Genomic DNA, 72,089 nt, shown 5'->3' on the forward strand with positions numbered 1-72,089 from the left:
TCTATTTTAAATTTATGTCAGATGAAACTTAAATAACAAAATTTTGTATTTGTTACTCCATGTTAAAATTCTTATTTTTATTATTTTTTATAAAATAAAATATTTAATGATTAGAGATGAGACACAAATTTCATACTCATGTAATATGGTGACAGTGATGAGTATAGGATACAAACTAAAAAATGAGGATATTGAATCTTGCACATGTCCTATCGCATTGGCATCTCTAATACATAAGTAAAACAAATTAAAATAAAACAAAATCACATTATGTAAAATTAACGTAACATGATATGATACTCTTCCTCTTTTTTTTTTCTTTTTTTTTCTTTTTATTTTTCCTCAGTTGGTTTCTCTCGTGATATTATTGAATTTATGTAGCGTTTTATTTTTAGAAGATTCTATATCTCGAGACTCAGCCGCTGTTTTTGGATATAAATGAGTTTTCGTTGTGTAACATGATTAGCTCCTATTATGTTAAATTTAATGCAAGTCATAATTTTTACATTGAATGTATGTTACAATACGTGGAATTAATTCGATGGTTAACTAAACAGGCACTTAGTTAATTACTTGATTAATTTGCATCAGTTAAAAATATGTTTGCCAAAGGTAGGGCTAATGTGAAACCTACCACTTTTGTAAAGGCATGCTAACTAATAAAGGGTTTACATAAATTATCAATTATTAAACATCAAGATATGGAAATTAAGTAAAGTTTGAGAGCATGGCATGGGAAGTGGAGTAGGTGACTTTCCTTTGTATTCTTGTTCAAACTTCCAACTAGCTTCCTTCTTCAAACCAACCCTCCCTCATGCTTTGTTATGATTACCCATGAGGTCATCATCCCACACTTGGTGGTGGAAATAGTTGAAGACTACCAAAATGCCTTTGCTGTTTTCTTTTGGTAGATTTTGACTTTGTAATCTACTAATTGCAACTTTGTCGTATGGTGATAGACTGATAGTGACAAATACGCATTAATAATTTGCCTTAATTTTGGTCTGATTGGGATATAAATGGGAAAAATATTCATTCCTTTTCGTAGTTGATTTTATCTAAAAGCTTTTACAAATAGAATATATATCACTTTCTATTTTTATTTCTTTGTAGTTATTTTTGTTAGGTTTACTTTTTAAGTAACATATGTTCTATAAAAACATGATATGAATATCTTATATCTCTATTTTCAATTTTCAACAGAGATTTAATTACCTAAAAGTAAGATTACTTATACTTATTTATGTTTTACATTATGAATAGTTAAAATTTGATATAAAATATAAATTATTAAATAAAATAAATGTAAATAAACTTATACTTATTCTTGAAATAAATAGATTTTTTCTTTAACTTTTATCTCATTTATATACTAATATAATATTATAATGTAACATGACAATTATTATTTTTTTGTTAAATTTATTAGGTCATTTTTTAACTATTAACATACATTAATCTGGTTTTGAAAATTTCACAATCAAGATTTTAAGTACAGTAAGTAAAGAAATGTTAACAGTTTCACATCAATTTAAAATAAGACAATCAACATAAAATATATAACTAGAAAATAATTAATACTTACTTTGAACTATTTAATTAGGATCAAATCTACTAATATGATGATATGTGAGGGTCGAGTTTACCATACCTGAACACTAGTACTGAACAATATTGTTAATAAACTTTGTGTGCTTTTCTATCTGAATGATAAGTTAGAAAATCCTATAATATTCACGGGAAAAGAGATTGTTTTAGTTAAGAGATGGAATAGCAGCATCAACATTCCTCTAAATCTATTATTTTAATATCTTCACATAGAAAATATCCTTCTTTTATATATACCAGTTCATAGCATCATTTAATTTCCTACTACATGTCACGTGTGAGTGCCTTTTTGTTTAAAGTAACATGCCAACGATAGTTCTTTATTATCCTCATCGTCATAAAATTAAAAATCATGAAGTGAGATGATCAGATGGGTCCTCACACACCTATTTTTCCCCCCTAATTTATGAGACAGTTTGCAGCTTTTGCAGCAAAGCCTTTTTTTTAGGTTTATTTTAATTGGGTTTTCGAAATATAAAATTTATTTTAAACTCTTGTTAATTCAAACAAATTCACTAAGTAAAATCTTCCTAATCTCTATATACCACACAAACAAGCATGCATGATGCATCTAATAATGAAAAGAAAACTCAAACTCTCTTACTCCATTCCTAAGGGTACTAATCAGAAAGATCTTCCTCATTTCTTATTTTCTTTGGAAAATGTTTGTTAGGAGTTTTTTATTCTTAGTGTGCTTGAGAATTCCTCGATTAGCTATATTTATAAGAAGAAGAAAAAATTATGAAATAAATAAATTATTTGAAACAACAACTTAAATTTGTAAATATCTTTTTAAAATATAAGCTATTTTTTGTAAATCTAAAAATTTGAAATATATAATTATTTTTTAATAACATTTTTCTTAAAAATACTAATTTATAAAAAATGATTTTTTTTATCTAAATGAAATTAAATAGTTCAAAATCATTTTCAGTAAATTTGTCTAAACAAAAGTTCACACTAGTTATAATCGATAATTTTCATAAATTTTCCGAACACATCTCATACATGTTAAATATGGACTTCGATTCTTTGCATTCAAATAGCTTCTTTTAAGTTCAATTATTTTTTGTTTTTGAGGTTCCCTAAAAATCATTTCTTTGCAAAACATTGCAAAGTCTTGCCCTTGTCCTTCAATAAAAATTCAATTGACTACTTTTTGTTGGCGTACTTTACTCTAAATTTGTGAAAAATGTTAGATACGTAGTTAGTAGAATCAGAGATGAAAGTGACTGTTCTACGAAGACATAGCCACATAGGAATGGTGGTTGTACTTGTAGGGTACCCTTGTCTATGGAGGAGACAACAGTATATAATACATATCACGTGGCAAGACCCAATTTTCATTATTTGAAATTTTTTGAACTGAAACAAACACAAACACCAACACATTACATTCTATTATGCTCCGAACTTGGTAAATGGTACGTGTGTTTTGAGTTGGATGCACAGTTTTCCGCAATCTATGGAGGCAAATAGTCAACTTTTCCAAACCCAATTTTCTATATTTCAACCCCAATATTTATATGTAAGAATTTTGAAATCCATTACGGATGCCTATTTTATTTTTAAGAAACAATTATTTTTTAATCATGAGATGTGTTGAAAAACTATGATAATCATATAAATTAAAACATGTTTAAAAAATAGTTTTGTATTTTTCTTATAAGTTAAAATAATTTCGAGAAAACTTTAAAAATAAATGTATTACAAAATGGCTTTCCTTTAAAAAAAAATAGATAAACTTTTTTTTTAAGATCATAAAATAAGTTTATAACTATGATAAAGGCAACCATAAAAGTGGTCTGTTTGAAATTTATTATCCTTTGGCTTATAATTTATTTTTATCGCTATTCTTCATCTTTCACCTTTTTTTTTTTTTTTTTTTTAAAGAATAATGATGGAAATCGAAGTGGATTTTTATTTTTGAGTAAAATATATACTTGGTTTCTCTAAAATTTTCAAAATTCAATTTTAGTCTTTAAAATAATTTATATTATTTTAGTTCTTCTAATTTGATAATATATTACTTTTACTGTTTAAAATAGTTTAGATAATGCTTAAAATAAACTATACATCACTATCTAAACTATTTCATGAATCAAAAGTAATACATTTCTAAATTTTAAAAAAAAATTAAGAGACTAAAATTAAATTCAATTTGTTTTATAACAAATAAAAAAAACATATTTTACCCTTTTATTTTTTTCTTCCATCTTCACCTTGTTCTATTTTTTTTCCTATGAACGTGCTTAAGGTCACCAATGCGCTGAAGAATCATCAATGGTTAGACCAATAATCGAGTTTAGTGCAATTCAACAGAGTGTCACTACTTTTCAAAACCCTCTTTATAAATTGAATTAGGGGTGATCTTGAAAAGAAAAGAAAAAAAGACTATGACTTGATCAATGTTTATTATATAAATGACCCTTACATTAAGTTTGATTATCTTGAATACATTAGTTTATTCTTGAAACCTAAGGTTTGAACGTAATTTATTGAAAGAATTTATTTTTCTCCTCCAAAAAGTTATTGAAAAGGCTAAACTAATTTAAAAGTATATTTTATAATAGTTTTTTTTTATGAGGATAACAAACTTATGTTTAAATAGGAGAATTAATTTAAATTTAAATACAAACTAACGATTTGAAGTATTTAATAAGTTAAATATATAATTTTATATATCACAACATAAAATTAATATAATAAAAATATCATTATTCTATTATTTATATTTATTTAAATAAGTTAACTTTTTAGACTTAGGAAGCTTTTTACATGGCCTAAAATTAAAAAATAAAAAAATTGTCTCAATACACTTTTAAAAAGTTATTACTTAAGGTGATTAAATTAATATATTAACCTTTTAATTAATTCAAATTAGGTTTTCGGAAAAAAAAAAAGTATGTTCAAACACACCTGAATCATAACAATTAATTTGGCGATATTAAATTTAATTAAAAATTTATCAATTTATATTTTTAAATGTTTACAGATACTTCAAATTTTTCATTACACTTCGAGATACTTAGTTATAATAATAATAATAATAATAATAATAATAATAATAATAATAATAATAATAATAATAATAATATTTATAACTGTGAACTCAAACATTTATACATTCTTAATTTACTAGGTTAATGAAAAATTTTATCAATCATAGTAATTCTATTCTGTTCAAAATACAATTGTTTTTAGTAGACATGTTATTTATAAAATAAAAATTATATTGAAGACATGTTCCATCTCAATTAACCCCTTATATTTTTTAAAAAGAAGTAACGTATATAATGGTGAAATCAAGAACTTTACTTAAGTTTGAAAAATAATTAAATTTATTAAAGGTAAAACTTAACCAGACTTATCACATTTTCCTTGGTAAGTTTTAATGGTGTGAAGTAGTTTAAATTATCGTCTCAATCACATTATTAATCGGATAAACAACACAACAAAATCGTTTGGAATTAAGATGTTCTCTATTTTTGGTTTATTTCTATAGTTTAAACTATATAAATGACATTAAATGTTTATTATAAAAAAATATCAATGTTATTATTTATACACTCTAAACTTTAATAATGAATAAAAAAAATAAATTATTAGGGTTAGCCTAGTGGTTGGATGGGGAGGGATTGGAGTAATTAGAAGTATGAAGACCTAGGTTCAACCCTCATTGTGATCATCTTTGTAATTTTTCCTATCTTTATCCGTTCAAAAAATGAAAAAGAATTTGTTGTATCACTCTAAATAAATGTAAACATCTGTTTTTAGCTTCAAATTAACCATACAGCTTACTCCTTTTCTTTTTGCCTTTCAATTGTTTTTTTTTCCAGTCCAACTTCATTTACATGCAAGTTTAGATATTCATAGTTGATCATGTAGTCGAAGAGAATATTTGTTAAAAGTTGTGTTCATATGCCGCGAAAGGAATCTTGGTTGCAAAGTCAACAGAAAACAGAATTTCAAGAAACTACAACGGATTTGACTATTTGTTGAAAATATTTTTAGATCGGATTCCACAATCAATTGATTCGATTTAATTTATAAATTATTTATTTTTAATTTTTTTAATTAGATTTGTGATTATTCGTAACCAAATTATTAATGATTAATTGTGTTTAAATTTCTTGCACAATCCAAATTGAAAATCTCTACTGATACTAATGAAAAGACACTTGGTAAAAAAAATAAATACTTTTTAAAATAAGTTGGTAGTTACTATTATTTGAAAAGTAGTTGTTATTTTGAATATGCATTTTTTTCTTCTTATTTTACCCTTAGATATGTTGACAAAAAAAAATTAGAATACAAATATGAGAATATAATTATCTTTGAAAAAGTGGACATAAAAAAATATCTTTTATATATTGTTATAGATTATATTGATTAGAGTGAAATTAAGTTTTGATCTCTTAAGTAAAATTTTGATTATATATATATATATATATATATATATATATATATATATATAATCAGGCAAGAAAATTTTACTAGAGTTGACACTTAAGCTGTACCCAAAAAATAAATGACCACTTTTTTTTTTCCTTTTCCGAAAATTAGTCATTATTAAGATCGATGAATACTTCACATTTCACAATTTATAATATGATAAAGAAAAAGCGTAGAGTACTATAGTACCCATTTCTGCAACTATTCTCATCAAATATTGCTAAGTAAATCTCCGAATTTCAATCCATCTCAATTGAGCATATAGTTATCCTACTTAATGTAAATATTTTTTACAGATACCGATATTTTTCATCCCAAGGTGAACTATGTGATGTATATATTGTCCAATCAATTGCTGTAGGTGTGGCCGTGTGGGTGAGGGGAGGATGAGGGGTGATAACTGATAAACAACAGCCCAAATAGGGTCAGGGGTTGCAATTGCAAAATATGAAACTGTCAGACTATGAGGAAGTGACCTATCAATTGAGAACAACAATGCCTAACTGTAATGGGTTATTGATTATTGATAACTTGTAGTAGAATCATCATTACGTATGTAAGACAAAATTGAAACCCAGCATCAAACTTTGCAAAGACATTTAAACAAATTCCAAAAGAAACATTAGAATCAATATTTTAAATTAGAAAAAATGCTGCTGCTTTGTTCTCTCCCATTAATACTTTGTTTAAGCTTCACTAATTCTATATTGGTGCTTTTCTGAAGCAGTGCTCCACCACAGCCTACAGCCACTTCCATATGGTACTTAATTTTGCAATACAAGGAGAACAGATACAGCCTAGAATAGGCACACATGTGCACAAAAGCATTTTGTTGATAAGTGGTAATGACAACTTTCATTATAAGAACAAATCTAGGTCTTTTGCTCTGATATATTTGAGAAGTCATTCTCATGGTTACAGAATAATTATAGAGGGAAGTGGAGCATCATGCTTTTGCCAAACAAAATCAGTGATCATCAGCACTAGGCATTTGCAGAATTAGTACAAGCCAAAAGCTGAGTGCAAATTACATCATGTTTTGCATCAGACACCAGTGGATCAAAACTTAGTAAGACACTTTAGTAGAAGTGTAGAACTATTATATACACATAATATGCAGACAAATTCCTTGACCAATGACTTTTAATCTTTAGTTCTGTTCTCTTTATTTTTTCCTTGGTGGGTGGAATGGATCGGTGACTGATTAATGAAATAAAAAATTACCATAACCATTCATTTCTAGCGCTAACTGCTTTTACATTCGTTGACATAAGTGGAATTGTTCCATAAAGTGATATCAAGTCATTGAGACATTTGTTTCTCCTGTGGCTATGCCCTCTCAAACTGCTAATACCCGATGCACCAACCTCGTAGATTTTGCCTGAAATTTTCATGCAAAAGTTTTGATATTTCATTACTTTCAAGCTGAGTGATAGATATAAAGGACTAGCCAAGGCATAGAGATTAAGCTATCATTATCTAGCTTTCCAATACCACACAAGTCAGTCTCCACCCAAGAGAGAAAATGACTGCATTTTTTTCCCTTCGATTTTACAGCAAAGAAAGCACCACATACTTTTGGAAATGGATAAGGTTAGGAGGTAGGAGCATGAAGAAAGTGAGGATTATTCTGCCAAAGACTAAGTAATTCATGGTATTATGTGTAGCACCCCAAGTTTTTTTAAAAAATAATAAAAGATGTTTTTAATTAATAAAATGCGTTTTATAAAACAATTAAATGAGTTTTATTGATATGAGAAGAGCTTTTGAAAAATAATAGTATATGTTTTTAGAAATTGATTAAAAGTGCTTTTATTAAATTAAGAAAAGTTATGCAAAAAAAATATTATATAGTATGTGTATTTTGGGTTGTGTATTTAAATTAATTAAAAGGAAAAGAAAGTGTTTTGTTCCTGGGTTAGTTTCCTTAAACTAAAGGGTATGATTTGGTTGGGAATTTTTAAAAAGGAAGTAGGTCTACAGATTCTTTTTTACATTTTAAAACTTATGCTTCTCTCACCTCTGTTTTATATCAAACGTGGAAGCCCTTGGGAGGATGCAAAGGCTACAAGCGATCCTCCCGTAGATCTCTGCCCTTCATTTAGCAACTTTCAAGATAAGTGAGTGAGTTATCTCGCTCCGGAGTGTGAGATAATTGTGTGATAGTAAAATTGACTTTCAATCCCATTGTTTGAATGTTCTTCAGAGGACTTTGAAAGCCTCCTTTGTTTGATTGAGTAGATGAGATAGTTATTTATATATTATATACTTGCATCCTTGTTGCACTGTAGGAGACCTTGAGAACCCCTTCTTTGATTGGGTTCAATAATATACTAGATGATATGTCATTAACATATTTTCTTTGGTTGCGTATGATGTGAATTGTGCTCTGAATGTAGTGTTTGATGAGGAATTGGTATATTAATGAATTTGTGATCCTAACCAGTTTCTATCATGCCTTAAGGATACTAATTAAAAAGCATTAAATAAACCTTAATAAATGCTTTTAATTACTTTAAAATGTGAGTATTAAGTAACTTTTGTGTTTTTGGTACAATAAAGGTGTGTCTGGCTAGCCATTATAAAAAACTTATAGCTTAGTATTTTATTAACTTATAAGTTTCTTTAACAAAAAGAAAATACATTTGGCTAATGAGCTTATCTTAATAGATTATAATATTTATGCGTTACCAGAAGTAGCGACTGAGCATTTAATTTATCGTTATTTTCATTTTTACCCTTACTATTTTAATAAAATTCCTACGCCCTCTCATTTCAAGAAAAATCCTCACCCTCAACTTCACAGTACCCATGCTCTCCTAGTTGTCTCTCTCCACCTTCAGAATACCCATTTTCTGTTGGGATATTTTTTTTATCAATATTATAGTATTCATTTTAACTATTACTCTATTTACACTATTTATTTTAGTTTTAAACAAAAAAATTGTAAGAGTTTAAAATTAACAAGAAAGAAACCTAAAGTTATAATGGCCTAACTAAAAATATATTGTCTGTAAAACAAAAATAGAATTAATATGAAAAAATAAACATTATTTTTATGAAATTTTACATTTATGAACTAATTCAAAGATAATTTATCAAACATTTTTTATTCATTAATTTTTATATAAGAAATTCAATAAGCCATTGTCATAACTTATAGTTAAAAATTAGCTTTTGAGCTGATTACTTATTTTTGCCAAACATTACCTAAATGTTTGATAGTACCATATAGAAGAAATGTAATTAAAAAATTTATTTATGTAGTTTTTAAAATTTTATTGCTGCAAGCTATGAAATATGAAGCTCTGATACTACAATAGAAGAGCAATACATGCACTGAAACTTCAAATATTTTTTTCTAAATTTAAGTTATTACTGTATATCAAACACAGCAAACTAAATCCTATCTTTAAAAGAGAAAGAACAAAAAAAGTACCTTTCACCCATATAGGAGGACCACCTGTAGCATTAGCAACAAGAAGGGACATTGCAATGTCTTCACAGGTTCTGTCGAAGGCAACAAAGTTTAAATTCAAAAATATCAAGGACATGGAAAAGAATAAGTGATAAGAATAAATTTAAAATTATTGACAGGGTTAATCATACATATTACCTATCCCTGGAGACATAGTCCTGAATTGATGGAGACATCTTGTGAGTATATAAATCCAAGTATTTTCTGTGAAAGAATGCAGCCTTTGAGAGAACCATGCTATAAGTGCCCATCCACCAAACAGACCACCATCCCCCATACCTGTAATGTACAACATTATGTTGCTGTAGTATACAAAGAGAAATCAGTCAGACACAATATGAAAACAGACATGAAAAGTTGTACACAATAAGGGTAAATCAGAGTTCGGAGTTCCAATATGTTACCACTTATCATCAAGCAAGTTGCTATGAATATAGCGGCCAACTGCATATTTATCTTATTTTTCCTTTATTTTTTAATAAAAGTAGAGTAGTAATATGCCATGCGTTTTTTTTTTTAACCAATTAGTCATTCCAAGCATTCTGCGCAATATATTAGTTCTGAAAAAGAATCTTTGAATTGAGTTTGTCCCTAAAGTGAGCAAGGGTATATCTACTAGTAATATTTAGTGAATCAAAATCATGATACACTTAAAATTAAAATGAGGATGAAAGACCCCTTGCTCACTTTAGAGAGAATATCACTATCGAAGAGCCATGTTCATATCAGTTCCATTTTTTCTCTCTCCGGTCCCACCCTCAACCCGGGAAGTGGGAGTTGCAGTTGCACCATTCTTGTGTAACCAATTAATAAAGTGCTCATCTTCATCATATAAGCAATCAAAACTCAATGTCAAGCTTTGAATTTAGTTGGATTCTACCATGTGACCATATAATTAATCACTTAATCCTACAAACTACTTCAGTTTTCAGCATCTTAAAAGCAAGAATTATCGCAAACCTTAATGTAATACTGTGAGAAATTAAAGAGTAAAATCCAAACAGTTCAACTTTAAGTAATTGAATAGGAAAGATGGTCATTTACGAATAACTAACCTCCGTATCCAGCCAGTGCATTCGAGGAACAAATCCCACCATTGTGAATGGTGCACTTTGCCAGACAGAGAAAGCAAAATCTAGAGTAGAGCATGGAACAATTACATCATCATCAACTGAGAAAACAGCGTCTGTACTGAGGTCCTTTATTGGCTTAAACCTGCTGTTTGGTTCATCATCCGCATTGATGTCAAATCTAAAGTTGTGTTTGTGAGCTTTTTGAGACTTCAAAACCACAATCTTATTAAGATATCTTTTCAGCTTCTCAGATGGTTGTTCACGTTCACTCCACACCACATGTATTGCATCAGCACTACGACAGGATGCATAATGAGCAACAGTTTGTTTCAGAAGAGATTTTTTCCTCCAAGTGTTTATAAGCACAGTATATCCACCCCTGAATCATGGATTAAATCAGTTGTATCAATCCAGGTCAAATTATAAAACAAATAAAACTCTGCAATTCTAATCCTACCACGAGCAAGAAGAACCACATTGTATTCGCATGTCATTACATGCAAGAAAAAACCACTAGAAGAAATAAAAGGGTGTCTTTGAATTCTATTTTCAAAAATTGATTTTAGTTTTTTAAAAAAACAAAGAAAAAATACACCCACACCAGGACCAGGCCCATGCTCATGCCAAACCACTCCTGATGACTCACAAGTCACACCCTGGAGCTAGAACCACAAAACAGAGAAGGAATTTTTTGCTTTTTAAAAAGACTTGCATGAAAATGATTAATAGACTTCGGATGAAAATTTTATTGCTGAGTAGCATGGAATTATTTTAGAAAACAGTTTTTAAAACCAAAAAGTGATAAGGAAATCAAACAGCCCTAATTCATTGTTTCCCTAAAACAATTACAATTCACAATGAATTAAGGAATCTACCATCATGACTATCCATAGATAGGAATCTAAGTTGTTCGCATGCACATATCATATCACGCTGAACTAAACAACCTAACACATTGTAATGCATCTTTCGTTTTGAGAATTTCCCAAAACGATGCCACGTAGAGTTCTGATCTGATCTCCAACAGCGTAAATCTTCTCTACAAACTTCGTACTACAGAAACTTTCCAATTTCACATAGCACAGAATTCAACATTTACGCCAACAGTAGTTCAAATAAACATTTTACATCATCACTTTTCAACAGGTAAAAAATGGTTAATTTAATCAATAAAATGAAATTTCCTTGAAACAGAAAGGAAAAAATACACGCATAAAAAACCAATTGCAAGATTAAATAATTAAAAAAAAATCATCTACACAATTCCACACAACCGACTAAAAACAATAGATCCATAAAAAAAACTACAGAAAAAAAAAAGCAGATCTATTTTTTTTTTTTTTGTTATACCTTGAAGTAGAAGAAACATAAGAGGAGTGGTGAGGGTTCCAACCCATCCATGAGCTGAGTCTGGAGGCGACCAAAACGACGACGGAGAGTGCGAAGAGCGCGAACAAGAGCTTGCACTTGGCGGCGCCGAGAAACTGTTTGGCTCGGCGAAGGGAGAGAAGGGGGCGGTTGCTGTAGGCGCTTCGGCCGGCGGCTTTCTGCTTCGCCGGAGAGTAGACGCCGTCGCCTACGTCGGCGGCGATGCCGGCGTCGCGAATCTGAATGAGAGTGGACATGGCTCAGGGCAGAGCATTCGATGAGTGCTCGGTGATGTTCCTTCGCATCGCCATGTTTGCGTTGCGCGTGCGTGTTGAGCGCTTCAAACTACTACAATGCGGTACACAGTCGCTGCTTCAAAACGACGTGTCTTCGTTCGACGTGGAACATGAAACGACACACGGGACGGCCTTTATCCTTACAAAAAAAACAAAAATGATTCGCTATTAATCAATGAACGAGATTTTCCTCGGCTAACTGAAGCGAGGGAAGAGTGAGCAATTTTAGTTATTGATTAGAAGATATCATAGTAATTGTTGTTGAAAATTATCAAATTATTATAAAATTATTCTTATATTTTTAATTATCTAAATTTCACGTTCAAGATGTTAAACTTTTTGCATGATGAGTGTGTTAATAATTTCATATTAATGATAAGGTCTATCTATAGTATACAAGTAAAAAAGTAATTTACATTTTATAAGTCTATTTTATAATATTAAATTAAATTTAAATTTACATTTTTAAAGATAAAATGATAATCTATTCTATTGATTGTGGTTAGATAAACAACATCACTTTAGTGTAAAATCAAGTTTTTATGATGAAGATTTTATATTAGATATAATCTACACAATATAAAATATGATGTAGTGACAAAATTATAAATACAAGAAAATTTTCTATGACAAGTGTGACTTTACTTAACATAGAAACCATTTTCTATTTAAGACATTGTGAAGGCCCGTGTAATAGCCCTTTTAAGACTTTTTAGAAGTTATTTTAGAGCATATAATTATTTATAAATAAAATCAATAGTTATTGAGACTATTTAAATAAACACATTATTTTGGATTTAATTAACTAAATTATAAATTATAAATTAATGTAACTTAAAAAATTATATACGGACCCCATAATCAAGTTAAGTAAACCTAATATAACTTTTTTGGTTTATTTACTTACATTATAATTAACTTAGAAAGATTTGATAAATCTTGATACTTGGAGATATATATTTTAGGTAGTCATAAACTTATACATTCTTAGATACCCTTGCACAATCTTAGATATTAACATTAGTAGATTAAATAAGGTTATTGTCATCACTATATTATTTCAATTCCCCTTGCACAATTTTATTGGTGAGACACAATTTTAGATAGTCTAGAGTGTTTTTTTTTTATTATTACTATGGATTCATTGACCTAGTTGTCTTCTAGTATATTGGTTATAAAGACACTAATGTGTAAAGAGTATTTGATACTGGTAGACTAATTTAGGTTAGAAGGCAAAGAGACTAACTTAGCACCTTATTTGAATAAGTAAATACAAATTTATATTTTATCTGAAACTTAAAGTAACTTACAAGTTTTTAACACTATTACAAAATATAGAGCACATTGGTAGCTACTTGTTATAATTTTGAGATAGTTTTTAGTGGTTCTCTTGTGTTCATCACACAAGAAAACTATTGAGCTATCTGTCAGACACTTTATTGACTCGTAAGTATCTAATTTGAATACAAATTCTTATGTGTGTGTGTCTCTCTCTCTCTCTCTCTCTCTCTCTCTCTCTCTCTATATATATATATATATATATATATATAAAATTTCATTAAACTAATAATAATTTCATTCTTTAATTATTGTTAGTTTATCATTCATTGTCATAGGTCTTTAAATGCAAGTTTGATCTTGCAAGGGCTTCTTCTAGTAGCTCGGAAGAAACTTAAATATATTTGGCCCATAAGTAAGTCAAATGTCAACCTAATGCTTGATTACAAATTCAAATACATTCTAATGTATATATTTAAATTGTAGTGCCACATAAAATGGGTAATCATGAGTGTGATTATTACGTTATAAAACAAATGTTCACCATTATCTCTGACACAACACTAGTGACTCATGGATAGAGGTATTACATATATAAATCAATTTACGTACTTTAATTGATTATTTAATTATTTAATCATCAACTAATATTTAACTCATATCTATTTTGAAATTGTAGGTATTCAAAAATCTAATTTCGTTCACTGATGAAGAGTTTGAGGAAATTCAAAAATGGTGGGCATCTACATGTTTAGAGTTTATTTGATGGCTAGGTTTTGTGACTAGTTTATATATATATATATATATATATATATATATATATATATATATATCACTATAGATATTTAACCTCATTAAAGTAATTATTTACTTTAACTTGATGTATAATTATTTTTATTTATTATTTGACAATAATTGTTATAGTTATTGATATACATATTTGACAATAATTGTTTACAAAGTTTTTATAATATTTATGATTGGATATTATTTTATATATTATAGAAAGTTGTTTGATTTTTAATTTGAGAGATATTGTATATTATATAGAATTGTATTAAGCTAGACAACCCTATAATATATTGAACTATTTAAAAACTTTTTTTTTATGTCATTTTATAAAATAAATTTTTAAAAAAAACTCTACATTTTATGGCAGGTGTGACTTTACTCATTATAAAAAGTACACATTTTATGACGAACATGACTTTAACCATCATGAAATGGGGCACTTTCTATAACGGGTATAGTCAAACTTGTTATAAAATATTGCACATTTTATGTCGAGTGGTTACATCCATTATAGAATGTGCATTTTCTATGACAAGTTTGGTTACACTCGACATAGAAAGTGAGTGCCAACGTGATTAAAGCACCACATTTAGTACTCATACTATGACAACCGTTGATCACCCACCATAAAAAGTAGACTTTTTATGTTGGATGTTGTCCCATCATAGAATAATGAATATTCTATTTTGTTAGGATCTATGATAAGTCTAGGATTAACATAGAATATCCAAAACATCGGATATAAAAAGTCGCATGTCCAATAGTTACAAATTACTTTCAAACCATTTATGATGTATAATCTTATAAACATCACACTCGAGATGTGGTGCTGTGGTGATTCACTTATAAAAGTTGGGGAAAAAATACATGATTTTTGCTTCTTCTTCAATTTGCTATTTTAAAGGTGACAATAAACCAAACCAAGTTGAAAATACTTTGAAACTCAATTCAATAAATTTTTCATTAAGTTTGGTTCATGGAACCAAATGAGTCAATTTTGAGCTAAAAATTGAGTTTGAATAGTGAATGAGTTGAACTTAAATTCTTTATTGTTCGATTCATTTGAATCATTAATTTACAATTATATCTATCAACTTGACATGCACACAAATATATATAATTTATATAATTGAATTTATATTTAATTTCAAGTTATTAAAATTATAAAAACTTTCAAACCATAATTACAAATTAATAATAATATATGGAATGTGCACCTTTGGGTTTTATAGATAGCTAGGATCAAGTTTTCTATTATTTATGTAGGGTGTATTAGTTTTTATTTATATATATTTTGGTTGTAATTTTTTTTATTGCAAAAATAATAAAATAAATTTTTGTTTTGTCTTAAAAAAATAATTATTTTATCTAAAATTTACTAATAAATTAAAATTTTGAAATGTATAGAATTAAAAAAAAAATTGACTCTTAGGATTATTGCATTTGAACTAACAAGCTAAACTAAGTTGTGATGTTCACATGTTTGAACTAATTTGAGTTTGAATTAAAAAAAAAGGATTATGTTGAACTCAAATTAAACTTCAAATGAACTAAATACTATTTAGTCAAGTTAAGATAAATCAAACTCGACTTAATTCGAGTACTAAATATCTTCATCGTTTCTCTCATTAAATATTAATTTCTTAATAGTTTCTTTGATTAATTAAATTTGTACTTTTGGCTCATCCATTCTATAATAAAGAGATTTAGTCTTTCTATTTTTAAATTACAAAAATTTAAAATTATCTAATGATTTGTCATTATTAAATTGATGTGATATTTAATAACATAGTATATAGAGATAAAAAATAACATACAAAAGATCTTCGTTTGTATTTATTTTTATGAGTCATTGTTATTTATTTTATTAATAAATATCTTATTTTCATGTTTGTTTTTAATTTTTTAATTTTTTAATTTTATGTTACTAAATGTCATATCACTCAAATATAAATAAACTTGAAAATTGAAACAATTATTAAATGTCAATTTGATGTGAGAATCAAAATTTCATGTTTTAAAATTAGAAAGACTAAATCTCTTTATTTTAAAATAGAGAAACCAAAATTACGGATTGATAAAAATAGAGAGATCACAAGTATAATTTGATCTAATTTTTTAAATCTCTAAAATGTTTAGTAAGCTAAAAAATAAAATTTGGCTGACTTAATGATAAGTGACTAAGTTTAATCAGATAAATTTCTTTATAAACACTTAGAAGAGGAGGAAACAAAAAAAGATAATGAAAAGTTTTTCTTTAAAAGTTAAAATTAACTTATGGATAAATTAAATTTTATAAACTGTCTCATATTAATTTATCTATAATTTATTTTTTAACGTTAATTTTAGTTTATAAAAACAATTATTCCATTTCTTTTTGCCGAGTGTTATTTCATTTTTTTTATGCTAAAAGGTGTTAGATAGAGAATTTTATCCCAAAAAATATCTATATCCATGACACCCCCTTGTTAGTTGTTACTATATAAGAATCATTTGAACTTCAAATATGACAAGGGGAATTCAACTTTTGTTTAAAGAATAAGATGCCAGGATCAAACTTTCCGCCCTGACCACTTCTTTATGAAGAATATGATACCGTGTGAAAATCAAACTACTCTAATGAATTGGCCTATTAAGTAGTGCCTTATCCGGTTATCCATGAGAAACAGGAATATATGCTGTTCCATTCGATATTTTCATTCCAATTTCATGTTCAAATATGAAATGAAATTTATGTAATTCAACCTCTTTTACCATTTTCGTCTTTCTGGATGAAGAAACATTAAATTTTTTAGTTATGACCTTCTAGTCTTCTACTCATTTTGTTGGATTATGGATTGCAGTGAGTACTAATTGAATTACACTCGTAGTTGTCAGATACCATCCACAATTCATGCTCCTACTTTTGATCAGAAAACATTGAAAAATGGCTTTATAGGACCTGCGCATGCAGGTGAATTGTTTAATGCTTTATATAAAAAACAGAACTAATACGTTACGTACTAATGAATCGCGTGTCTGATTCTGTAGTACTTTGGACCACAGTTTCTTATGAGGCCAGCTATTTAGCCGTTGAGATGCACATGCAACGAGCCTGTTGTGTTCAACTCAAAATAAATTCACATGCACAGAGAGAGGCGAAGAATCAAATGAAATAGCTGGAAAAGAACAGTAGAGCTCGCAATTAGTAAATGCTTCTGATATGATTTAAATTGATTGTTCCAAAAGGTCAAAAGGGTCTGCCAAGTTTCAGCTACCATAAATGACCAGTGATGCTAACTTCACAAGGAAAATTAACTTCTAAATAGTGTCATGACTGGTGAGTATATGTAATAGTGAAATCCACACTCTTGGCATCTAAGTTTTGTTAGACTAAATGGTATTATATAATATATATGATCTGCTCAACATTGAATATTTTCAGCATAAACAAAAAATTGGACGTGCATACTATATATTGTCTTCCTATTTTTTAATTCCTTAGGCTAAAATATATTGATACAAAATAGTATCAGGAAAGCATGAGTATGTAATAGTATATGTGATGTAACATGAAGGAGCTAATGTAAGTTGAAACCACAGTAATTGAGAATGCAATAAGTTTCATTTGTTGGCAATTTTAAGCATTCTGCAACTTTGAATCTATGAATTATCCGTGAATGTTGTTTGAGTTCTAAGGTGGAGGAAGAGGGGCACACGATTGAATACTAAAATGATAGCTTGTAATACAAAAGGAAGGACTTCTAGTTCCTAGTACAAAAGATTTTTTTATTGCAACAAAGAAATACTACTGAACTTAAAAGTAGTTCCATTGAAGTTCACATTGGTGGTGACAACCACGTTATCACAATAGGGCTTCTCACAATGTGCACACCATCCTTCCATTCCAGACTTCCAAATTCGGGCGAGGCTTGCCGAATCGTTGGTGTGAAGGTAATCTTGTAAGACAGCCTCTGGTATTTCCTGGTGAAATTCAAGGTTTGCGGCTCAACTTTGACAGAAGCGCCTTTGAATGGTGAGACCACAACATTGTATTTTGAAACAGGTTGACCAACATTGGTGACAGTTCTGTGAACAATCACAGGACTGGAAAATGAAGTTGCTGCTTTCTTGGTAAACACTGAGGATATGGCAGGGTAGTTTAAGTCCCCCGGACTTGCAAGAGAGTGTCTGCAAGATCTGTTTGAATATTTGGCAAAAACTCCTAGTTGGTTTGGGGTGAGCTTCTGTGTGCATAGGAATTCAAAGTAATCCTGTGGCGCAATGTCATAGACCAAACCAGGGTCAAGAGCTCTAATAGGGTCAATGTGTCCAGCACCATGATCATAAGGACTTGAGGGTTTAGCAGTTGAGGCATCTCTGAGAGTTTTCTTGGTGTTGTCAAGAACATAAGCTGTTGTCATCAAAGCAGATTTTATAGCAGCAGGACTCCAATCAGGGTGCCTAGCCTTCAGCAATGCTGCTATGCCACTCACATGAGGGCATGACATCGAGGTTCCAGACAGTATATTGAATTTTACTCTCCTGTTGTCTATTTTCAAACCTGATGGACCAATGGCATCACTCCATGCAGCAAGAATGTTCACCCCTGGAGCCACTAAATCAGGCTTCAGAATTTCAAGGGTGAGAAAATTAGGCCCTCTTGATGAAAATGCTGCCACTACAGGAGATGGCCTAATCCCCAACCTTGTGCCCTTAAAAGCTAGAGTTGCAGTAGCACCTTTACTTGTTAAGACATAGTTTTTTAGCTCCTTTCCTTCTTTCTCTCCTATTGCAACTGCTGGCAGGAGGTGGCAATCTGCAACCAGTTCTTCCCCATTAGCTTCAGAATTTGTGAGAATCATTCCCACCCCTCCTGCACTTCTCACCACATGTCCCTTCTTCACTCTAGGACTAAGGCCTCTATCACAAATTACTATCTTCCCTGAAACCACTTTAGGATCCAAAGTCCCTTCCAAGCACATGGATCTTGGATCAACCCTACTAGAGTTGCTCCCCAAGTACACCAAAGGGTATTGTTTCTTAATTGATAGCACACTTTGCCCTTTATAGAGTGAAACTCCAGTCATTATTTTACCATTCCCAAGCTTAACATCTGCAGGGAAATCCCTATCCATTGTGCTGGCTCCAACTGTGGTGATCCAAGGTGACACATTGGTGAGGCTGGCAGGGTCAGGTCCAGCATTTCCAGCAGAACATGAAACAAAAACACCCTTCTCCATTGCTCCAAATGCAGCCACAGATAAACTATCTCTGTAATAAGAGGACACTCCACCACCCAAAGAGATGGAAAGAACATTCACTCCATCAGCTACAGCCTTATCAATAGCTGATACAATATCTGAGCTGAAGCACCCACCAATCCAACACACTTTGTAAGCTGCAATTCTTGCACCCGGTGCCATTCCTCTTGCTGTGCCATTAGCATAACCAAGAAGGTTAGCCCCTAGCACTGGAGAGCCACCAACTGTAGCTGCTGTGTGAGAACCATGACCATCTTGATCTCTTGCTGATTTATACTCTTTTTGCTCATTAATTTTACCAATTGCTGCTTCATATCCATGGTAGAACACTCTTGCACCCACAACCTTCCTATTGCAGTGACTTTTTGTGAAGTCTGTTCCAATCTCACAGGCGCCTTTCCAATGAGCAGGCACTGGTCTCATGCCTACATCATGGAAGCTTTCACTCTCTGGCCAAATGCCAGTGTCCAACACTCCCACTATAACATCATGGCCAGCTAGCTTTTCTGACCAGAATATATTGCCTTTTGCTGGTTCAAGCCCAAGGAATGTAGGACTTCTTGTGGTGTGTAGCTCATACTTTGTCTCAGGGAATACGGCCACAACACCTTCTTCTGCCTCTAGCCTCTCAGCTTCTTCTTCAGTCAACTTGGCTGCAACACCATGAAAAGCATTTTGGTAAGTGTAAATTATTCTCTCTTCATTGTCCATTTCAGCTTCTGGGGATGTGGACAATGCTGATTTCACCTTTGATGAATACCATTCAAGGTGGTTGGGGAAGGTTTTTGGCATTGCTGACTTATCCATTTGAATGAGATAAGTCTTCTTAGCAAATTGAGCATTTGCTGAGATCAACATTGTGCAGAATAGGAGATAGCTTGTTAGAAAGCAACCCATGTTTCCCATTAGGGTGTTGGCCATTTTTCATGCCAGGAAGGAGAAACCCAAAGTGTTTGAAGAAGGGTGCTGGGTCAAAAGGTGGAAGTGTTAAGACATTTTAAAGGAGTTTGTGCTTTATTAATTTGTCTGTCTGCTTGAGGTTGAAATATTAAATGCTAGAATTGCAATAAAGTTAGGTGGTTGTTTTGTGACTGACCAGTCTGAATGGAGAGTTATGAAAGAGCCACCTAGTGGCGGGTGCAAGAAGTTAATCCATGGTTAAGATCCTCTGACAATCTGAGCAACACTTTTTATTAGTCTCCCTTTCCAAATATTTTTTTTTCATAAGACTTCAACCCAAAACTTTAGTTAAGAAGACCGTGTCCAATAATACTTGAAGTAATAATTTGTTGATTGTGATGTAAAATCATATATGCTAAAGTGAATGTTACATTTATCTGATATGAAAATATTAAAGTACAAAATTATTCTGGCCAGCCTAAATTTATACTGGTTTATTGGCTAATTTTTTTTTTATATTTTATAATTAGTAAAATCATATATGTTAAAGTAAGTCACTCATGGACTTAGTCCACTTAGCATGCAGCTCACTAAGGACGAAGTTGGACTAGTAAAATTCGTCACCACCATTAAATTTACTAGCCTCATCCTAACCCAAATTTATGTTGTCCTCCTGCTAGGGGAAAGACTTAATGGGCTACCCGACTAAAAGTTGACAATTTTAAACTTGAGGGACAATATAATTTCATGTATTATTCTAACATTTTAATAATTTAAGAAACTAAAGTATCAACTATGAAAATTTTTATGGGCAAAACACCTTCGAATTCCTTAAAAACATGTCACTTGTCTATAACATTAAAAAAAATCCAAATAAGGTGGGAAAAAAAAATGAATGGGTATGGAAAAGTTTGGCATACCAATCGGAATATAGGATAGTAATAAAATCAGTGGATCACATTCAAATTAAGACAATATAAATTGTTGAATTAACCCAACCTCGTGAAAATGTATGGTATGGACGGGTATGGTGGATCTACATGTGGGTACAACTTCAGTTTTGACCCACCCCAAAGTGAAATTTGACTTGGAGTTATGTTTTCTTCATTTTTATTCACAAGCATTCATGCATTCCATAACATTTGCACATTTATCTCGAACATCACACTAACTTGCTTCGTAACCTTTATATAGCTATACATTTGCCCGGATCTTGAATACAACATATAAAATAAGCGTTATACGATATACTAATAGTACAATGATTATAATTTTTGCCTCATTCTTCTATATAATTTTCTTTATACATTAATTATTTGTTAGTTGTACTATAAATATTGAGGTAACTTACAAAGGATTTTTTTAATATTGACTTAATGAGGTATAAATTGTAACGACCCGCCTAGCCGTCACACAACAACACCACCATACAGAATATAGTATGCATATAAATAGAAAAAATATATATACACATAGGTCGAGCCTGGGGCTCAACATGTCAATATACAAAAACATCAGCCTAGCTACACTAAGTAGTCATAACAACAAAACATCAGCTCCATTTGACAGCTACAGACCTGCTACTATACTCCAGCCTATCTCTGCTCTGCTCTCATACACAGTATGATCATTGCAATCCAATCCACATGGAAACAGACAAGGGTAAGCTAGTGAAAAGAATCAGCATATAATTCAATTATAAACAACTTCAACTAACAGCACATCATCCAATTCAACAAAGTTAACATATAACATATAACAACATACATCTACATCTCAACTTCACAACACACTACACACATACAACTCATATCAGTCAGCAAAAGCAACATCAAACAGCTTATGCGTCTTGACGCATTTCAACTCGGAGATCTCCTACAGCATCACAGAATCAACAGTTCAGCCTTACGGCCTACACAACTCAACCTTACGGCATACACAGCTCAGCCTTACGGCCTACACAGCTCAGCCTTACGGCCTACACAGCTCAGCCTTACGGCCTACACAGCTCAGCCTTACGGCCTATACAACTCATGTTCAACAACACAGCTCAACTATTTTAAACAACATATTCAACACTCAGCACAACTCAGCTTAACAACATTAACAGCTTAGACAACATACAACACAGCTCGGCATAACAACATTCATCGGCATAAGCATCATACAACATAAACATCTTACAACACAACTCATCTTTAACATCTTTAATCAACATAAACAACATTCAGCATAAACATCATACAGCACAGCTCGTCTTTAACATCAATAATCAGCATAAACAGCATTAATCAGCATATCTAAAACAAAACACATTTGTGCCCGGCGCAACCGGACTTGTGCCCGGCCTGGACCAACCAGAGAGCTTCAAAGCTCTTACGTGCTCGGCGCAATTCTAATTGCGCCCGACGTGCTAGAAGGCAGAGACTCTCAGGAGTCTCACAAGCCCGACGTACCAAACCTGCGCTCGGTGCGAGTAAGGCAGAGACCTCCCCAAGGTCTCACGCCCGACGCAATACCAATTGCGCCTGGTGCCACCCCTGGCAAAGACTCCCATGGAGTCTCGACGCCTGGCGAACATTTTGAGTCCCTGTCTGATATCACGCCCAGCGCAATTCTCCCACGCCCGGCGTGAACCATCCAGGGAACTCCATTCCCAAGCTCGCCTGGCGCAACCAGCCTTGCACCCGGCGTGCTTGACCAATGGAACCCTCTGATGGTCATGCGCCTGGCGCCAAGAACTATGCCCGGCGCACTATCAAGCAGCAACCCTCAAACTTCGAAAATTTCATCCAAACCCTACAAAACCAAGTAGTTCAAACACATGCAAACCACTCAATATACCACATTTTCATCAAAAAAACTAAAAAAATCATCTGTTTTTCAACATGCAACCATCAACACTCAAAATCCCAAGTTTTCACAATTTTCCCTGAAACCCCGAAAACACCATTTTCTTCAAATCCGACCATTCAACTTCTGAAATAAATCAACACTTGAGTTTCTAAACTCATTTCAACCAACCTACGAAATATCTAGCTTCCCTTACCTCGGAGGAGAAGAATTCCGAGCTTTCGGGAAGAGGAGGAGAAGAAGAGAAAGCTTGGAGATATGGAACAAGGATGAAGGAACTCCATGCCCTCAGCTAACTTCTACTCAGCACCTGCAACTCCAGGGGATGAGAATGAACAAGCAACGTGAGTGGGAAGGAAAGTGAGAAGAGAATGGGAGTGAAAGGAAAAGAGAAGGGAGGGAGTGGGCTGTGGGTCTCACATAAATTACCCTTTTTAACAACTTATCTAAATCTATAACATCTCTAAATAAAGGAGTAAGCTTGTACTCATCCAAAAATATTCTTTTTGTTTTTTTAAGAGATCCAAAAATAGACTTAGTCACCTAAACTATCTATATTGTTGCCGAAAAAAAAAAAAAAACAAAGGAAAAGGGTGGAAATTAACAAGTCTTAGTCACACGGGTTAATTGGAAGGATAACAAGCCAAGAAATTAAGATGAGTAATTAACTATCATTCCATTTGTATCATATTTTTTTCAGTCTAGTACGGTAGTAACATATTATTAAGTATAAAGTAAATTTCAAAGATATTTTTAAAAAAAATAATAATAATATCATTTATAAAAAAATAAAAATATTTTGAGATAGGTCTTGAAAAATATAATTATATTTGTATATCTTAGATAATTTTTTTAAGTAAAATTTTAAAAATAATATGAAAAGCGACTTCCAAATTATAAATTTTTTAAAAATATTATATAAATATTAATATAAATTTGTTTTTTTTTTTGAATGAGGCCTAAAGTTAGAACTTTATTAAGAGCAGGCGTAAACCCTTTGGCCTGTCATGATCTATATATGTCAATCCCTTAAGTTTCTCTTTTATTTTAGAAAAAGGTTTTCTTTTTATTCTCATACAAATGCTTCTATTCATTAAAAAAAATGTGTTTCTATTTCTTAAAAGACTCTTTTTTATTAGTGTTTTGAAATAATATAACAAAATTTTATTATTATTGACAATTATTTAACGATAATAAATTAATTATTTCTATTTTATTATCTAATAAAAATATTAATAACTTATATATAATAACCACTAAAAATGTATTTACATCATACCAGAATTTATTATTAACAATAATTATTTATTGAAAAAAACTTAAGCCCCACATCAACTAGAGATAAAATAATTAAAGAGTATATAAGTGGATGATAACTCTCACTTTACAAATTTGTTTTGTAGAGTTGAGTTAGACATATAACTTACTATTTTAAGTTGGTATCAGATTACTCATCATAACCAAATTCAATAGCGCTAAACTTGAGGGGTGTATTAGGAAAATCTTAAATCTCACATCAACTATAGATAAAATAATTATATTAATTAGGAAATAAGACAATTCAAAAAATAAGAAAATTAAAGAATATATAAGTAGATGACAACTTTCATCTTACAAGTCCTACACCGACTAAAGATAAGGTAATGAAAGAGTGCATGTAGAATGACAAAAGATTTTGTAACAATTTTTATTACTATTAAAAGTTATATTAAATGTTACTAAAAGCCTATTTTGTTGTAGGAGCAGAAAATGCTTTTGAATGTTTTCTCACTAGTATTTTAGCATGTGTGTTACACATGCATATTTATTATATAATTCAAATTTATAATAAATTATATATATATATATATTATATTTAAATATATAAATTATATATAAAATTATTATACATAAATATTTTGAATATATAAATTATATTTTAAATTTATAATAAATAATTTATATTATAAAAAAGTTATTTATATATGTTCTTACTGGGAATTTGTCGTAGAGATGATCCTCCAAGTAAGATTGGTGAGCCTCCTTCACTGGTACGCTGGTGCTCCAAGACGGGGGTGGTACCTGCAAAAGAGACTCTGATGTCAAAGTTAGGGTTTGTATGAGTATATGTCTCGTATAAGTAATGCAGGTACCTTAGTGTGAATTAGGGTTGCGTTGGGCCTTGGGCCTGAGATCAGTTATGATCTAATTAGATAGCAGATCTCATCTGGACCGAGATCTCTTGAGACCAGGCATGATTTGGTTGGATTGCGAATCTCGTCTAGACCGAGATCTCTAAATGCGTGTTCCGAGGTCATTCCACGCTGTGATGCCGAGCTAGAGCTCGGCATGACGGTACGGATAGTACACTAGCCCCCCGAGCTCTGAAGACCGTGGGTCGAGGAGTTTAAGACCGAGCTCGTCAGGGAGTATAGTGACCTTTCGCGTACGCCTGCCTGTCAAGGTGCCATGTGTCATATATGTCGCTTCGTTTTTTAGAACGTGTGGGGGCACGTTAATGAGGAGTGGCGGTTATGTAATGATGGTCGTGCTTGCCATAGTGGGGCTCATTAAATGAGTTGCCAGTTATGCTTTCTCTCTCCGACACGTGGCATGACCGTTTGAATTTAGGGGGTCTTTTTTCTCTTTCTCTCGCGCCTCTTCATTCACTTTACTCTTTTCATTTCTTCTTCTTCCTTAGCTCCTTGCGCACGCTGCTTCCTGGGCCTTCGTTCTTGCTATTCCCGTTCTCGTTTCCGGTAACCCCGTTGTTGTTAGGGTTTTTTTCTGAGGGAGAGTACCAGGTACTTCCTTTCTGTAATCTTCTTTCTCCTTCTTGTCAAATCTTCTTTCTTTCTTGATGGCTAGAGAGATTGGTGTTGGATCCTCCGCGCCTGCCAAGGGCAAGGGTAAGGCGCGGGGCAAGGCGGTGGCTACTGGAACGGCCGCCACCGAGAAGAAGAAGGTGGTGAACCCGCCAAAGGACCTCGTTCCAGGCATTCCTGGGTACGACTGGGTTCGGCGCGAGATGGGGGAAACCCAAAGTGTGTTCCGATCTTTCCTTGAGGTCAATGCGGTTTGGAAATCGCACAGAATTTGTGACCCTTCCATCTCCCGAATGATCCGGCTTGAGCCTTGTCAGGCCAGAGAGGGCGTGTACATGGGGAAGTCTACTGACCCTCCCCATTTTTATGTCTTCCAATGTTTCTTTAGGGATTTAGGTGTCTGGCTTCCTTTCACTCAATTCGAGTGCGATTTTTTGAATTTTATCAACTCGGCTCCTTGCCAGTTGCACCCCAATAGTTAGGGTTTTTTGAGGGCTTTTCAGGTCCTTTGTTCAGCTCTAAGGATAGAGGTGTCTCTTCTCGTCTTTCTTCATTTTTACCAGCTGAAGATAGGTGTTCCGCCTCACAACATACTGTCTCTGAGTTGGAGTAGGGATGAGGGTTTCTTCACTCTTTTCACCCAGTCATACAAAAATTTTAAACAAGAGTTTTTCTGGGTTGCTCTTGTGGATGTCGACCCGTTGGAGGATGAGGCATTCTACTTCGGCGGGTTGCCAAAATTCCCTTTCTATTGGTGCCCCAAATCGTCTAGGTTTCATGGGGTGGGCTAATTGAAATTGACGGCTTCGGAGGCGGCCACCGTTGAGAACCTTGCAGCACTTCCTCGTCCGCTGGATTGCAAGCTCGTCCTGTCGCTTGCGAACTCAGCATACAAGGAGAGGGGCTTAGAGAGCGAGTACTTCGTTTTCCTTAGGTTGCTAGGGTTTGTGTAACCTTCTTTTGCTGATGTGTTTTGTTTTCTGTTTTTGTAGGCATAATGGACAAAAACAAGTGGCGTGAGCTGAAGCACCGCTACAACGTTGCCGAGATCGAGGTCCCTGAGCCTCGGGAGGACGAGGTCACTCCTCTGAAAACAAACCGAAAAAGAAAGAGGGCCGAGAAGGAGGTCGAGGGGACCTCTGCCCCTCTAGATGCCGAGGAGGTGACCTCCAAGGCTGTTGATGCTGAGGCGGTCGACCTCACCAGGAGCTCGCCGCCTGGAGGGGCTCCCTAAATGGCCGCCGCGCAGACTGCTGAGCAAGCTGCTCCCTCTACCGAGGTAAGTGTCTTGTTTTCTTTAACTTTTCGTCTATGTTGATTTTTCTTGGTTTGTTGAGGTGCTCTCGCTCTTTACAGGTAAGGAACATTGCTGAGGTGGGGGCCCAGGTTGCTGAGCAAGTCGCCCAGGCCGCCGTGGTGAGTACTTTGCCTTTCCTTTTTCCTTCTATCTTCTATGTTGTTCTTTTGTCCTCTGATACAACCATTTTTTGTAGGTGGGGGATACTGTTGAGACCTCGGCAGCTCCGAGCTCGGCGGTGCCCGAGGCAGGTGCTCCTGTTGCTGAGTAGGGGACGTCGGCTGCCACTTCTGCTACTGCCGTGGCTCGGGGCAAGGGGCCAAGTTCTGAGGTCCCTACAGCTACGCATGTAGCCTCTGTGCCATCGTCAGGTCTGCCACAGGGGGCCTCCCGGAGCCGATACATTGCCCACCGCTTCGGGAAGGACCGCTCTAATATGCGATTGGACCATGTGAGTGCCTCGGCCGACATGGATTCGTTGTGGAGCGCAGGGGTGACCGCCGAGAAGTTCTTTCCCAAGGGTTCGCTGAGCTCGGAAGATCAGGAGATGATCGAAGAGGTCGGGCCCATGGAAGGCTTCGACGCTGCTCAGGTCTTCCTGCAGAGGACTATGGCCATTGTGGACCACTGGAAGCATAAGTGGTCGAAGCAACAGGAGGACCTGGCCAGACTGAGGGGCCGAGTTCAGCCCTTGAAGGAAGAAGCCAAGGCCTTGAGGGAGGAGAGTAAAGTTTTGAAGGATGAGAATCGGGCCTCAACGGGCGCTCTCGGGGAGGCTAAGCTACGTAACGAGGCTGAGCTTCAAGCTTCCCAGAGGGAGGTGGAGAGGCTCCGGAAGTCTCTGGAGATTGCTTTACGATCTAACGAGACTTATGCTGCGCAGGTTCGCAACTTGTAGGAACTCTCCGGTTCCTCCCGGGCTCGTGTGCGTGCCTTGGAGGATGAGGTCACCGCGCAGAAGCAAAGACAGCATTGCGACGGTTTGGGAACCGTCGCAGAATTGTCCGTCACCAGGCAATTTTGCGACGGTTATCAGAACCGTTGCACAAACCGTCGCAAACTTGGAATTGCGACCCTTTCATCAACTGTCGCACCAACTGCCTCTAAATTAATATTACGATTCTTTTTTTACCCGTCAAAAATTATAATTTTTTTTTAATTTTAATAAATTTATTAATGTAACAATCCTCATATTTGGCCTCTCAAGGGTTCTATTTCACAATATTTCACTATTTAGCATGTTTTATCTTTACTTGTGCAATTTCTGGGAAACTTCCCAGAAGGCCACTCATCCCTGTACTACTCCAGGTCAAACACGCTTAACTGTGAAGTTCTGATGAGTAGGCTATCGAAATGTATATGTATGTTGTTAGTATAACTTGTACAAATTAATTCATTTAAGTTATCCTCAAATATACAATCTCATATTTGTACTATAATAATAATATATAATAATTTTATATTATGAATAATAATAATAATAATAATAATAATAATATATTTAGTTATTCTTTATTTATATGTACTTACTTTTATAATTAACATCTACTTATTTCTATTTAAAATTATAATTTAAATTATTTAATTTTATAATTTATAATAATAATATAATTTATAAAATTATAAATATTTATTTATTACATACTTATAAATTAAATTTTAATATTTTAAATAATTATTAATTAATTTAATATATTTATTTACCTTAAATCAAACATATAAAATTCAAAAAAATGTATTTATCCTTGTTTTATTTTCTAATTATCAACTATTAATAAAATACTAACTTAAAATCTTATCTAATTATATATAATATTCTCATATCAAATTTAAAAGCAGATATTAGTTATACAAATTAAGATCATATAGTAAATTGTCAATAAGATTTTAGTTAAATAATTTAAAATAATTAATGTTTCAATTATATTGTTAATTAGCAAATAATTTATTCCAAAACTAATTAATTTTTTATATTAATTATTAGTAAAATTTAATAACTTTTAAATTAACAATTAATTGGATCGATGAAATTCAACACACACCATGAGTTATTGAGTGGAATAACTTTACCAAGAGTTATTTTGTAAGTTATCTTAAATCAAATATATAATATTCAAAAAATGTATTTATCCTTGTTTTATTTTTTAATTATCAACCATTAATAAAATACTAACTTAAAATCTTATCTAATTATATCATAATATTTTCATATCAAATTTAAAACCAGTTCTTACATTTTCGACAAATATAAATTTTTCTGAAATATTCCATCAATAATATATAACTTTTCTTACAAAAATTTTCTCATCGAAAATATAAATTTTCTGACAGATTGAATTTAATTTTATAAGAAATCATCTTCGATTAATATAACATTTTGTATATATGATTTAAGAGTAAAAGATTTTCAATTTAACGGTTGAATTTACAAATTCACATTTAATATAAAGTTATTGAGCGGTGTAACACTTAGTAAAATTTACACCGATGTAATTATAACCCCCCTCATATATATATATATATATATATATATATATATATATATATTAAATGTGACTTTTACTAAGTATTACACCGCTCAATAACTTTATATTAAATGTAAATTTGGTAAATCCAGCTGTTAGATTGAAAGTTCATATCTCTCATAGATTATATATACAAAACTTTATATTCATCCAAGATGATTTGATACTTCATTTTTATAAAACAAAATTGATGTAATATATTCATTTCAAAATACATTAAAATATAAACACTTTGATTACCTTCCAGTTGTTCAATTTTAACAAAATTTGATATACACTTATAAAGTGATATGAACTTTCAATTTAACGGTTGGATTTACAAAATTCACATTTAATATAAAGTTATTGAGTGTCATAATACTTAGTGAAAGTTACACCAGTATAATTATAACCTCCTACATTATATATATATATATATATATATATATATATATGAGGAGGGTTCAAACGACACCGGTGTAACTTTTACTAAGTGTTACACCGCTCAATAACTTTATATTAAATGTAAATTTTGAAAATCCAACCGTTAGATTGAAAGTTCATATATCTTAGATCATATATGTTAAATTTTGTTAAAATTGAACAACAACTTGAAGGTAATCAAAGTGTTCATATTTTAGTATATTTTGAAATGTATATATTACGTCAATTTTTTTATATGAAAATGAAGTATCAAATCATCTTAGATTAATATAAAATTTGACATATATGATCTAAGAGATATGAACTTTCAATCTAACGGTTGGATTTTAAAAATTCACATTTAATATAAAGTTATTAAGCGGTGTAACACTTAGTAAAAGTTACACCGGTGTCGTTTGAACCCTCCTCTATATATATATATACAGGGACAGATGCACGTTTAGAATAGTGGGGCACTTGCCCCCACTACTATTTGACATATACATAATTTTTTATCTAAAAAATAATATATTTTAAAAAATAAAAATTATATTCTAATAAAATAAAATATAGATTCTAAAAAAATAATTATTTATTTGATATCTGTCAAATTTTTGAAAGAAATTAATTCTCATGTGATAAAAAAAATTTCTTAAATAATGAATTAATTTTTAAAAAAGTTTAATTATAATATATATATTGATATATATATATATATATATATATATATATGTCTTAATACTCACATATATAATGTAATATATTATAATAAATAATTTTTTGATAAAATAAAATTTGTCCATGCATGTTTATCTTTTGTGTTTTTTTATTTATTGTATACGTTGATTGAAAAAATCAAAATAGTAAAATTGTATATATTAATTAAAAAAATCAAAATAAGAAAAATCTGAAGATTTATGTTCCATTTAGAATTGTTATTATAAGATATATTTTAAAATAAATTATCATTTTAAAATATATATTAGATATTAAAAACATATTTATATCATAAATAAATTAAACTGGATTTTTATAAAATTTAACATATTTATTTTTATATTTTTAATAGTGTTATAAAGATGGAATTTAAAATAAAATTTATAAAATTTAACATTGTAAATTATTCAATAATATGTGATCTGATAACTCAAAAATTAAGTTATAAAATGATAATTATATTTATTTATATACTCTAACACATCTTACATACAAGATAAATTCATAAGTTTGTTGAAAGATAAATTTATATTCTAGTCACGATTTTGAAATTATATAAAGAAAAAAAAATCATGTACCTCATGTTAAAGGAAGTATATATAAAATTGTTAATAAAATATAAGTTTATTAAGATAATATACAAAATACTTAATTTTTTTTTTTAATTTTAATAAAAAAAAATTGTCTTGTAGATTCCGACGGTTTATAGTAAACCGTCGCAATGCTGAAAATTTTGCGACGGTTTATGACTAACTGTCGCAATGTTAAAAAAAATTGTGACGGTTTATGATAAACCGTTGCAAAATTTGTTGAATTGTTCCAAAATTCAGGTCATTGTGGACTATGGCCATTGTGGACCATTTTTTAAAATTTGTCGAGTTTGGCGAAGGCGAGATGTTTCGCCCTGGGGTTCAAATTTGACCTCAAATGGGTTATACCGAGGTTCGGCCTCGACCTTGAGTGGATGGTGTTAAGGTTTGAACTCGACCTTGAGTTGATCGTCCGAGGTTCGAACTCGACCTTGGATTCTCGTTAAGTAACTCTTGTGAAGGTTCGAACTCGACCTTGAGTTGATCGTACCGAGGTTCGAACTCGACCTTGGATTCTCGTTAAGTAACTCTTGTGAAGGTTCGAACTCGACCTTGAGTTGATCATGCCGAGGTTCGAACTCGACCTCAGATTTTCGTTGACTAACTCGTGTGAAGGTTCGAACTCGACCTTGAGTTGATCATACCGAGGTTCGAACTCGACCTCGGATTAAAGCGAAATAAGTTGGACCAAGGTTCGAACCTGGCCTCGGTGTAAAGTATAATAAGTTGTGTTAAGGTTCGGACTCGACCTCTATCTAGCATTAAACATTTTATGGTAAAATGATGTGAAACTACGAAGATATGAATGGAACAGAATGAGTTATTTTATTGATTGTTTGTATGTGCCTCGTTAAAAACCCTCTCAGCCAAAACCCATTTTTCTATTTTTTGGGATAAAATACTGAGGTGGGAAAAGAGTGCACAGCTCATCCGTACAAAATTAGCTGAAATAAAACTTGAGATGTGTAGCATTCCAAGTTCGCGGTATTGGTTTTCCGCTGAGCTCTTCTAGTCGGTACGCTCCATTTTCCAAGTCTTCTGTAACTCGGAATGGGCCACCCCAAGTAGGTGCAAGCTTCCCATCTGACGTGTCTTTCCGTGCTTCGCCTAGCAATCGCCATACCAAGTCGCCAACTCGGAAAGAGCGAGGTCGCACTCGCGTGTTGTATCGTCGGGAAGCTCGGAGTTTGTAGGCCTCTTCGTGGGTTTGAGCTTCGCCTCTGAGTTCGTCAACCAAGTCGAGGTCGGCTGCTAATTCTTGAGCGTTTTGCTCGCTGTTGAAAGCTCAGCGTCGGTGGGATGTCTCTCCGACTTACACTGGGATCATTGTGTCAGCTCCGTAGGTCAGCCTATAAGGTGTCTCTTGCGTGGTTGACTGGGGGGTGCAATGATACGCCCAGAGGATGCTGGGAAGCTCGTCGGCCCACTGTCCTTTGGCGTTCCCAAGCCGCTTCTTAAGTTCCCGGAGGATGACCTTGTTGGCTGCTTCGGCTTGGCCATTGGTCTGAGGGTGTTCCACCGAGGTTGAGAGATACTTGATACCGAGCTCGCGGAGGAAGTTCTCGAATCCTTGTGCGATGAATTGTCGGTCGTTGTCAGTAACGAGGGTGTGAGGGATTCCGAATCTGCAAACAATGCTCCTCCAGGTGAACCTTTGCACATTTTCGGTGGTGATTTTGGCGAGTGGGCATGCCTTGATCCACTTGGTGAAGTAGTCGATCGTCACTAGGAAGAACTTAAGCTGACCTTTCGCAGGGGGGAATGGCCCGTTGATGTCCATTCCCCACTAGGAGAAAGGCCATGCCGACATCATATGGTGAAGAGCTTTGGGTGGTTGCCGGTGTGTGTTGCCGAACTGCTGGCATTCTTTGCATCTTTGTACGTAGTCCTGGCAATCCGATTTCAGAGTGGGCCAGTAGTATTCAGCTCGAAGCACTCTGGTCGCCATTGAGCGTGCTCCGGAATGCATGCCACATATGCCCCGATGAATTTTCTCGATGACATAGGCTGCCTGTGGTGCGGTCAAGCACTTGAGCAGTGGGGTGGAAATTCCACGCTTGAATATCTCATCGCCGACAATTACGAACTTGGCCGATCTCATCCTCATCTTTCGAGCTTCGTCCTTATCTTCGGGCAAGATCCCTTCTTTCAAGTAACTCCAGATGCCTGTCATCCACCCCGGGTCTTCGCTGTCACTAGCGTTGATGACTCTTTTGTCCAGGCTAGGTGAGTGCAAGGTTTCCTGGATGATAGTCTGGTGCTGTCCAGGTCTTTTGGTGCTGGCGAGCTTTGATAGGAGGTCGGCTCGGGCATTTTGTTCTCGCGACACATGTTGTATGGTGAACTCGTTGAAGGATGAGATCTGGTGGGATGCGATGTGGAAGTACCTTTGTAGAAGAGTGTCTTTTGCTTGGTACGTCCCACTGAGCTGCTCCACCATGAGCTTCGAGTCGCTGTTGCAACTCACTCTTCGGGCCCCGAGGTCGCGAGCTAGCCTCAGTCCTGCGAGAAGTGCCTCATACTCCACCTGGTTGTTGGTCACCTTGAAGCTGAATTTGAGGGATTGCTCCAAAGTGACTTGGTTTGGTCCTTCCAATATGATACCTGCACCACCACCCTTAGAGTTGGAGGACCCGTCAACGTGTAAAGTCCATACCTGGGGTTCCTCAGCGGTAGTGGGCGTGATCTCAGCTACGAAGTCGGCCAGGCATTGAGCTTTTAGGGCGTCACGACTCTCGTATTGGATGCTGAACTCGGACAACTCGACCGACCATGCAATCATTCGCCCGGCGAGCTCTGACTTTCTCAGGATTTGCTTTATGGGGTAGTCGGTTTTGACTATCACCTGGTGGCTCTGGAAATAAGGTCAGAGACGCCGTGCTGCGGTGACGAGTGCTAGCGCCAACTTTTCGATCATTTGGTACCGTTTCTCTGCATCTTGGAGGACTCGGCTCATGAAGTAGATCGGCGTATGCACTTTCTGATGGTCTTGCACTATCACCACGCTGATGGCATTTTCTGCTACGGCCAAGTAGAGGAGGAGGCCGGTTTTGCGATCTGGCCTCTGTAGGATTGACGGAGTCATGAGAAAGGTTTTGAAACTTCAAAAAGCTTCTTCGCACTGATCCGTCCACTGGAAATCTTTTGGCTTCCGTAGTAGAGTGAAGATTAGCCCTGCCTTCTCCGCGAGCCTGGGGATGAAACAGGACAGTGAGACTAACCGTCCGGCTAGGCGTTAGACTTCTTTCACCATTTGCGGACTCTGCATCTGGATGATGGCTTTGCACTTCTCAGGGTTGGCCTCGATTCCTCTGCTAGTGATCATGAAACCGAGGAACTTGCCTCCTTGGACGCCGAAGACGCACTTCTCCGGGTTGAGACGCATGTTGTGCCTCCTGATCTAGGCGAACACCTCGGCGAGGTCGGTAGCATGGTCAGTGGCCGAGGTGGTCTTGACCACCATGTCGTCGACGTAGACTTCCATGTTCCGCCCGATCTGCTGGTGGAAAACCTTGTCCATCAGTCGCTGGTAAGTGGCCCCTGCATTTTTGAGACCGAAGGGCATCACCCGGTAGCAGTAATTGGCTTGGTCGGTGATGAAGGATGTATGCACCTCGTCAGGTGGGTACATCATTATCTGGTTGTACCCGGAGTAGGCATCGAGGAAACTGAGGAGGGCGTGCCCGGACGCCCCGTCAACCAGCCTGTCAATGCTCGGCAAGGGATATGAGTCCTTGGGGCATGCTCTGTTCAAGTCGATGTAATCGACGCACATGCGCCACTTCCCCGAGCTCTTCTTCACCAGAACCACATTCGCTAGCCATGTGGTGTATCTGACCTCACGGATGAAGCTAGCATTCAGTAACTTCTGTGTCTCGGCGATGATTGCCTCCCGTCTCTCGCCACCGACCTTTCTCTTTCTCTGGGCCACAGGCCTTGCCTCCTTGTGGACTGCTAACCTGTGACAGATAAAGTCAGCAGTTATACCTGGCATGTCGGCACTGGACCATGCAAAGAGGTCAGCATTCCTGAGGATCTCGGCTTCGAGTTGTTGCCGCAATTCCAGGTTCAACTGCCTGCTAACTTTTGTGCATTGCTTGGGGAGTTTCCCAATCTGGAGGTCGTCGAGCTCGTCGATAGGACTTGGCCTTTCTTCACGGGAGTTGGACCTCGGATCTAGGTCGGTGATATCCACGTGACTGATGTGAGCCACTGTAGGAGGGTCACTGCGGCGGCGCTCGTCGGGCGAGGAGACTTTCAGGCTTTCGGCGTAGCATTGCCGGGCTGTCTTCTAATTTTCTTTGATGGAGATGATTTTACCGTCACTTCCTGGGAACTTCATGGTGAGGTGCGAGGTGGTCACCACTGCTCCGAGTTGATTTAACGTCGGCCTCCCAAATGATGATGTTGTAGGAGGTGTTGGCCTCCACAAGGAGGTATCAGACCATAATTCTCCTTGTATCCGGGGAGGTTCCGAAGGTGGTCAGCAGGTCCACGTATCCCCAAGTGTGTACTCGCTCTCCTGCAAAACCGACTAGGGGCTCTGTGTGAGGTTGGATGAGAGAGTGAGGGATGTCTAACCTGAGGAAGGTCGGCCAATACAGGACGTCTGCCGAGCTCCCTTGGTCTATCAGTGTCTTGTGAACTTCCCAATTAGCTACCTCCACGGCTATGACCATGGGATCATCCTGGTTGGGACTGATGCCTGCATAGTCATCGTCGGTGAAGGTGATCGGCAGTGAGCTTTGGTGCGAAGCCGAGGTAGCGGAATGGACGCTGTTGATATTGCGCAGGTGTCTCTTCCGGGTCGAGCTGCTGGCGCCTCCCCCTGCGAAACCACCTGTAATTGTATTGATTACTCCCCGTAGGGGAGCTGACCCTGTTTCCTGACTTACCTTGGCTTGCACTGCTCTGTCAGTATTTTGCTGAGAGCCAGAGGGTTGGTCCGTGCGAGCTCCTGAACCACGACCTCTGCCTCGTCCTCGTCCACCATAGCCTCCTCGGTGACCCTGCTGTCGCTGGACATATTGGCCGAGGTGGCCTGCCTGGATGAGTTCTTCGATGCGGTCTCGGAGTGTGCGACACTTCTTAGTGGTGTGACCGTGATTCCTGTGGTACCGACAGTGCTTGGATTTGTCGGCACTGTTGGGGGTGTGACCTGGTGGTGGCAGGGTGAGCAGGTTACTGTTACTGGCCTCTTCCAGGATATGTACCCGGGGCGTGCTCAGGGGAGTATAGAAGTCATATCTCCCCCCTCTGTTTGCCCTAGTCGACTTCTTGAACTGGATGTCATTGTTGACCTTGATCTTGTCCTTGTGACCCTGTTCTGGCTTCATTGGTCCTTTGCCGCGAACCTGGTCACGGAAAGCGGAGTGTTCCTCCATCTGGATATAGCCCGCAGTGCGGGCGCGGCGCTCGTCCATGTTGCGGGGAGCCTCACGACATAGGCTGTCGACGAATGGTCCAAGCTTGAGTGCCATGAGCACGGCGTGCAGGGCGACCTCGGGATTCAAATTTCTGATCTTAACAGAGGTGGCGACAAATCGTTCCATGAACGCCCGGAGTGGCTCGTCGTCGTTTTGTCTGAGACTGGCCAGGGCAGCTGACGTGATGTGATGAGGACGACTCGTTGCATATTGCACCGTGAATCGCCTGACCAGAGTGTTGAAGCTGTCGATTGACTTAGCGGGGAGCTGGGTGTACCAATTGAGTGCAGCCCCCTTGAGCGAGGTCGGAAAAATCCTGCACAATATAGCATCCTCATTAGTATAGAGGTTTACCTGTGTGATGTATAGGTCGATGTGCTCGTCTGGGTCTGTTGTACCGTCGTAGCGGTCGAGGTGGAGAGGTTTCCACCCAAAAGGGAGGGGTGTCTCCATGATACCGTCCACGAAAGGGTGACGGCGGAAGGTCGTCAGATTTCCCGTGCCGTGAGCGGGGGCGTTGCTGACGTCTTGCGCCGACCTATGTGTCGGTGCGTGGGACCGATGTGTGGCAAGCTTGGGAGTCGGTGCCCTAGCCGCTGTTGGTGGTTGAGAAACCGAGTGCCCTTCATCCTCATTTAGGTTACTCTGCAGAGGGGGTTGATCCGAGTGACGTCGAGGGAGTTGAGCGCGAATACGCTCGTTCTCGGCGCGCAGTGCTGCTACGTCGGCTTCATTAACGGTACGCATCGCCGCTAGGTCAGTTTCGTGCTTGGCACGCATATTTTGTAGGTCGGCGGCGTGTTGCTGTCGCATCTGTTCGACCTGGTTGATCAGTCTCCTCAATGCTGCTTCGCTATCCATTGTAGTTGTGTGATCGAGGTCGTCTGTTGCGCGTCTGCTATGGCTTCTGGTGAAAACCATACGAATGGCCGATAAGAGCTGTTCTTGATCGGCCCCACGGTGGGCGCCAAATGTTCTTATTGGGAATTTGTCGTAGAGATGATCCTCCAAGTAAGATTGGTGAGCCTCCTTCACTGGTACGCTGGTGCTCCAAGACGGGGGTGGTACCTGCAAAAGAGACTCCGATGCCAAAGTTAGGGTTTGTATGAGTATATGTCTCGTATAAGTAATGCACGTACCTTAGTGTGAATTAGGGTTACGTTGGGCCTTGGGCCTGAGATCAGTTATGATCTAATTAGATAGCGGATCTCATCTGGACCGAGATCTCCTGAAACCAGGCATGATCTGGTTGGATTGCGGATCTCGTCTAGACCGAGATCTCTAAATGCGTGTTCCGAGGTCATTCCACGCTGTGATGCCGAGCTAGAGCTCGGCATGGCGGTACGGATAGTACAATTAATAATTTTTTTAATATTTAATGCATAAATAATTTTGATAAATAAAAGCCAAGTTAAATAAGAGATTAAAAAATTTCATATAAATACACTTGTTAAAAATCCTAAAAATAATTTCGTGCAAGATACAAATTCATATTTAATATATAAAGATTGATTGGAAAATAAGGTTTTATTCATATGCGATTTTGATAGTATATTGACGTAACAGCCCATGTTTTCTAAAATTATTACAAGGATATTTTGATTAACTAAAGGAGTTTTATAAATATTTTAGAGGCTTTTAATAATTACGAGTATTTTTAATATATTTATGAAATTATTTTGTATAATATTTATTAAAAAAATATGTGTTTTTATAATATTTTGTTATAATAAGTATTTGGAGAAAAATATGTGTTTTTAATATAATTGTTTTATGTATTTTATTTATAATTGGGTTAGGAGAAATATATATTATATATTATATAATTTTATTAATTATTTTTATTTTATTATTTTGAGGGAAGGAAAAGAGAAACATGTTAAAGGTTTTAACTGATTAGGTTAAGACAGGGGTTAAGTTTTCTTTTAAAAAAAAATGGGTCATGTTAGTTTACTATCTCACGCTTCTCATTTTTACGCTTTACACTCTGGAGTACTAAGATTCAAAAATTGAAAAAAGTTCCTCTCAGAGATCACACGTTTTACCTAACACTCATTAAGGTAAGGGAGAGTAAATAATCTTATTTTGGGCGTGGGATAATTGTTCGATAGTGAGATTGACCTCTAATTTCTTTTTTATTGTGTGTGTTGTATGAGTGAAAAACCCAATTTGTATCCGTTCTTTAAATTTTGTCTTTTATATGATTCTTCATTGTTCTAATTGATAATATTTATATTTAATTTTGTGGATTGAACTAATCATATACATCTTGAATTACCCGTGAGTTCCTATGGAAACTTTAAGAGAATGCATTTTTGATGATTGTATGAAAAGTTGAATGAGTATGTAATTATGTGTGTTATATATAATGTTTGAATTATATATATAATTAATTTCCATAAGTTAAGTTGTTTGAGAATATTGAGTGTATGTAGTTCCTATAGGAAACCCTTATATAAAGTAAACTGAATATTGATCTTAATTGCGTGAATATATAAAACTAATGTTGTATTTGAGTAATTAATTATATATTAGAATATTATTAGACTTTAATTTATGTTTTTACCTATTGGATTGGGACAAGAGAGTTTGAGTGTGAGTTGTGCCTTATTCTGAAAATTATGGTATGAATATACTTTGGTATTTATGTGATTTTTCTGTGTGTGATAAATAAAATTGAGTTTTGATTATTGGGTTAGAAAGTACACTACTAGAAAATAACGACTGATTTAGCGACGATTATGAATAATCAAAATAGTGACTGATTTAGCGATCAAAATAAGTCGTCGTTAGAAAATCGGTCACTAAATAAGAAATTTTGATCTTTTTTAGCGACAGAATTAAATTCGGTCACTAAATCAGAAATTTTGATTTTCTTAGCGGCAGAAATAAATTCGGTCGCTAAATATTAGTTAAAATTAGCGACGAAATTGAATTCGGTCACCAAAAAAATTAGTGACCGAAGTTAATTCGGTCGCTAAATTAAAAATTGATTTTTTAGCGACGGAATTAAATTTGGTCACTAAATATTAGTTAAATTTAGCGACGAAATTGAATTTGGTCGCTAAATAGTAGTTAAATTTAGCGACCGAATTGAATTCAATCACTAAATTTAAAATTTAGTGACCAAATTGAATTCTGTCGCTAAATTTAATTACTATTTAGCGACCAAATTCAATTTCGTCGCTAAATCAGAAATTTTGATTTTTTTAGCGACGAAATTAAATTTGTCGCTAAATATTACTTAAAATTAGCGATAGGATTGAATTCGGTTGCTAAATCAGAAATTTTGATTTTTTTAGCGATGGAATTAAATTCGATCGCTAAATGTTAATTATAATTAGCGATAAAATTCTATTCGGTCGCTAAATATTAGTTAAAATTAGCAACGAAATTCTATTCGATCGCTAAATATTAGTTAAAATTAGTGACGAAATTCTATTCGGTCACTAAATAAAACTTAAAAAAATTTATAAATTGCTTAAAAGTGATGATAATATTGTTGTTGAGTATCAATCCCATTTTTTTTTGTAAGAGCAAGACATTAATTTATAATAAAGAAATATTTATATGCACTCCTACATAATTAATACTAATAGTTATTTATGTGAAAAAATATTTAGAGGTTTTTTTTACGATTGTATTTTTAGGCATTTTTTTAATTAGAGGATATGAATTTTTAAAATTTTCTTATTTATTTTGATCCATATTTATAATATATATTTCTAACTTATGAAAACTTTATTTTTAAATAAATTTTTATATTTAAACTTTATTGATAGAAGAGATGTGATATCATAAGGAAAAAAAAGAAATATAACATCCTCTCTTTTTCTAATAGGAAGACTACAAATGTATTTTCTTAACTATTAGTATTTCTTTATTATTGTGTGATAAAATTGATTATTTTAAATTATTTTAAATTATTTAACTAGAATCTTATTAATAACTTACTACATGATTTTAATATTTTTGTATAACTAATATCTGATTTTAAACTTGATATGAAAATATTATGATATAACTAGATAAGATTTTAAATTAGTATTTTATTAATGGTTGATAATTAGAAAATAAAACAAGGATAAATACATTTTTTAAATTTTATATCTTAGATTTAAGATGAATAAATATATTAAGTTAATTAATAATTTATTTAAAATCTTAAAATTTAATTTATAAAAATAATATTTTAAAAAGGAAGGGTTATAATAACATCGGTGTAACTTTTACTAAGTATTAGATCGCTCAATAACTTTATATTAAATGTGAATTTTATAAATTCAACTGTTAGATTGAAATCTTTTTACTCTTAGATCATATATACAAAATTTTATATGAATTCAAGATGATTTGATACTTCATTCTTGTAAAACAAAATTGACGTAATATATACATTTCAAATAAAATATGAGCACTTTGATTACTTTTAAGTTGTTGTTCAATTTTAACAAAAATTGATATAAACATATAAAGTGATATGAACTTTCAATCTAACGGTTGGATTTACAAAATTTACATTTAATACAAAATTATTGAGCGGTGTAATACTTGGTTAAAGTTATGCCAGTATTATTATAACCCTTCTCATTTTAAAATATAAAAATTATTACTTAAACTTTTAAATTTATAATAAATAATTTAAATTGTATCATAAAATTAATTTTAAATAGAAATAAGTAGATTGTTAATTATAAAAGTAAGTATATATATAAATAAAAGATTAATTAAATATAATATAATTATTATTATTAGTAATATAATTATTATATATATTATTATATATTTATAACGGTCCGGATACACCAAAATGATAAGGATACAAAGATAATATAAGTATGAGATTGAATAGTTGAGGATGACTTAAATGAATTAATTTGTTCTACTTATACTAACAACATGCATCTGCTTTTTGGTAGCTTATCTCATAAGAACTTCACAGTTAAGCGTACTTGACTTGGAGTAATATAGGGATGGGTGACCTTCTGGGACCTTTCCAAAAATTGTGTAATTAAGGATAAAACATGCTAAAAAGTTAAGTATTGTGAAATAAAATCCTTAAGAGGCCAAATATGAGTAGTTCGTAGCGACCAAATTTGCGACGTCTATAAAATTTAATAAAATAAAAAATAAATATTAGCAACCGATTTATTCGGTCACTAATTTGGTCCCATACACTTCAGCGACCAAAGTCATTGCAACCATTTTGCGACCGAATTAGCGACCAAAATTTTTTTCGTCGCTAAATAGCTTAGCGACCAGGGTTTTAGCGACTGATTAATTAAATTCGGTCGCTAAGGTAAATAGCGACCGATTTTAGCAATTTAGTGACCGATTTTGGTGGTCTCTAAATTGCATATTTTTTTTGTAGTGGTAGACATTTAGAGCTACAATTTAGACTCATGAATCACATAAAAATGTTAAGGAATGACCAAGTTACGTCAATTAAAATATGAACCTCATATTCTGTGTACAAAATCTAATATGTGTATGTTGTAATCCTTTCAAGTACGCTTAAATGGCAGAATTAGGTTTCATAATCTTCATAAAAGTTATAACTCTAAATTTTAGCTTTCAAACTTTGTTGGAATCACTTAAAAAGGGAGATATAGAACTCGAGTTATGGTCAAATTGGTGAGTAAAGGTCAAGTTATTAGATTTAGTATTAAACGTTACATTTTTGTATTTTAAAAAAAAAATAATAGATCGTAAAATTAACTTTTGAAGTCAACATAGAAGTTGTAGAAAATTTCCTTAGCTTTCTAAAAAAAATTAATACCAATTTAATAACATATGTATAGCTCTAGATAAGGTATTTGGACAACATGTTGTCTTAGAAGATTAAGTTATGAAAATATAGTTTGTGAATGATGATAATGAATAGTTTTACCTTTTAGGTGTTTGATCTTATAAATGGTTTAAGGTACCTATAACAATATTTAGAAAGGGAGAAATCGTGAGAGGAAACCAACAGGTGTGACACCCTTCTACCCCATAATAAATAAGTAACAACAATAAGAATAATTCAATAAATATAACATCAAGAAGGGTCCACATATTTTAATAAAAACTCATAGGTTCACAAGTCTTGAAATAAATAGAAATAATAATAATAATAATAATAAAGTTTTACTCTTAAAAGAAAATTATCAAGGTCTCTAAAGAAAAATGAAAGGAATCCAGAATTTACAAATATAAGGTGAATATAAAACTCTTAAAAATAAGTCTCCTCAAACGACAAATAACAATTCATAACTAAAGCATCCTAAATTCATGCCCCAATGTCACATCCTATCAGAGCAGAACCCTTTCCCTTTAGAACTCAACACTATGAGTGCCTTCATCTTCACCTAAAAGAAAACCACATAAAAACAGGACGGTGAGAGATAGATAACATCATATATGAACATAGAGCTACCCAATTCCCACCCCACACCGTGCACCAAAATATCATCATTAAATATAAACAACAAATACATCTCATATAATTACCAAACATCATTTTTTTTTCAATCATACAAGCTTTCATACACATGCTCACTATATGCTCATACACATCTCCTCTCCTAAGAGTCTCAACTTGGCACTCCGCACAATGGGCGTACCTCGTCAATTCCCTTAGTTGTTGCCAATGCGGGCATACCGTTCTCACACCCTCCCAGGGCCGGTATGTTGCACGGTTAAACACCCAGCGGCCCGTGCAAAGGCAATCCACCCACCGTTAAACCCTCTGTGGCCAGTGAGCTGCGCAGTTAAACACCCAACGGCCCACGCATGGAATTCCTCCCGTCATGGTCCCCCCTGTCTCAACCCCTCTCTGGGCCTAGGGTCCAATGCAATATAGCCACGTCTGGCTTCTCAAGCACCACATGCAACTCATAAGTCTCATGCAACTCATGCATCCCACGTAACTCATAATTAATGCATCTCCATTATATAACATCATCACATGTCAATAAAAATCCATGCAATATCATCCTCACATGCTAGGTACCTATCATTAAGTTATCAACATCATAGATCACAAATTTCACATAATTCTTCACACACATCACAATATCTATGACATTCAGTTAATAATTTAACCATAACTCGAGATATACATATCCTTTCTAAGTGATCCCAACTCCATTAGAATCCTAACATCAATATCTACAACTTTCATGCAGAACACAAATCCTAATAAAGTCGTTTAGGTTACCATTCAGGGCTCACAAAAATTGATGTTGTGGTTCGCACACAGATTGGAAGGCTCAAATTGCAACTCACATAACTTGATCAAATATTAATATTTTTACACGATTCTTGTGTCTAAATGGTAGTCCCAGATGTCTAGTTTCGAACAAAACAAACGGCACTCGATTTGGATAACTACACAGAAATATATCGCAAAATTACAAACGTATGTCGGGGTCCCGACGCCCGACGCCCAAAACTGGCGCTGAGCGCCCAAATCTCTGCCCAGACTTCCCTCTGTGAAATTAAACCTGCGTTTTACGAGTTCCAACAAGGTTTTTACCAATTTTCACTACTTCTACACCCCGTTGGTTCAGTTTAACTCCATTTATATTCTTCATACGTTCCAAATCAATCCATACACATCTCAAGCCTCAAAAATTGGTTTCCATTGGTTTTACAAAAAAAAAAAAATCTAAACTCTTCTTAACACATAAAATTCAAGTCATCAAATTTAAGGATAAAGAATTAACAAGAAAGCCCCAATGGAATTCAAAGACAATTCAAGAAATAAGTTCTTCTAAATGAATTAAGAATTTAGAACATCGATTGCACAGATAATCGTTCAGAATTTTAAATAGAGTTCCTAGAGGGACTTAGGGATTGCCCTCACTACCCGAACGCCCCTATATTCACATATGAAGAAAACCATCTCCCCCGTACCTTAAGGATGATGAACGAAGGCCAACAAAAGAACGACGGAGCAATCTGAACACTTTACGCCTTCCTTCAAGAATTTTCTCCTCTCCCCTCTTCCTTCAAGCGTCTGACGTTAAAATGAATATTAGGTAACTGACTACCCCCAAAACCCCTCTAATAATTCCGACTGGGCCAGGCCCATACTCACCCGCCCATCCCCCTCTATTTAATTAAAATGGTAATTAAATAATTAAAAAAAAAAATAAAACAGTTTCAACTTCTATAATTATTTAAAATACTAATTTATTTTCTGCTCTCTAGAATATAAATATAAATAACTACTTGACTCAAGTTTCTCTCGTAAATATAATTATTATTATTTAGAATCTACTGCAATTTTATAAAATTACTAAATAAAATGATATAAATTATTTTCATAAAAATAGTAATTAATTAAAATTTAATTAATTTAAAATTTAGGATGTTACAACAGGAATAAATGATGTGAGTTGATTGTTAATAACTTGAGGTGTATCGGGTTAAAGAATGTAAATGTGTGTTTTAAATGTGAACATGTGACTTGTGTATGATACAATGTGTTGTGTGTTGGTTATCTTGTCCAATGAATGATTCTTGTACTAATTAACAGGAATAAATGATGTGAGTTGATTGTTAATAACTTGAGGTGTATCGGGTTAAAGAATGTAAATGTGTGTTTTAAATGTGAACATGTGACTTGTGTATGATACAATGTGTTGTGTGTTGGTTATCTTGTCCAATGAATGATTCTTGTACTAATTGATGGATATAATTGAATAGGAAATTGTGAAGTTATGAGAATTGAATGTTGTAAACTAAACGTGTATGACTAATTGTTAAATGATAAATTTTTTAAGTATGTACATTGATATCTTGATAAAATGAATGAGATTTTGCCTTGGTATATTGATTAAACTATTGTGACAAGAAAATTGAAATACATTTTTTTATGTGTATTGTTATAATACGATAATGCGTTGAGTCTTGTTTGATATGCATCATACACATAACTGAGATTTAGCTTTTGGGCGGTGGCTTTCGGGCCTCAACTGATAGTTGTGAGCCTTCGAGCAGTGGCCTTCAGGAAACAGATGATAGTTGTGAGCCTTTGAGTGGTGGCTTTCAAGCAACAATTGATAGTTGTGAGCCTTCGAGCAATAGCCTTCAAGCAATAATTGACAGTTGTGAGCCTTCGAGAAATAGCCTTCAAGTAATAATTGATAGTTGTGAGCCTTTGGGTAGTGAATTTTGGGCAATAGTTGATAGTTGTGAACCTTTAGGTAATGGCCTTCGGGCAATAGATGACAGTTGTGAGCCTTTGGGTGGTGGATTTCGGGCAACAACTGATAGTTGTGAGCCTTTAGGTGGTGGGCTTCGGGCAATAATTGACAATTAATTTTATTGGTGTCATATGCATATGCAACTTGAAGTTTGTGTTCATTGCATTATGTGTGTTAATGTGTATTTGTGTGATGAACATTATTGTGAATTGTGATTGACCTTGTTGCCCTATTTTATCCTTGATATATGTATGTGTATATATTGTTGTTGTTATACCTTGTTGTTATGTGTTTGACTTTATGACTATCTCCTATGTCGTGAGTTAGAGTGAGATATTTCTCACTTCCCATTTCTTATTGTTATTCTTTTTTAATGCTGTTGTAGGTGAGATTCATCATGATGTTAATGATGTTGGTGATGAAACCTCTTTGCTTTTAGAATTTTGCTCTAATAGGATGTGACATCGGGATTTAGTTATGATTGATTTCTTTTGTTATGCTCATAAGACAATTGTTACTTCTAATGTATTAGGCTTCAGTTGAACTTTAGTTGGTTATTGTTAGTTAAAATGTGATACTCTTCATGTTGAAAAATTAAGATTTATTTATGGTAGACTTTTTGATTCAATGTTGTTTATTTCTAGTATTATGGTATACTAGATAAAGGGTGTCACAATTGAGATGTCCTAAAATTGTTTTAATATGGATACATTATGAACTAGTAAACTCGAAAGTATATGATTTAAAATTAATTTATATATTTATCATTAAAATATAATATCTTAAACTAAAGAAGTAATGGAGAAAGAAATAATATAACAATATATATTGGTTCACTACAAATCATATAAGTTGCATTCAATTATCAAAATAAAAAAATATATTGAGATTTCATTACATTACAAAGTAATGAAAGTATTCTTTAACTTGCATAGAATAAATAATTAGATGTTTGTTTTCTTAAACATATTCAAACCGGATAAAATAATTAAGGCTAATACATACTACTAGTTGTAAACAACATTTAAAATGAAAACAATTGTTTATCTTGGAAGAGTTTGACTTATAGACATATCATTGTTAGAGAATGGAGTGGAGCCATTGATAGAATGACTACAGCTTGATTCTTGTCCCGATGATTTTGGATTCATTCTACCATGTAAGAAAAATGCAGGTTCTTGTGGACTTGGCAACTCAATTAAATGACTACTAAGATATGAAACAACCCCTACCATTGTTGGTCTATCATCAGGATTTTGTTGGACACATAATAAACCAATTTGAATGCATTTGATTACTTCATTTTTAGAATAATTTTCTTGGATAATTGAATCTAATATGCATAATTGTGTTTCATCTCTCCATTGTCTCCAAACCTACACCAATATGTGAAATTAAATCCAAGTTAATATTTCTCTTGACCCATAAAATCCAAGTTAATATATGTATACACAATTGAATTAATCTAACAATTGAAAATATAACATATAAGAAACTATAAATAATACAAAGAACCAAATTGTTAGATTATAATTATACTTACGTAACTCAAGAGGCCATTAGCAACACGATGTGGTTCATAAGAACTTAGGTTCTGTTTTCCAGTAATAATTTCAAGAACCATGACCCCAAAACTAAAAACATCCGATTTTTCTGAAAATTGTCCAAACATTGCATATTCTGGAGACATATAACCACTGTAAGATAAAATAAAAAAATGTTAATTTATCCAAAACATACCCTATGAAGATGTAAATAATGAGAGGATGAGTAAGAATATTGTTTCAAACTTACTATGTTCCAACAATCCTATTTGTACTCCCCTGGTCTTGATTTATTTCAACGATTCTAGCCAAACCAAAATCTGAAATTTTTGGAATCATATTTTCATCTAATAAAACATTACTAGGTTTAAGATCACGGTGTATGACTTTGAGTCGAGAATGTTCATGTAAATAAAGAATTCCTCGAGCAATCCCTCCTATAATATTGTAACGTTCATGCCAGCTTAAAAATTGTGACCTTTGAGAATCTACATGTTTGAATGAGAAATGTAAGTGTTGAACCATTTTTGTAATCTACAAGTTGATTTAAATCAATATGTAAGTGTGAAACATTGTATTCTATAAGCTACAAGGGATACACATGCATATACACATGCAATTAATGTATGAATTTAAAACACACACATATATGTATGTATGTATGTATATATGCAATGCATGAATGCATAACATTAAAGAATTGAGTATAAAAGTGGCAAGTGTCAAACCAAATAAAAAATATCAAGACTCTTGTTTGGGACATATTCATAAATAAGTATTTGGTGTTGTTCATCAAGACAAAAGCCGACGAATGCCACAAGATTTCTATGTTGAAGCTTTGCTATCAATAAAACTTCATTTTTGAACTCATTTATGCCTTGCTTAGAGCTTTTTGAGAGTCTTTTTACTGCTATTTGTCGTCCATCAAGAAGAATGCCCTAAAAATTAAATAATTATTATTTATGTAAAAAAAACACAAAAGTAAGTATATGTCACATTCTTTACCTTGTAAACTTCTCCAAATCCACCTTTACCGATCCTATTATCATTTGAAAAGTTGTTGGTCGCGGCTTCAATTACAACCAAATTGAATTGTAGTGGCTCTAAAGTAGCACTTTCATGGCCAACTGAATCAAATATATGTGATTGATTTGTAAGTTAATTATGTTTCTAAAGTTCTTTAAACATAAAAGGCATAATAAGTGCAACATATTTTTCTTTAACAACACGTACAGTTTTCTCTAAGGATCACAGTATTAACACTCTTTCTTGCTTTTCTCTTCATCAAATAGTAGCCAAAAGAGAAGAGTACCACCAAAACAATTGTTAGTATAATAATCAAGATCATTATTCGCGATTGGTCTTTTCTTTTTTCTGCAAAATAATCAACATATATATGTTACACACATCAAATAGAAATAGACAATTAATCATGCCAAGTTATAATATGTTGCTAATAACATGGAAGTGGCTTGTTTCCTCCAAATATTATGATTCATTATAGTCTTTGTTACATTTTACACATTAGTGAGTGAACACTTTGATCAAGCTAATAGTGGTGGTGGTAAATAGTCAAACAAAATCAAGTTGGTTTACAATTCCAAATTTTAAGATAGAATAATATGTAACATTGATTTTCTTCATCAGTCTAAATATTTTATAAAATAGTATCTTAAATTTGTAAATTAATGATGAAAATCACACTACAATAAAAATGATTTGTAGTGATAGACAAAAATTATTACTAAAAGTTAAAATTTTATAGGTAAATAGTTATGTTGCATTGACCCACAAAGGATCTATATTCATGTATTATATGTGAGTTATAGTAACAACTTTTTAGATTTTACCTACAACTAACTAAAAGTGTAACACTCGAGGTTTTTTTTATAAAAATAATTAATAAAAGGTTTTTTATTAAATTAAAAGAGCTTTTCTTGAGGAATAATGCAGTTAATTTATTTAATTATATTGTATTTTAAATAAATGTATTAGGAAAAGATATGATTTAGGTTGTAGGTTAATTGAGAATAATGTAGGTTGTAGGATAAAATTACAAAATAATGTCACACTTGTTATTTTATCACTTACGTTCCACCCTTTATGCTTTGAAGAATTTGAGGAGCTATCGGAAGATCTGAAATATGACCACCCTAGAGGCATATGTTTGTCTGCATTACTTATTGAGGTAAGGGGGTAGTAAGTAATTTTACTTTAAGTGTGAAATGTTTGTGGGTAGTGAGGTTGACACCCAACCCTCATTAATTATGCATGTATGTGAAGGAGAAATTTCAATTTTATTTTGTGATATGTAAATTAATGAATTGTGTTCTTATGCACTCTAATTACTATGATTGATATTTAATTTAGTATTTTGTGTTTTTTTTAATTATATTATTAGTATGAAGTATTTACCGATTTTGTTAATGACAAATTTTTGTCAGAAAACCTAATTAGCCACATTTACTAGAACCTCCCTTCTCAACCATATATTTTTCATATATAAGACTCAAATCCAAAATTTTAATTAAAGAAACTGAATCTAATATTATTCAAACTATCTACTTATTACTAATCCATTATATGAATTTGATTGTGAAGCAAAAATTCAAGTACAGAATTATTCTGGCCAGCCCAAATTTTTACTGGTGTGAAGTAAAGTTGTCTCAACTCATGGACTAGTCCATTTGGCACGCAGTCCACCAAGGACTAAGGTGGACTAGTAATAAAATTCCTAACCACCATTAAATCGACTAGACTTATGCTAACCCAAACTTAATTACTTGTCCTCCTGCTAGGGGAAAGTCGTAATAGGCGGCTCCGACTAAAAGTTGACAATTCAAAACTTGTGGGACAATATAATTTCATGTACTATTTTAAAATTTTAATAATTTAAGAAACTAAAGTATCAACTACTAAAATTTTTATGAGCAAAACACCTTTGAATCCCTAAAAGTATGTCACTAGTCTATAACATTAAAAAATTCTAAATAATTTTTTTAAAATTCTAATTTGTTAGTTATTATCATTTTAACCTCTTAATATATATTAATATTATAATCAAGATAATATTATATACTTTGATAGACTTTTTTTAGCCGATTTTAAGAAGTAAAATGATGATTCGCTTGGGTTCTAAAACATTGAAAAACACTAGAAAAAGCAAATATTTGAGACCTGATGGAGAAAGATTAGCCGGCGTTAGAGATGGAGCTTCATCATCGACCCTGTAAAATGGGGACAATTCAAACCTGAGATTGCAACTCGGATATAGAACTCTTCCACCGACGCTTCCCAAGCGAGACCATGGGATTGTTCCAATTATATCTTGCAGACAACCCATACAATCATCGCTAGACAAATCCTTCGTACATTGGCTAAGAGTGTAAAGGGTTTGTAAATCATTCAACTTTGATGATTTAATCTCGTATCTCTCATTACTATCCCGTATCTCCTTTGCCAGATTAGCCAACATAGTTGATAATGTATAAGTGAAGAACTCTTGCTCCGGTATTGAATCTGAGGTATCGGTAACATTCAAGATTTGAAAAGTTGGACTTGTTTCCATTTTGGAGAAGAAGTAGCGATAGGAATAGCGAAGCATGCAGTGGCTGTACCAAATGATAGCCTCTTGAAATGAGTCACACAGTGCGGATATTTGGTGTGTTGCGTTGAGGACGCATTGTTGACAGAGGCGCGAGGGAAGGTCACCACGGCACATGAAGAGGCCATACACAGTGTCCTCCACACTACCCTTATATTCGTTGCGGTTGGTGGCATTGGAAGACATGTAAGAGAGAAGGGTCTTGAGATATATTTTGAAAGAAGTGTCAGCAGTTACATTAGTTGAGCAACTGTGGTTTAAATAAGTTGGATCTTCCGAAAAACGTGAATCTGCATTGGGAAAATTTGACGCAGGAACCTGTGCTTGTGTTGGCATATTTGTGGAGCGATAGAAAGGGTAAAATTCATACCTGACATTACAGCTGGGATATAGAACTCTCCCACCTGTCTTCCCTTGGCAGCACCATGGAAGGTCCCCTATCACTCCACTAAGACAGCTTCTGCAATCTTGGGGTGACAGGTCCGGTGTGCACTGAGCTAGACAATAAAGAATCTGAAATCCAGACATGTTTGTTTGCATTGTGGCATACTTCCTACGATTGCCACGAGCTGCTTCATCTGCAGTTTTGTTTATGGTGTGAAACAACAAACGCATGAAGCTTTCTTGGTTTGAGACATTGGCAGTGTTCAAGAGGGCAACTCTAGGCCTGGTGTCGAAGGTGGAGAAGAATGAGCGGTTGGAATAACGAAGAGTGCACTCGTCGTACCAAATGACAGCTTGTTTGGACAAGGAGCACTCTGTGGATAGTCGCTTGGTTGCATCTTGGACACATCTTTGACAAAGCTGAGGAGAGACATCACCCCTACACATAAACAATCCAAAGACCGAGTCTGAGGGGTTTTCTCCATGAACTGTGGTGTTGTAGAATCCAGTGTCGGTACTGGAGGCCTTAGATGATAAGGAAGAAAGAAGGGTTCTGAGGTTTAATAGGAAGGCGCTGCCATCGGTACTGTTGCCCCCTGAGCAATTTTGGTATATGTAGAGAGGTGTGGAGTCATACTGTGCCTGAGTAGTTGCAAAACTGAGGAAGCTAACAAGGATAAAGAACAAGGGAATCTTAAGGGAAGCCATGGATCATGTGTGTCTTACTTACGGACTTAATTATGGTTTGTAAACAACTCTCCCTTTCCTTCATAAAAAGGTGAGCCAGTCATGGAACTTGGTCTTCGGTTTGCGATAACACGAGTCAAGTCAATGACAATGAATGCTATGGTAAAGTTTGGTCTACAATAAATACAGGAAGCAGATTGATCGATGCTCATGTTTCATGCTAAATAAATGGATTGGAGTATGGATGGCTTCCTTGAAATTACCCAAGTTAAACAGGTTGCTCAAGGAAGAATTAACATCAGACATTTTATTTTTCTACAAGTACAGTCAATGGGGAAACATCTCTACCCTCCTGGATATGGCCTACTACCATGTTCAACAATGGGAAAATTATTCATTAATCTAGGAATTTCAAATGCTTATAGAAATTTATCACCGACCTCAATCGGAATATAGGATATTAATCAAATCAGTATTAAACTTATGATCTGAATTAAAAAAAAAAAATTATCGACAATTTATAATCCCTAAAGTATTATGCTTAAAAAAATAGAACATAGCTTAAAAATATCGAAAAACTCACAACATAAACTATAATAATTCCACGAGTTCAACCTTTAAACTGACATCCGTTGTGAAAGCCATTTTCAAGAGTTGAATATAATAAAATCCAACAGAATTGTGAAATCACAAGTATTATTTGAGAAAACCATATTGTTTGACCAAATAATAGTGCTGCATATTAGATAGAAATTTGTTCACTTTTTACATAAATATCACGTTAAAAGTAAGAGGGAAACACCTCATGAACAATAGTAGTTTACAACTTACCATATGACAACTTAATCAATTTTCTTTTATCAACTTAATCAATAGTAGTTCATATTAAGTTACGGACTTGTGGTTTTGTAAACATTTCTTCGTTTCCTACCTTTTTGAAGGTGAGCGAGTGTGGTGGAAATTTTGGTTTGCGAAAGTAAGTTAATCATAAGGCAAGTCAAGTCAACGAAAAATAAACGATAAAGTCAAAAAAATAAATAATGAATTGATGGAAAGTATGACGAGCGCGGGGACCAGGAGACGGATGCATATATAGGAGAGTGGGGGCACTTCTTTCCACTAATTTTTTTTTACCATTTACAATAAACAAATATATATATATATATATATATTGTTTTTATAATTTAAAATATCATAATAAAATTATATTAAAAATAGTGCCTCTAGTAATTTATTTTATTTTTTTTTCAATAGATATTTTAAATTAAATATAAGGATAGTTATAAAGGTAAAATTGTCCAATAATGTGACACTAAATAAGATAAAATAGTGTATGTGTGTGTGAATTATTTCTTTTCTTATATCTTTATGTGTATAAATAATTTTTTTAATTATCTAATTCTTCAATCTACAATATTTGTCTCTTTTTTAATTAAATTTTAAGGTTTAGATTTAGAATTTAAAATTAATTATCTAAGTTAACAGGTTACCCACAGATGAATTAATATCTAGAATTTATCTTCATACGATTAGTCTACAAAGAAAATATCTTTTCAGTTTTCACTTACCCTGCCCAATATGGGTTAACTATAACACCCTAAGATTTTTCTACTACTACTACTAATTATAATAATAATAATAATAATAATAATAATAATAATAAATAAATAAATTAATTAATTAATTAGGGAGATGATAATGATTTTATTTTATTGTGTGACTAATAATTTTTATTTTATACATTTTAATATATTTAATCAGTCAGGAGAGGATAAGAAATAATTAAGATAAGAGGGGTTTTAGAGAAATAAAAGTTATATATTAGAAGAGAAGCGAGAAAGGAGGAGATTGTTATTCATTTCTCATTTTCATGTTCTCTGATGTCATGTGCTCTAAAGAGGACGCATCTAGAGAACAGGGAGAAGAAATCATTGGAGTGGAGCCGAAGGTGTAGATTTGTTACTTTGCATCACTCCAGGTAAGGAAGGAGTGAGAACACTCATTTCTAAGGATTGAGTGTATGCATGAAGGGTAGAGGGATTGATCCTAATCCATAAGTTTTCTATTTGGTGAAATGTTGTGTGCGTTTGATGTGATTTGTCGAACATATTTTGAATATGTATTTTATTTGATGATCAAATATTTTAGAATAATTAATTGAGTGCCTTGTAGGAATGGGTTAAAATCCTAAAGGAGAAGAATTTGATGAATTTTAGGGGTAAAAGTTTTAAACACTGAAATTGGTGAATTTTTTGGATGTAAAATGTGTTCTGAGTGATTTTAACTCGTATGATTGATTTGAGTGATGTTTGCTTCAAGATTTTGTTATGGTATTGATGTGTTTAGGTGCTGGATCGTACGTGGCGTCGAGCCCAGGTGCTCGACGTCGAGCATGCCTTCATGTGTATGAGGCACTACCTAGACGTGCTGGCACCGGGTGGGAAAATGTCCACACCGGGTGCAAGAGGATTGTGATGCGCTTTGTTGTGGCTTAAAGCTAGACGTGATTTTGTGATGCTAGGCGTGAGAGGTCTTGGGTGCTCTATGCCTTGGCTTAAAGTCGGGCGTGACTTTGGAAAGCTGGGCATGAAAGAGTCTGGTGCTCTCTGTCTCGGCTTAAAGCTGGATGTGGGTTTCCAAGCCTGACGTAGATTACAAGAGGCCTCACTTTGACATTTTAAAAGATGTTATCATGTCATTGATGATTGATTATATGATGATGATTGTGTGTGTGTGTGTGTATATATATATATATATATATATATATGTCTAATGAATGATTATTCTTATCTAGATGGGTGATAATTGATGTGAATGAATATAAATGTTGATGAATGATATGATATGATGATCATGATGAAATTATATAGAAGCATTTGCATGATTGTGACATGCATCATATTTGCATGATTTTGTGGTTTTGGTGGGAACTTGTCAGTGTTCTGGTGGGAACCTGTTGGTGTTCTGGTGGGAACATTTCTATGTTGGTAGCCTGAGGTTAACTTAGGACTTAGGTACCATATGTATATTCTTGATGATGATGGTCGGGTACCCCATGCATTTAGATGTAGAGGTGCACATTGCATTGCATTTCTGTATATGTGCTTGTGAATGGAATGGTTGATATTTATAAGTGAAGTTGAAGTATGAGTTGTTGATATTATAGTTGAAGTATGAATTGTTGTTATTATATTTTGAAGTATTAATTATTTTTATTATATTTGTTTATCATGAAAGGATGGGATGTCAAGGGTTGCGACCCATTCCCTATAGAGTGAGATTGTTCACACTTCCTATTTGTTGTTGGTGTGTCTTTTGTATATTTTGTAGACGAGGACTCTTAGTCTTGGGAGGAGTAGGGAGAGAACTAGGTGTGTATGTGGAGACTCTGATGCCAATGTGACACTGGAGATTTGGAGTAGTTAGGAAATTATGTTAACTGTTTTGATTTTGGTTCAAGTTCATAAAAGATTTAATTCTTATTTATTTTTTAAGTGATTTGGCTACTTTCTTTATGACTTTAAATGAATGATGATTTCATATTTTACGAGTTTCATATATATTTAATTGGTATCTCTCTTGGGGATAGATGATTAACATTTAGTGGTATCAAAGTCTGGTTAATCAAAAACTAAGAATGTGTATTATGGTGTTCATTGTGCTTATGTTGTGTGTACTATAATTCTTGATGTTGCATAGACTATTTTGATGATTATTGATGATGGTTGCTGAGTTATTAATGTTGTTCTTTATGTCGTAAGGTAGATGGCCGGTAGACATAATAGAGTTTTGGCTAATGTTATTCAGGCCTTAGCCCAATCTATGGGGCAAGACCATGTTCACTACAAGAAAAATGATAAATTGCGACGGACATTCGAGAAAGACAAAACATTCCTGGAAAGACAAAACATTCCTGGTAAAATCGAAAAAAGTTTCACAAGGCCTAAAGCCTGAAAAAAGAACACCTCATGTAGCCTCTACTCCAAGATTCACATTTAATAACACTAGTAAAGCCACTGATCCTAAGGTATTGGAAGAAAAAGAAGGATTGAGATATGCCAAGAAGCGCTCAAGAACCGAGGAAAATGTAGCGTTAACTTCAAAGGTGATATTTACCAAAGACTCCATAATGGCATTAAGGGATAAGGCTATACCCAAGACTCTGGAAGTCTCGAGTTCGAGAGACAATGCGAAGTCTAGCCTAAATATCGTATCGTTGGGTGGTCCTAGATATCTCCTGCGCATGGATGATGAAGAAGGAAAGATGGAAGAATTTGGTAGCCCTCTAAGTTCGGATACCATCTCCAATGGATCTCATTCTGAGCCCAACATGGATGTATCCTTTGCACAAGAGTTGAACTCCTATTTGGAGGGGAAAGACTCTATATAGCACTAGAATTTTCTTTGTTTATTAATTGTTTAGTTATCTCATGAACTCTTATTCTTTTGGAAACTCATTGCAAGTTTGCTACAACTTCCAGGTTTTGGAACTCTGTTGATTTTGAACCTCTTCACATAGTTGAGACTTCTGGTCGGGCAGGAGGCATTTGGGTTGTGGCACCTAAGAACCGGGACTTCACCACGAAAGAGCTTAGTGTCTTTGATCAAACAATAACCTTCCAAATCTCTAAGAGATCCTCTCATTGGATCTGCTCTGCAGTGTATGCTAACCCCCATAGTCATTTAAGACAACAAGTTTGGAATCACATCATGAATATCAAAAAGGTGATAACCCTCCCTTGGCTCGTCATTGGGGATTTTAATGAGATCATAAGTGCGGATGAGGTTAGAGGTGGCATCTTTGTCCCATATATGGTTGCTAGGATGATTAACGTAATTGACACCTGCCAGCTTATGGACATTGGTTGCTCGGGAACTAAATTCACATGGATAAGGGTTAACAAGGGCACAAGGATGGCAAAGAGGTTAGATCGTGCATTGGCCGATAGTGCGTGGCTGGTCGCCTTCCCAGAGGCTTATGCAGAAGCACTCTGTCGTGTCTATTTTGACCATTGCCCGATCCTTGTTAAAAGTGGTGGCATCAAGGACAACCACCGCGTCAGACCATTCAGATTCCAGGCTGCCTGGACCTCGCATAAGGATTATAACCAGGTGGTTAGGAAGGCTTGGGAGAAAAGCTCCCCTAATTTATGCCTTAGTCTCAAACAGGTGGAAAAAGATTCGTTGAAATTCAACAAGGAAGTCTTTGGGAACATTTTCAAGCGCAAAAGTAGAGTCATAGCTAGACTAAATGGTGTACATAAAGCCCTTGAAGAGCATGACTCCTCTGATCTTAATCAACTTGAGAAAGTTCTTCAAGATGAATATAACAACATTCTCTTACAGGAAGAGTACATCTGGTTCCAAAAGTCCAGAGAACAATGGGTTAGGTTTGGCGATAGGAATACAAAGTTTTTTCATACCCAAACCTTGGTCAGGAGGAAAAGAAACAAGATTCATGGTCTTTATTTAAATGACGGAACTTGGACCACTGACCCGGATACCTTGAGAAGGTATGCTAGAGAGTATTATATTGAGTTATTTACTAATAATATCACTTGTAGTCCGCTTCTGTTTCAGGTTCAACGTTGTCCTCAACTTAATGAGGAAGCCTATAAAAGGTTACTCAATCATGTGATATATGATGAGGTTAAACAGGTGATCACAAAAATGAGCCCGTTGAAAGCTCCAGGTCCCGATGGATTCCAAGCCTTCTTCTACAAGAAATTCTGGCCTATTGTTAGGAGAGACCTTCATAACCTGGTCCAAAAAGCTTTCTCTCAAGGACGAGCGGATCAAGGACTTCTAGACACTCACATTGTGTTGATCCCTAAATCAGAGAATCCCATGCATTTCAAGGACTTCAGACCCATAAGCCTTTGCAATGTTACATACAAGGTGATCAGCAAAGTCCTAGTGGATAGAATCAGACCCTACCTTTCATCCATTATTGGTCTATTTCAAAGCAGCTTCATTCCTGGAAGGGGTACATCGGACAACCTTATCTTGGCACAGGAGGTTGTTCATAATATTCACAATGACAAATCTTGGAAAGGAATGATCATGGTAAAGAATGACCTCGAAAAGGCGTATGATAGAGTGAGTTGGAGCTTCCTCCGTGAAATGCTTGATCTTTTCGGGTTCCCTAGGCTGATTACTCAACTAATTATGTGGGGTGTAACTGGTTCAGACCTTAAGATACTTTAGAATGGGTCATCTTTGGAAGGGTTTGCTCCTTCTAGAGGGCTCAGGCAAGGGGACCCTCTCTCCCCGTACCTGTTCGTTCTTTGTATGGAAAGACTTGCGCTGAAAGTTAGTGAGCTAGTGGATATCAATAGCTGGAAACCTGCACACCTTTCTCACGGTGGCCCTCCTCTTTCACATCTAATGTTTGCCGACGACCTCTTACTATTTGGTGAAGCAACGGAAGACCAAGCCAGAGTTATAGAGAGGACCCTAGAGGAATTTTGCAGAGCCTCTGGCCTCAAGATAAACCAATAAAAATCCAAATTTGTTTGCTCGAAAAATATAAGTAACTCGAGACTTGAGGAGCTTGAAAAACTACTGGGGATAAAGAAAGCTAACTCTTTGGGAAAGTATTTAGGGCATAACCTTATCAGCGGCAGAGCTACTAATAAGGACTTTGAGCATGTAATCAACAAGGTTAGAAGCAGAATTGCCTCTTGGAAAGGAAAACTTTTGAATAGAGCTGGGAGGACTTGTTTGGCTAAATCAGTTATCACATCTATCCTGGTGTATACTATGTAAGCATACTGGCTTCCTTAGAGAACTTGTGACCTCCTCAACCAACTATGTCGCACATTTATTTGGTCTAAAGATGGTACCTTTCGCAGTTGGAATTTAGTTAATTGGTCCCAAGTTACAAAGCCGAAGGCTCATGGTGGGCTTGGCATAAGGGAAGCTAGAAACATGAATATTGCATTACTCGGGAAGCTAATTTGGAAATATATCATGAATCCTGAAACTCCCTGGGTGAAACTTTTAAAGCACAAATATCTGAAATCAAATTCCATCTTGATCCCTCTGACCTTCAAGTGCCCATCTTACATTTGGAAAAGTATTAATAAGGCTGTGGAATTTCTCAAATCTGGCTTCGAACCAAAACTTGGCACGGGAGGATCTTCTGTCTTTTATGATAATTGGCTTGGAGATGGGCCTCTCTGCACTAAAGTCCCTTTTGTGCATATTTCTGATACCCAACTCAATTTGGTTGACCTCTGGGCGAATAATAAATGGAATCTTCCAATCCTGCACACGAATATTACTAAAGATATTGAGCAAAAAATCCTCAGAGTCAAAATTCCCCTAACTCCTGTGGGACAAGACATATTCAGATGGAGCAAGACAACCTCTGGAGATTATACAACCTCTTCGACTTATAATTGGCTTCAAGGCGACCTTGATACTTACCCTCACCCTATTTGGAAGCAAATTTGGCATCTCCAAATTACGGAGAAACTAAGATGGTTTTGCTGGTTCATTCTGAATAATGCGTTACCAACAAATAATAAGAGGAAAGCTAGCCACATGACTTCCTCGGAACTCTGGCCCCGCTATTCTGCAATCACCGAGGACGTTTTTCATGCCCTTCGGAACTGTCCCAATTCAAAGGAACTTTGGAATAAACTAGATCTCCACGGAAATAACATATGGAAGATAGATAATATCCTCACCTGGTTTACAAATATTTTAAGGCACAAGGATTCTGTTAAAATCATCACTACCATGTGGTGGGCTTGGAGATGGAGAAACAAATACATTTTTTGATGAAGAAAAGTGGGATATTAACAAAACCATCCACTATGTTTACACTAACCTATCAGACCTAAGCTTCATGAAGAAATCACACGGGATTAGTGATGAAAATAAACAATGGCATCCCCCAATTGATCTGTTCGTCAAGGTCAATGTGGATGGAAGCTTCAACCCATCCTCTAGCAGTATGACGATTGGTGGAACTATTTGAGACTGTAATGGAAAATGGCTCTTTGGCTTCTCGAAACACATGGGAAAAGGGGATCACATTTTAGCTGAATTACTCGCCATTAAAATTGGCCTGGAGACTTGCTGGAACAAAGGTTGAAGAAATATCATATGTGAATCTGACTGCCAAGAAGCCATGAAGGGAATAATCGAAGGTGATAACCCGAGACACTTACATTTTGAGGTTATTGAAGAGATCAACCACTTCCAAAGAAGAACCTGGAATACTAAACTCAACTGCATAAATAGAGAAGCAAACAAGGTAGCAGACATAGTTACGAGGAAAACCAGCAGCGGAGGAGAGCTCACTTGGATGTCACCGCCTAATGAAGTGATTGAACAAATCATGTTTGATTGCATGGGAATTACATAGTTGTCTTGTCGACATCTACCATTCTTTTGGTATTTTCGTTTTGTGTTTTTGTTTTTTTTAACTTTCCACAGTTACCAAAAAAAAAAAACACAAAAGATAAACATGCATGGTACAAATTTTATTTTATCAAAAAATTATTTATTTTAATATATTACATTATATATGTGAATATTAAGATATATATATATATATATACATATATATATATATTATAATTAAACTTTTTTTAAAAATTAATTCATTATTAAGAAGTTTTTTTTTATCACGTGAGAATTAATTTCTTTCAAAAATTTGACAGATATCAAAATAAATAAACATTTTTTCTGAATCTATATTTTTTTTATTAGAATATAATTTTTATTTTTTAAAATATATTATTTTTTTAGATAAAAAATTATGTATATGTCAAATAGTAGTGGGGGCAAGTGCCACACTATTCCAAACGTGCATCGGTCCCTGTATATATATACATATATAATATAGGGGGTTATAATTATACCGGTGTAACTTTTACTAAGTATTATGTCACTCAATAACTTTATATTAAATGTGAATTTTGTAAATCCAACCGTTAAATTGAAAGTTCATATCACTTTATAAGTGTATATCAAATTTTGTTAAAATTGAACAACAACTGGAAGGTAATCAAAGTGTTTATATTTTAGTGTATTTTGAAATGAATATATTACATCAATTTTGTTTTATAAAAATGAAGTAACAAATCATCTTGGATTAATATAAAGTTTTGTATATATAATCTATGAGAGATATGAACTTTCAATGTAACAGTTAGATTTACCAAATTCACATTTAATATAAAGTTATTGAGCGGTGTAATACTTAGTAAAAGTCACATTTAATATATATATATATATATATATATATATATATATATATGAGGGGGTTATAATTACATCGGTGTAAATTTTACTAAGTGTTACACCGCTCAATAACTTTATATTAAATGTGAATTTTGTAAATTCAACCGTTAAATTGAAAATCTTTTACTCTTAAATCATATATACAAAATGTTATATTAATCGAAGATGATTTCTTATAAAACAAAATTAAATCTGTTGAAAAATTTATATTTTCAATGAGAAAATTTTTGTAGGAAAAGCTATATTATTGATGGAATATTTCAGAAAAATTTATATTTGTCGAAAATGTAAGAACTGGTTTTAAATTTGATATGAAAATATTATGATATAATTAGATAAAATTTTAAGTTAGTATTTTATTAATGGTTGATAATTAAAAAATAAAAAAGGATAAATATATTTTTTGAATTTTATATGTTTGATTTAAGTTAACTTACAAAATAACTCTTGGTAAAGTTATTCCGCTCAATAATTCATGGTGTGTGTTGAATTTCATCGATCCAAATAATTGTTAATTTAAAAGTTATTAAATTTTACTAATAATTAATGTAAAAAAATTAATTAGTTTTGGAATAAATTATTTTCTAATTAACAATATAATTGAAACATTAATTATTTTAAATTATTTAACTAAAATCTTATTGACAATTTACTATATGATCTTAATACTTTTGTATAACTAATATCTGGTTTTAAATTTGATATGAGAATATTATATATAATTAGATAAGATTTTAAGTTAGTATTTTATTAATAGTTGATAATTAGAAAATAAAACAAGGATAAATACATTTTTTTGAATTTTATATGTTTGATTTAAGGTAACTAAATATATTAAATTAATTAATAATTTATTTAAAATATTAAAATTTAATTTATAAGTATGTAATAAATAAATATTTATAATTTTATAAATTATATTATCATTATAAATTATAAAATTAAGTAATTTAAATTATAATTTTAAATAGAAATAAGTAAATGTTAGTTATAAAAGTAAGTACATATAAATAAAGAATAACTAAATATATTATTATTATTATTATTATTATTATTCGTAATATAAAATTATTATATATTATTATTATAGTACAAATATGAGATTGTATATTTGAGGATGACTTAAATGAATTAATTTATACAAGTTATGCTGACAACATACATATACATTTCGGTAGCTTACTCATCAAAACTTCACAGTTAAGCATGCTTGACCTGGAGTAGTACAGGGATGGGTGACCTTCTGGGAAGTTTCCCAGAAATTGCACAAGTAAAGGATAAAACACGCTAAACAGTGAAATATCGTGAAATAGAACCCTTGAGAGGCCAAATATGAAGATTGTTATATTAATAAATTTATTAAAATTAAAAAAAAACTATAATTTCTGACGGGTAAAAAAAGGGTCGTAATATTAATTTAGAGGCAGTTGGTGCGACAGTTGATGAAAGGGTTGCAATGTTAATATAGAGGCAGTTAGTGCGTCGAGTGCTTTAGGGGGTCGCAATTCCAATTTTGCGACGGTTTGTGCAACGGTTCTGATAACCGTCGCAAAATTGCCTTGTGACGGACAATTCTGCGACGGTTCCCAAACCATCCAATGTTGTCTTTGCGACAGTTCTAACCGTCGCAATGTAGGCCATATAACCATCGCAAAATCGTCATTTTCTGTAGTGGTTGACCGTATTGTTGAATGCGCTACTACTACTCCTAGTTAGTTGGAGCACTTTTAGCGCCAAAACCCACCTGAGTTTAAGGAGGGGTTGATGACCCTGATGGTGCTATAAGATGGATGACCAAGGTGGAGAAGATCTTCGCTACTATGGAGTGCCCCTTGGTCCAGAAAGCAAGTCTGGCAACCTTCTTACTGGTGGATGATGCTCACTTCTAGTGGGAGGGAGCTAGGCAAAGGATGGTGGGTGCTGGTGTAACACCTTAATTTTTATATTACTTATTTGTATAATTTTCTGTAAATTATTATATTTTTTATTGTAATAAATATATGATAAATATTATGTAAGTTTATTGTGAATGAATTTTATGTAGTGTTTTTCAGTAAAAAATTTTAAATCCAGTGACATGCATTTTATTGTCAAATTTGACTATTTTTTGGACAATGCTGTGAAACGCTGTAAAATGTGAGAAATTAGATTTAAGAAAATTTAAGCAATCTATAACTTAAATGATAGTTTATTAAGAGTAAATTAAGAATAAATTATGAGAGAAAAACTTAAAATTAAAATTTACCAAAATGTTCTAAGAATTTAACTTACAAAATTTATTTTGCTAAAATATTAAATTAGAAAATTATAGAAAAATGTTCAATATTACACATAGGATTTTATCTTAATTGTATTATGTTTAGAATACTTAATATAATTATCTAACTAAGAAAAAGTAAAATATAAATTTCAACTAATCAAATTGTGATAAGTAAAGAATTTTTAAATAATTATAATTAAAATAATTAGGAGATAATTAAAAGGTCTATTCCTATGTTTTTTGGATGAGGAATTTAATGGTAAATTTAGTTTTTCTAATGTTAATTAAATTGTGAGATAATGAAAGGATTTTTAGAATATTTTGGAAAAAACTATAAAATTCTATAATACTTTTTGTGTGTTTATTTATAAATTGTTTAAATGTCTTTATGTAGTTGTATGATTTTCGTTTAACATGAAAAAAATAAATATCTAACCTCATAAATGTTTGAAATCCAAATGCTATAGATTTCTTGAAGGAAGATAATAAGAATCAGAGTTAGATGTCAGATGCAAATTCCAGAGCTTAGGATGGGGAGTTTTTTGATAAGTTATGATAAATACATTAGAAATATTTTGTAATTTTTAGTAATTTTAAATTAAAATCTTTGTAAAAGTACTATTATACAATAGAACTTTATTTAGAATAATTATTTGCGTATTTTAGTATCTTATCTATTCATAATTATAGAAAAGCTTATTAACCTTATTAATTAAATGGGATTAATATTTGTAATTGTCAGAATAAAAAAAAATTTGATTTTGCTCAAAGTTGGTTTGGACCTCCGTTTGAAAATCTAATTGGTTAGGGAATGTCCAGAAACCAAACTAATCCCTAATCAATGATTTTAGAAAAGAGTTTGAAAGAATTGCTACCAATATTTTACACAAAACATTGAAAAAAGGAAAAAGTTTTTGCAAATCAATTATGGCTTTCATAGCCAGAATTGGGTTCGGGGTCAATTACGTATAGGAAAGGTATTAGGCACCCTACAATGCCTATATCGGTATCTTATGATGAAATTAACATAATAGTGAATAAAAGTTCAAATATTTAGTCTCATTTATTAATGGTTATTTACATGGTTAATTCTAAATTCATACAATTAAACTTAAAATGTCTACATGGTCACTTTTATTTATAGCAATGTTTATGATAGAAAAAGAAGATGATAGAGAAAGAATTTGATAAGAATACCTCTTGAACGAGCTTTTATAAAGTATGCTTCCAATATGGTGGTCTTGAGGCGCTTTTTGGTTGCCTTACACATTACAATTCACCTCACAAATCTCAAGAAATACAAAGAGGGAGAGAAAGATAAGGTTTTGAGCTATATTAGACTCTAGCAAACAATTTTTGCTCCATTTTTTGCTCCTCTAGCACTATGCACAAGACATCTTATTTATAAGCGTTAGGTCTGATTGGAACGATCGTTCTGGTTATCAGAACGGGATGTTTTAGACTACTATTTGATAGCTACAATTTGAATTTGGAACGACCCATTCTGAAATCGAAAATACATGTTCCAGATTCAAATTTTTCCTATAACAACTTGGGTCAAAACGACCCATTTTGGATCTCGAAATGGCCCATTTTAACCTAGGATTTTCAGACCTTTTTAGTGGATTGGAACGGCCCATTCTGGTTTGAGAATGACCTGTTCTAAGCTTCTTTTTTTTTGCTTTTTTGTGCTACTAGGCCTCTTGATGTTTTTTCAGGTCTATTCTGATGTTACATTAGGCGTTCAAAGTCTTCTTGTCTTGTTTTGAATATCCTAGACGACATCGAGTGTTTACAGTAATCTAGAAGGGGGTTACATTAGTGGTATCAAAGCTCTGGTTATGCATCTTTAGGGCTTGTGAGTGTAGGTCCATTAGGTTCTAGATTGTTTATATTCCTTGTTGAATTGTTAAAATTATTTGAGATTGATTGAATTTGTTTGAATTTTGTTGGTTTTGTTTGATATTGTATGATTAGAAAATTTTATTATTAGTTATTAACTAAATGGGATAAAATGTAGGTAGAAAAATGTCACCTAGACGTGACCCTATGGCTGAAGTGGCACAAGCTATGCGAGAAATGGTTGTTGCCTTAACTCAGCAAGCTTTGGCCCAACAACAGGCTTCTGTGGATAGAACCACCCTATTTGATTTTAAGAAAAATGATCGACCATATTTTAGAGGGGAATATGACCCTGAGAAAACAAAAAAATGGATTCAAACACAAGAGGATATTTTTATAGCCATGGATTGTCCAGATGAGAGAAGGGTTTCTTATTCTAGTTTTCAACTTTAGTGTCCACAAGAGACAATCTCTTAAATTAATTCACAATGTTCTCTCCTTTGAAAGTTGCATAATAGACTTATTCATAAAGACATGAGCTAATAGAATCCTAATCTTGTGTCTTTAAGATAAACTAATAATGATATATTTAAATAACTGAGTCTAAAATAAGTTAAACCAAAGATAAGATAACATAGTCAATTAGAGAAATGATATAATCAGTTGCCCATGAAGGTGCACTTTTAATCCTTGGTTCTATTGCTTTATCTTCATGAGTTGTAACATTACCCTCTCATGGAAAAGGACCTTGTCCTCAAGGGCCATCTTGGTATAGAGGTTGACTAAAATTAAGATCCCATGACTCCCAAGTAGCTTCTTCGCGTGGCTTGTCAGCCCACTCAACCAAAACTTGGTATCGACTTTCCTCTGGAGTTGGTACATTGTGTTTATAAATGATGGCCTGCAGTGTAGGTAACTGGTGTTTCGAAAAGTCATCGCACATGATGGAAGTAGGAGGAGTTGGACTTGAGTAAGCCTTTAGTAAGGAAATATGGAAAACTGGATGAATGCGACTATTAGATGGCAAATCTAGTCGATATGCCACCTTGCTAATACGTTCCAAGATCTGAAAAGGGCCAAAATATCACTTAGAAAGCTTAAAGTTGAGTCTGCGAGCAGTAAATTATTAGCGGTATGTGTGAAATTTTACCCACACCTATTGGTCAACTTCAAAATTCTTGTCAAGTCGTTTAGAATTGGCATATTTTTTCATTCAAGTTTGTGCTCTAGTCAAATTAGCTTGTAGTGTACTCTGAATTTCTTGTCGATCGATCAACATGGAGTCCACCTATTCTACGAATGTGTTGCCTGGCGTATAAGATCGTAATAACCTTGGGTTAGAACCGTATAATGCCTAATGAGGGGTCATCCCAATGGTAGTATGATACGTAGTATTATAGTTTAACTTTGCCCAAGGTAAGTATGTATGCCATTGATGTGGATGATCGGAAGCAAAAGTGCGAAGATATTGCTCGAGGCAACGATTGACAACCTCGATTTGGCCATCACTTTGTGTATGGTATGTCGTTGAGTAATGAAGATTAGTCCCACCTGAACGCATGAGTTGACGCCAAAAAGCACTTAAAAATATTGGGTCTCTATCTGAAACAATGCCTTGAGGAAACTTGTGTAATTTAACTACATAGTCTAAAAATACAGTAGCCACAATCTTCATTGTAAATGTAGTCTTGAGAGGCATGAAATGTGTTGTCTTAGTCAAACAATCTACCACAACAAATATCGTGGTAAACCCATTAGAAGAAGGAAGGCCGACAATGAAGTCCATTGAAATTTCTGTCCATGGAGTAGTGGGAATTGACAGAGGTTAGAAGAAGGCCTTGAGACTTGGTAGTGATGTTCTTGGTTTGTTGGCATTGAATACATGTTTCCACATATTGTTTTGCCACCCGCTTATACGTTTTTAAGGTTTCGACATGCCTTCCTTGTGGGGTGGAATGAAATTCATATAGCACCTTGGTCACTAAAGAAGAGTCACATGGAATGTATAATCGAGAGCGATATAAAAGAAGACCATTATGTACCTCAAAATCCGGAGGGAGATGATTCTGGCAATGAAGTGCATGGAACTTAAAGAGTTCGGGTTCCAATCTATTGGCTTTCCGTAACTCTGATATAATTGTGCTTTCCACTTGAGCATAAATATGATAATGTTCAAATGGTAGTTGAGATAAAGAATCTGCAGCAGAATTTGTGATCCTGGGGTGATATACAATGTCAAATTCATACCACAAGAGTTTTGTAAGATAGTATTGTTGGTCGGGTGTTTGTATTACTTGTGACATCAGCTCTTTCAAGCTCTTATAATCTATCTTAATGATAATTTTTTTTCCAATAAGTAATGTCTCCATCTCGCAATAGCTTATGTAATAACATAGAGTTCATGCACATAAGTGGATGCGTTGCTCATGTAGTGTGAAAGCTTCTTACTAAAGAAAGCCAATGAATGACCTTGTTGAGTCAAAACCTCGCCAATTCCCTTTGTGCTAGCATCCGTCTCAACCTCAAACGGAAGCGAAAAATTTGGAAGAACAAGTATTGGGGTTGAAGTTAGAGCTTGCTTAAGTAACTTGAATGTCATTTCAGATTCGGGTGTCCAATGAAAACTGTCGCGTTACATCTCTCTCAGGGGAAAAGCAATGTTTGCATAGCCCTTTACAAAGTGGCAATAGTAACCAGCGATACCTAGAAACCCCCGTAACTGCTTGATAGTGTGTGGTAATGGCCAAGATAGAATAGTGTCAATTTTGGAGTTATCGACCTCCGCACCTTTAGATGATATGACATGTCCCAAATAATGCAATGAATCTTTACAAAAATAACATTTAGTAAGCTTGGCAAAAAAGGAATGAGTCCATAGTGTCTTTAAAACCAATCGAAGATGTTGAAGATGGCCCTCCCAATTCTTGTTATAAATCAAAATATCGTCAAGGAAGATGGTCACAAAGGTACGCAAGAAAGGTTGAAAGATTCGATTTATGGTAGCCTGAAAAGTAGTTGGAGCATTGGTAAGACCTGTTAGTCCCTTAGCCTCAATTAACTTAAGAGGGGGGGTGAATTAAGTTTTTTAAATTTTCCTCTTATAAAAACTTTTCCAATTACTTTCTTATCACTTTATTTCCTTAGACAAATTTGCATGTAAAGAATGATGATGAAGAACAACTCAAACACAATTAAATAACAAATAAATAAAAGTGTAGGGAAGAAGAATTGCAAACTTGATTTTATACTGGTTCGGCCAATCCTGCCTACATCCAGTCCTCAAGTCTCCCACTTGAGAATTCCACTACTCTTGTAAACCTTACAAGAAAATGAATCCTCCAACACCTCGGAACTCCCTTTCCTTGTGTTGAGATTCAAACACCAACAAGGAGAAAAACCCTTTCTCCTTTACAGATCCAATGACCTATTAAGTAATACAGAATGACTCTCTTGAAGAGTGGATATTACACTTTCATGATCTTTGATGAACTCTTTAGAGATTTTGCAAATGATTTTGGCCAAGTGATTTGTAAAGATAATTTTTCACAATTGAGTTCGTCACCTTTCTTTGAAAAATTATAGGTATTTATAGACAATTGTATCTTGAGTTATGTCTTTTCATGAAGAGTTGTAACTCTCTATAATTTTTCAGAAAATAGGCTTTGGTAATCGATTACAAGACTTGGTAATCGATTACAACGGTTTAAGTTCAAAATGTTTGAAACGTTGTATAGTTCAAATTTGAATTTTTGAAATTTATCTTCTGGTAATCGATTACAGTCAGTGGTAATCGATTACCAGAGAGCATTTTAACATTTTGAAAGGTTTTCTTTCTCTGGTAATCGATTACAGCAAGTGGTAATCGATTACCAGAAACATGTCATTTGTTTTGGCTTATGAAAACCTAAGATATAAAGAGCTTCTATTTTCCAATTAAAAATATTTTTATTTAATCTTTTGAATACTCTTTTTGCTTTCTTTTCAAATAACTTATTCTTATATTCAAAAGTATTAAGTTTAGGTTTTCTTGAAATTCTTATTTTAATGGCCAAGTCAAATTTGCAAATTCTAAAAGTTCATTTTACATACTAAGCTAAGCAGTCAATACTTATCTAGTTATTACTTGAGATCTTGCTTCTTGATCAACTTGCTTTAACTTGACCTTTATTTTCTTTAATGCTTTGGCATCATCAAAACTTTGTGCATATTTTCTTCCACAAGACCAAATGACATGACCAAAAATTCATAGTGACCGTTGTGAGTACAAAAAGTTCTTATGTACATCACTATCCTCCATACGAATTTGGTGATATATTGAACATAAATCTAGTTTGGTGAAAATGACGGCACCCTGCAATTCATCTAAAATATCCTCAATCGTAGGCATCGAAAAAGAATAACGGATGGTAATGGTGTTGAGGCCACAATAGTCTACGTAGAAACGCCAAGAGCCATCCTTCTTTTTCACCAAGAGGCCTGGGGAAGAGAAAGGGCTCGTGTTGTCACGAATGACACCAGAATGATGCATTTTAGTCACCAAATGTTCAATTTCCGTTCTTTGGAAGTGGGGATATTTATAAGGTCTGATTTGTACTGGTTTTGAATCTGAGTTCAAGGGAATGCGATTTGAAATATCCCTGACAGGTGGTAAACCCTTAGGCTCCTGAAAAACAATAACATATATTATCAATAATTCTTGGACTACTAGCAAAAAAGTAGAAATTGGTTGCTCTGTTTGGCATAATTGTATAGTGCACAATGAGGAAATATCATTGTGAAGAAGCATATAGTTAATGTGATGGTTCTTGATTGGGTTAGGACTTAACAAGTGCTCAGCATGCAAAATGATATGAGTCCCATGATAATCAAAATCCATTGTTAATCGATTGTAGCCGGTCAGCACACGACCCAAGCTTTGTAACCAAGATAAACCAAAAACCATATCAGCACCAAAAATTTCTAAGTGGTAAAGATCAACCAAAAAAGAAACGCCTTGTACTAAAATTGGAATATCATAGATGCAGGTGTTGCACCATATAAAATCACCGCTGCCCACAAAAACTTTGAATGGTTCAATATCCATGTCATGAATCCTTAAACGGAGAGCAACCTCAGGTTTTATAAAATTGAATGAACTGCCACTATTTACTAATATGGTAAGGGTATGTTCTTGGAAAGTCCCTTTCAATCGTAACGTGCGAGGACTATATTCTCCTGATATGGCATTAAAACTGATTTCTGGATTCCCCATTCCATCGATGGTTGTATCGTCAAGTGCATCAACATCCAACAAGCCGTGGCATACATCTACCAAATTTTTGGCAATTGTGCGATGGATTATATTTCTTGTTGCATTAATAACGAAGTCCCAAATAGTGTTGTTCATGCAACTCTACCGCAATAAATCGTTTATATGGAGGTTTGGTCTTTGGTGGACTGGCGACAAGAGTCAGTGAGGTCGACATGGAGGAAGAGTCTCAGTTCTTATTGGAAAAGGTAAAGTGCGAAGTACGTATCCGGTTGACAGGGTTTGGTGCTGGTTGTGCGGCAAGGGTTAGGAATGTACTAGGTCGCGTGGGAATAGGAGAAAAAATTGACGATTGTTTCAATGATTGTTGTAGAGCAGCGTAATTTTGTTCATGGAGAAAGGCTAGAGCAACTGCCTCATGGTAAGATTGTGGTTTGGCCTAGCCGTAATTGGCAATTTAAGTAATTGTTGAGACCAGCCACAAAGAAGCTAACTAGCCATTGTTCTGTCAGCCCAGTGGCTCTATTGGATAGAACCTTGAATTGGGTTTGATATTCATTCACTGTGCCTTCTTGTTTCAATTCCTTAAGTGCTTCTTGCGGGTTGGTGTACGGATTTGAGTCAAAACATTTGTATAACGCATCAAATTATGCCACCATGCTGGTGAAAGTATGGCCACTTCTGCAAATCCAACCTACACATGTACCTTTTGTACTACTCGAACTCAAGAAAATAAGCAAATAAAAGTATGACAGAGAGGGGAGGGAAAAACCTTGAAATAGCTCATCAGCTCAATGTATGACATACACAAAGGCTGTAACACCCAGTTTTTTTAAGATGGCATTTTCGTAATTACTGATGGCATTTTTGTAATTTTAATAAAGAAATAAGGGTATTTCTGGGTGTCGGAACGGGCCGTTCCAAATGCAGAACGGGCCGTTCCAAAAGAAGGAATATGCTTGT

At 34.0% G+C, this 72,089-nt stretch overlaps 4 protein-coding genes across 5 annotated transcripts; all 4 read right to left on the reverse strand.

The window, feature by feature from the left end:
• Positions 1-6,890: 6,890 nt before the first annotated feature.
• LOC109789904 (glycosylinositol phosphorylceramide mannosyl transferase 1) lies at positions 6,891-12,448 on the reverse strand. The gene is made up of 5 exons (XM_020348954.3): positions 11,965-12,448; positions 10,597-10,993; positions 9,680-9,843; positions 9,503-9,573; positions 6,891-7,444 (listed from the first exon to the last, which is right to left on the reverse strand). Exons 1-5 carry the CDS (start codon positions 12,237-12,239, stop codon positions 7,284-7,286), a joined length of 1,068 nt encoding a protein of 355 aa, XP_020204543.1. The 5' UTR covers positions 12,240-12,448; the 3' UTR covers positions 6,891-7,283.
• Positions 12,449-18,048: 5,600 nt separating this feature from the next.
• On the reverse strand, positions 18,049-20,650 carry LOC109789894 (subtilisin-like protease SBT1.3). The gene has a single exon (XM_020348940.3). It carries the CDS (start codon positions 20,510-20,512, stop codon positions 18,167-18,169), a length of 2,346 nt encoding a protein of 781 aa, XP_020204529.1. The 5' UTR covers positions 20,513-20,650; the 3' UTR covers positions 18,049-18,166.
• A 12,815-nt stretch (positions 20,651-33,465) lies between these two features.
• Positions 33,466-34,119, reverse strand: LOC145956174 (uncharacterized). The gene has a single exon (XM_083071750.1). The coding sequence runs from the start codon at positions 34,117-34,119 to the stop codon at positions 33,466-33,468; it is 654 nt and encodes a 217-aa protein (XP_082927876.1).
• A 13,042-nt stretch (positions 34,120-47,161) lies between these two features.
• On the reverse strand, positions 47,162-53,638 carry LOC109789896 (cysteine-rich receptor-like protein kinase 7). Of its 2 annotated transcripts, XM_083073481.1 has the most exons (7): positions 51,021-53,638; positions 49,077-49,217; positions 48,849-48,970; positions 48,577-48,781; positions 48,094-48,337; positions 47,843-47,996; positions 47,162-47,675 (listed from the first exon to the last, which is right to left on the reverse strand). In XM_083073481.1, the coding sequence occupies exons 1-7, from the start codon at positions 52,537-52,539 to the stop codon at positions 47,343-47,345; spliced, it is 2,718 nt and encodes a 905-aa protein (XP_082929607.1). In that variant the 5' UTR covers positions 52,540-53,638; the 3' UTR covers positions 47,162-47,342. The 2 variants fall into 2 exon arrangements, with proteins under 2 accessions (XP_082929607.1, XP_020204532.2); XM_020348943.3 differs by lacking the exons at positions 48,577-48,781; positions 48,849-48,970; positions 49,077-49,217 and having other exon boundaries at positions 48,094-48,331.
• Positions 53,639-72,089: the final 18,451 nt, after the last annotated feature.

This window comes from Cajanus cajan, chromosome 1, assembly GCF_000230855.2.
Source record: "Cajanus cajan strain Asha chromosome 1, NIPB_CcT2T_4, whole genome shotgun sequence".
In the NCBI taxonomy this organism is placed as follows: Eukaryota; Viridiplantae; Streptophyta; class Magnoliopsida; order Fabales; family Fabaceae; genus Cajanus; species Cajanus cajan.

Excerpts from the sequence above, each read along its gene's own strand:
- LOC109789894 (XM_020348940.3), bottom strand. The coding sequence starts at position 20,512 with ATGGCCAACACCCTAATGGGAAACATGGGTTGCTTTCTAACAAGCTAT.
- LOC109789904 (XM_020348954.3), bottom strand. The coding sequence starts at position 12,239 with ATGTCCACTCTCATTCAGATTCGCGACGCCGGCATCGCCGCCGACGTA. Across the intron at positions 9,574-9,679 it reads GACTATGTCTCCAGGGATAG|AACCTGTGAAGACATTGCAA; the intron begins GTAATATGTATG and ends TGCCTTCGACAG. Across the intron at positions 7,445-9,502 it reads TCCTCCTATATGGGTGAAAG|GCAAAATCTACGAGGTTGGT; the intron begins GTACTTTTTTTG and ends TGAAAATTTCAG.
- LOC109789896 (XM_083073481.1), bottom strand. The coding sequence starts at position 52,539 with ATGGCTTCCCTTAAGATTCCCTTGTTCTTTATCCTTGTTAGCTTCCTC. Across the intron at positions 49,218-51,020 it reads GGCTAATCTTTCTCCATCAG|AAAAAAGAAAAGACCAATCG; the intron begins GTCTCAAATATT and ends ATTATTTTGCAG. Across the intron at positions 48,971-49,076 it reads TGTGATCCTTAGAGAAAACT|TTGGCCATGAAAGTGCTACT; the intron begins GTACGTGTTGTT and ends TATTTGATTCAG.
- LOC145956174 (XM_083071750.1), bottom strand. The coding sequence starts at position 34,119 with ATGGTGGAGCAGCTCAGTGGGACGTACCAAGCAAAAGACACTCTTCTA.